At 41.7% G+C, this 72,089-nt stretch overlaps 1 protein-coding gene across 1 annotated transcript; it reads left to right on the top strand.

Moving 5' to 3' along the window:
• The first annotated feature begins 62,547 nt into the window (after nucleotides 1-62,547).
• Nucleotides 62,548-66,240, top strand: IRF2BPL (interferon regulatory factor 2 binding protein like). The gene has a single exon (XM_063290154.1). It carries the CDS (start codon nucleotides 63,293-63,295, stop codon nucleotides 65,450-65,452), a length of 2,160 nt encoding a protein of 719 aa, XP_063146224.1. The 5' UTR covers nucleotides 62,548-63,292; the 3' UTR covers nucleotides 65,453-66,240.
• The last annotated feature ends 5,849 nt before the right edge of the window (nucleotides 66,241-72,089 follow it).

Genomic DNA, 72,089 nt, shown 5'->3' with positions numbered 1-72,089 from the left:
CTGGCAAGGGGTGCCACTCAACTCTACAGTGTAGACTCTACACTGTGTAGTTGAGTGGCACCCCTTGCCAGGGCAGAGGGAGGGTTGTTTTTACTCCTTAGGAGCAGCGCTCTCTAGTCTGGTTTCTTTGTTTATGGTACAGTCCTGTGCATCTTTACTCTCTAGAGTAAATTCCGCTCTTTTCAGCGGGGCTATGATGCCTCGGCTTGGGTTCAGGTTCGTAATGGGACACCTGATGGACACCTTATGCTAGCTCTAGTACTGAGAGCCAGCGTAAATGGAGTAAGAAAAGATAGTTGAAAAATAAGAGGGAAGCATATGTATACACAGACCATGCTGACGCTTGTAGAAGTGTAAGCAAGCTTTAAATACCAAATCTAAGGGGCAGATATTTTTTACACACACACAGCTCGCTTTAAATGCTTAGAGATAGAAGAAACTGAGGTTCCCCAGTCCATTAACATCACGCTAGCTGATTATCCCATCCTGATTCTTCATTCTCTCTCTGTTTCTCTCTTCCATACACATGCACAGATGAACTATAAAGAAGAAAATAGAGTTCCATGAATTTTAGAGACACTAAATATCTAGTATTGAGGAAACCTTCAGAAACAGTGATTTATCAGAAGAAACAAAGGACGTAATTCAGAGGAACACGAAATATTTAAATATTAAAGCATATCGTTTATTATTTAGCAGCCTTTCTTTGTGTATCATATTTATTCTCAAAACAAACCTGTAAACTAGGTTAGATAGAGGGAAAGGTCACAGGGTCCAATAAGAAGACTTAAATAAGAAAGACATGCTTAACTGTTTTCCATTTAAACCAGAAGGATTTTGACCTTGAAGTTTAGAAGGCTGAAGGTTCTATCCCAGGAGACATGGCCACGGCTCCTAGGGAAGTGGATCTAATTTTGCAGCCTAAGCCTCCAAATGTACATTGGAAATGGATTTAATCCACTGTGAATTTGTCCTAGCCATATTTTTAGAGCAGAGCAGTGATTTCAGTCTTGGCACATTCCCCTGAGGCTGAATATTGCTGACGAGCAGCCCCACCTCAGAGGTAGCCGGGCACACGCAGTTTGCCACTTTGTTTTCTCTCCTTCATCATCCCATTTCTGCCCAGCCCAATCTATTGGCATGGGCGCACAAACAAGTAGTTTTTGTTTATCCATTCATTCTAATAATTAATTCCTTCCATTCCTCTCTGCTTTGTTTCTCAAATACAAGATGCAAATGACCTCTTCAAAATAAACACAATATGCTCTGGTACTTTTGTGACTAATACCATGCAATCGTGATCATTTTTTAAAAACTGTACCTAATTCTATGCTGACAGATTTGTGTTCTATCTTCTCCTTTAATGCATCTGAAAACTTGGCAAAATTCAAAGAAAAATAAGATTTCTTTAGCCCTTTAGCAGCTTAGCAAAAACAAACAAGATCAGAATGAGAAACACAGTTCATAAATAAACTGAATAAAACTTGCATTCCTTACTCTCTTTTTCTGTCTTGTACTTAGTTGTGCTGAAAACACATAATCAGATTCAGTTAGTATTGTATGGTGAATGGACAGTCCAGTGTATAGATTCCCCCTCAACCCCAAAAAAGACTGCTATTGGTATTACAGATATGCCTGACTTCATTCTTCTTTTTTAATACTAAATACAAACTAAAAAATAGAAGAAAAGAAAAAAATAGTGCAGAGAAGGAAAAAAAAAATAGAAAGGAAAGAAAAAAAAATATAGTAAAGGGAAAAAAGAAATATATAAAGAAATGACTTTCCCCTTCATCACAAGAACTATAAACAATTTTAGTAACTTATCACCTTCTCTTAAAATACAACAAATCATCTATTCTTTCCATATCCCATCTCTTATCTTTAAACAAAACCTTAAAGCCTCATCATTTCAATCCTAATGTCAGCAAAAGGCCATCAAGGGCTACCAGAGATAACAACATATCTATTTTAACCTTGATCAAATAAACCAACTTCATATTCCTTCCTTTTACTTCTAACAACCTTGATCTTTAGTCCCTTCAAATAATGTCCTAGAAGTTGATTTCATTTTTTCTTTGTCCCATGTCATAAAATTCTTCAAAGCTTTGACAAACCTCTTTTGTAAATCCAATATAGGAAAATTATCCAGGCCACTCACTTAGTCTGGTATTTGTAATTTCCTTTTAATTATTAAGACATCAGATTATTTCTTTTATAAGTCCAGTGTAACATCTTTTTCCATGTCATTCTTGTAGCCTGCCATTTTTAAATCCATTTTCAAATCAGTCTTAATCTTGTCAGGTAAAATTGGTTCCTCTTCCATAACATCTTTTAAACACAGTCTATCTATAGAGGCAGATGTTGATATATTGTTTTCTGCTACAGAAATTAATGTTATCATGGTAATTGAGTACTTCCTTAAGTATCAGCAGGATGAAGAGGTCGAACTTAATTGTCCTCAGTTTGGGTGTTAAAAGCTGCATTGCCTGGGGGTGGGATACTTGCCTGGACTTGTTTTAGTTTCTGTTTCCTTTCTACATGCAGCCTCTCAGCTCAGTCCTCTCTGAGCGCGTGTGAATGCACAGCTTGTAAAAAATATTTTTGTGCTTTCTGTAAATACATTTATTTTTATAGAAATGCCTGGTGTGTGATTTTTCTGATCTCTTGAGCTAAACGCTTTCCAGAAATCTCTGACAGCAGATACTCTTAAAATTAACTTCTGGGTCCATTGTTCAAAAATATCCTTCAATATGTCCAATGTTAAAATATTTTGCTTCGTTCTGTATTTGTAAGTCAAGTTTAAGTGTTCTTCTCCTTTAATTGTAATCTTTAGTTCCTTCTAGTTCCCTCTAGTGTCCAGTTTTTAAAATCTTTTCTTATTATGTTTTTTTAAGAAGAATTCAAAACAAAAGCATTTTCCTTTTTTTTAATAGTAAATTTTATTAAGTTTCAAGAAAGGAATAAAACCTACAAAAAAAGAAAAAAAACTAAAGAAGTGCAGAACACAGAATTTTTTTCAAATTTACAGAAAGAAGTGGCTTCCAACTTTTAACAGCAAGAATAAACAAAATTTCCATAATCAATCTCTTACTCTATATTAAACCAAAACACCACATTATTTCTATAAGTCATTCCACTTTAACACATAACAAAAATCACTAAGTACAGTTACTTGTCTCCCTTATATTAAGGGAAGGATTCTTTTTTTCTTTTTAATTAAAGCTTTATTTTTTTTCAAAGTATAATTAAAATACAAACTATGGAATACAGAACAGAATACAAGACTAAAAAGAAAGAAAGAAACTAACTAAAACAGTGCACAAATAGATAGAAAACATAAAACAGAGGGGACTGCTTCTCAAACTGTTGATCCATCAAGCCCAAAACACCTCCAGTTCATTTGTATATCCACTGTGAGAATCATTTGAATAATAATACATATTTGATTGCAAAATTTCTTAGCTTTTCCACAAGTCCACCATAAATGATAGAACATTCCTTCACCCTGTAAACATTTCCAACAAACATTTGATACCCCATTGTACATTTTTGACAACTTATCAGGTGTTAAATACCAGCAGTACATCATTTTGTAAAAATACTCTTTCAAGTTATAATTCAAGGTAAATCTCAAACCTTCATTCCACGTATTCTCCCATTGTTCAACCGTAATATTATACCCAAAATTCTTGTCCCATTTAATCATACAATCTTTAACATATTCATCTTCTAAGTTCAGTTGTCTTTAATGATGTCATGAATGTCATTCCAGAATTGGCCAGGCACTTTATTTATCAAATCTAATTCATTACTTTTCTTCACTGCTTAATCCTATGGAATATTACAGTACTGAACTTGTATCTTGATGGTCTGATGATTGTATTTCTTTTCTTTAGTTTAAGTTGTAATTTTGTGAGGAGTTTTTAATCTACATCTCAATGCATACTACTGACTGAATAAAGCTTTTCCATATTTATTTGCACCAAGCTGATGTTGGTGTTGGTCATCTGGTGATGTCTATATGCAGAGTCATCTTTGAGGATGTGGAAAAAGGTATTTATTGTAAACACTGACTTTTCTTGGCTGTACTTTTATTAGTCTGTCTCCTGAATCCTTTTGTACTCTGAAACCAAATTTTCCTGATTCCAGATGTTACTTTACTTCCAGTGTTGGGATTCCAGTCTCCTATAATTAGGTTTTTTTTGCAAGTCATCATACAACTATTCAACTAGCTTCCTCTGCACCTGTGGTTGGATTACTGTACAAATAAGCTTTAAGCATAGACTTGACCAAATGGAGCTTCAACATGTAGTTCTTGGAATAAATGATTCATCCTCTAAACCAGAAATGTTGGGAAGGAATTTGAGGCATGAGAAGAGAGTTATTAAGTTTTTGTTTAATCTATAATAAAAAATGGAAAGGAATAGCAATTTCCTGGAGCTTGTTGTAGAAAAGTAGAATTATATAATTTTAGGGTCATGATTGACTTTGAAGGCCATGTAGCCCAACCATCAGCCCAATGTAGGAATCTGGCAGTAACTGCATACCTGACAGACAGCTGCCTAGTCTCAGCTGGAAGAGATATTTAAACAATATTTCTGGAAGAGAGATTAGCTAGCTGTCAGGGATACTCCTATTAGTATATTCCTGCACTAAGCAGGCCACTGAATTTTATGACCAAGATCCTTTCCAACTCTAGACAGTTCAACACTTCTATCCCTCCACCAGCAGCATGCATATTGTAAGTAGAAGTGATTCTCCCTCATCTTGCACCTTCCCAAGCGTACCCCAGATCTGCTGAGAGAGAACTGGAGGACTCTCTATATCTGAGTTGAGAATTAATGTGGTGAAGAGGAGAGAAGGTCCAATTGCACAAGCAGAAGTGTACTCATACAACACTGCATATTTTATTTATTTATTTATTTATTTATTTATTTATCACATTTGTCACCACCCATCTCCTCCCACTGGAGGGACTCTGGGAGGTACTTCATGAAGTACTTCATATAAGTACTTCAGTTTTCAAGTATGTTCATTTCTCTGTTTTTAATATAGTTTTTCTTGATGGCTTATATGTTTATAAGTTTTTTATTGCTTGTTTTGTGGTTTGGGCATTGTTTTAATTGTTGTGAGCCACCCAGAGTCACTGAGGTAAGATGGGCAGCTATGCAAATTGAATGAATGAATGAATGAATGAATGAATGAAATGTTCCAAGCTATAGTGCTGTTCTTTCACTGTTTTTCAGTTTGAGGATGGGTGAGAAATAAAATGAAAACAAAAAGATCTGAAAGAAAAAGGGACCACTTATTAGCACCAAATGAAATTTGCAAATTAGTAGTGAGCTAGTTTCCAAGTTTTGAGTATTTTAGCTAATTTGCTGTGTTGTGACTTTCAGATTCTTATGCTATTTCTGTTATCTATTATTTTTCCTGCTTCTGAGACCGAGACCATAATAAATGCAGTTGATGTTTCCATGGCAGCCTTAATTTAGTGGCAATTTGCTGTATTTGAATATTTTTAAGTAATGGGATTATCAAGGAGCTGCTCGTGTTTGATTGTAAATTTAGACCTGTCATATGTGTCTTGTATTTCAGATCCATTCTTGATACAGAATTTAGAAAAGTGGCTGTTCCAGTTGTTGCTTTCTTGCCTGCTTATAGATGTCCAGAAGCATCTGGCAAGCCATTGGTGGAGTTAGATTGCTGGACAAACTGGATTTATGGTCCGATACAGCAGAACTTGTCTTAAGCTGGAAGGGCTGTATTAATGTAATAGATTCCTACTGCTATTTTATTTTATTTGGTCTGTTTTATATGTTTTATGGCCACTAGATGTCATCTACATTGTAATTATGGCTTCACTCGTGCTGGTGCAAGTTAGAACTGGTTCCAGCAGATGCCAGAAGATGCACAAAATAAGGAGGGGGGTGTTCCAGCATTTACTATGACTTTGTAGCTGAAGCCATGTGAACAGTATGGTCCCTTTATACGGGGCGAAAAGAACAGTTACTGTTGTGTTAGTAGACTAAGTCCCTCAGCAAAATATTTGGTCTCCCTTGTGAGATGCAAATGGCTCAGCTATAAATGAGATTATTTTTTTTGCCGCTTTAACAGACAAGTTGCATACTAAATACAAGGAATAAACAGACTAGTGTGCGGTCACAAGAAACAAACAAAATTCTGCGAACTCCAAACAGGACTATTATGGCCAGCATAATCGTACCAGTAAAATAAAATAAAATATTTATTATATGTGGGAAAGTGTCACTTAACTGAAAAGAAAGGGTCCAGTCAATTCCAGATCTCAGGATTTATTTCTAGCTGTGGGATGAGGAAGAATGTGACTTCACTTTCTCTTCTTTTCTCTTTCTCTCAGTAGCTATTTAGATGTGTTTGGCTGTTACAATAATTTTGTGCTGCTTCTTATTATAAAAAAAAATCCAAATGGTTGAGGATAATAATAAAAACATATGATAAAAACAGAAGAAAAACAAAATCTGTTAAAAGTAAGAAAGAACTGTTAGAAAGGAATGTTTAAAAGTTATTTGTTTAAACCAGTGTTTCTCAACCTTGGCTACTTTAAGACGTGTGGACTTCAACTCCCAGAATTCCGCAGCCAGTATATGCTGGCTAGGGAATTCTGGGAGTTGACGTCCACACAGCTCAAAGTGGCCAAGGTTGAGAAACACTGGTTTGAATGATGCCTGAACTACATCAGCCTTGGCCATTTCACAGAGGGGAAGTCTGGCCAGATGGAGAGAAAGCCTGTTTCTCTGTTGCCACCAGTGGCTTTCTGCAAAATATTTATTGCAATAGCTGTGATGACAGCTTCCGAGGGGGGAGGCTGGACAGGGAAAAGTATAAGAAAGTGTGTATTTGTAATTTTGGGTGTGGCATCTTTCCTTTCGATCAGACTCTGCGTAGCCTGGTCAAGGTGCCCACCGCGCTTTGCAAACCGCTCAAATAAAGTAAGTTCCTTTTCAGAGATCTCTGGTCCAGGTTTTCATTTTTTTTATATCCAACACAACTAAATCATCCTTTACCATCCTGGTACTCTTGAAATGTGTTAAACTAGAACCCCCACCATCCCCAGTGAAAAGGGCTGACATAACTGGAGGGCATCAGTCGTAGGGAAGGCTGAGCAGAGAAATGAGGAGGAAATAGGGATATTGTGATGGAATGACTAACATAAAGAAGCATTTAATATGCCTTTTCAGAACGTATTTATTAATGGTGTATTTGTTTTGTTCTTTCTCCTCCACTATTACTTGATCCTTAGTGACTTCTGCCATGAGTTAAGTCTTGCTTATAACCAGACAGGAAAGATTGTTTCTTCAAAATACACAAGTTCAAACCTGCCCAGTTACTTAGATTGGCGAGAGAGGCCCTTTGGAAAATCCCCTCCTGCCCAAAGCGTCTCTGTCTGTCTGGCATAAAAGGCCTTGTCCTGTGTGGTTCCCAGGCTAGGGAATGTCTTCCCCAAAGAGGTGAATTTGGTCTCCAATCTCCTCCAATCTCCCAGATTCAGGAAAATGACACAAATGTGTCTATACCACCAAGCTTTTAATTGAGTTGGTTTCAATGGTACTGAGTTTAATTGTTTTTCTGATTTTAATTGCATTTTTAATAATTATGTTTTATGTTTGCATTTTAATTGTTGTAAGTACCTTGATGTTAACACAGCAAGGTGGGATACACATACTGTATATCAAATAAATAAATAGATCCATGAATAAAGTAATTTGTAGAATTTTCCTGGCAGAGCATGTATTGATGACTGCTAATTTAGGTTGTCTAAAAGAGGATCAGACAAATTAATGGGTCTGTCCATGTCTACTGATCCAAGCGGTTTACATGGAACATTGATGCTCATAGGGAATAGACCTGATCTCAGCCACTGAAGAGCAATTTGGTTGGTTGGCTGGTTGGTTGGTTATTTATTTTACATACTGCTCCAATCATATCCAACCACGAATGGCTTACATACCCTATTCCATAAAACACAGTTAAAAATAAACATAAAAAGTAAAAGTAAAAACAACTCACAGTTCTATGCCAAAGACAATAAACTCAATTCAAACAGAACCCAGCATTCTACGAAGGAACATTTCACACATAACTGTCATCAGGGCCTATCATCATAAGCTTTACAGGTGTCCTGACTAAGCAAAGACCCTGCCGAGATGAGGAGAAAGTCTCTAGTGTTTTATTACTGCTATTGTAGACAGAAAATCCTAGCAAACTGAAGAAGCGCGAGAAAACCCATACAGATAAACCCCAAAAGTCAAGGTGGGTCTGTTCTGGGTTTCTTTGAATGACAGCTCAAAGTCTCTAAACTATGCATGCGTTTTCCCCCCTGGATAGGGGCCCCCTCCTGCTCACCATCAGTACTCATGACAACAGGGCTTTAGAAAGGTTTTCACTGGCTTTCTAAAGCCCAGTAAGGTTGGGGCCATACAAATCTCAGGAGGAATGCTGTTCCAAACAAGGGACAGCAATGGAAAAGGCCTACCTGCAAAGTCCCTAAAGGAGACATTGCACCCTGAAGCAATCTGGTAATGAGTATAGCTCTCTATTCTGAGAGGCATTATATGGGCAAATTGCAATATGTCCATGGCTACCTGAGCCACTGATTCTGGTCCAGTTGTAGCTTCCAAGTGATCTTCAAGGACTAACCATATAGACTACTGCAATGCACTAGGGAGTAGAGCCTCCAACTCTAGGAAAGGTCGTACTGTAACTGACCCACAAGATGGAGTTGTGCAAAGGCCCACTTTGCTACTCCTTGAACCACAGCTGTGAGTCAAGAAAACCCTCAGGTAACAAACCGGTTCAGAACTGGAGAACACAACTCTGTCCAAAACTAGAGGTGGAATCTCCCTAGAGTCAGATGGCTTAATAACCCCAAACCACCCAATCTTGCTGGGATTAAGCCTAATTTCCATCCCCCCACTTCCAGACCTGAACAGCCTCCCAAAACTCCTGTTTGTCAAGGAGTCGAGATATAAGGAGGAAAGTATCAGATCACAAAGTGGTATTTCCAAATAGACTTGAAATTTGGAACACAATTTTTAGAAATTAGCTATTGATACAAGTGAAGCGTTAGGAACTAGCAATTGGATATTGGCACCTTCAAATTGCCTGTATTGCCTATGATGAAATGTGTTTGAATAACAGATTTTTTTGTTTTACTTTTCTGTAGAGTCAAATATGCCTGCAGGAACAAAAATGAATAGGAGCAAAATAAAGATTGTGATGTAAAATAAGTAGCCATGAGAGAGTGATGAGGATGAAAGCAGAGTGTTTTTAAGGGCATGAAGTTGGCCAAAAGTTGCCTTGCCCAGCTGTTCTCCTAGAATGCAACACAGTACAGTAGAGTATGATCTACTTTAAAGAAATAATTTGTCATGAGAATGATTTCAGCAGATGAAAAGAAGATTAAAATACCTAATCTATTCTGGCTGAAAAACATTCATGCACGCATGCTTCTCTGTGTGGAAAAAATGCGATAGTCATTGCAAGAAAATAAAATTGCAGCTTGGACATTTTCCACATGATGGCAGCAAAAATCCTTGAAAAAATAAATATTGTTTCCCAAAACCAAAGATGGCGGGGTGGGGGTGGGGGTGCAAACAGAGCCAAGATGATCAGGCACCAAATATTTTTGCCTGGAATTCTGAATGTCTCAGATTTCTCCTAGTAAACCTCAGAGCTCAGAGTCTGCATTCCAAACAGGAAACATCCAAACTAGTCCAGGCTAGAGAAGAGTTCGCAATTTTACAGTGCACAGAATTGTAGTAGTATTCACTGCAGAACGATATGAGTGTGTGTGTGTGTGTGTATTTGTGTAGAGAGAGCGTGAATGTATTGAGCCTTAAAAACTAAAAATCAACACACACTCCCCAGAAAAAAAAAATCATTGCCCACAAATGAGACAGAACAGCTTATCATTTGAAACCAGTTTCACTAGCACACTTGCATAAGGTTTTAGTTTTTTTTCCACCGGGCATTTGATCCATTCTGTTTAGTTTCTTTGACAAGGCCAAACAGATGAGTTTTGGAAAGAGAGACATGAGCTGGCCTGCAGCACTTCAGAGAGCCTTGTGCATGAGAGCATTTAAAGAGAAGTGTATTTAAGGAATTCAGAGGCAGCTGTTGACTAAAATTAAAATGTATCATGCTTCTTCTATTGTTTGGTTGGCTTTCTCTTGCAGACTCAGAACCAGTCTGAAAGCAAAGAGTTGAAGGGAGCAAAGTAATGAATTGATAGAAATCCCAGCTTTGAGTTTTAGAATCTTGATAGGCCAGCTGGATGTTGGGAAAGGAATTGGAGCAAATACAGGTTGCCTTTTTCTGGTTACATCAAACTGCATTCCATTCTCCATTCTGCTATAAATCCTTTTCTCTGTTAGAGGACTGTATTGTACATATGCAATCCTCACCACAGACACTCCACCCCAGCTGAATGCAGTTCATGCAGTGAGTTGCACTGGTCAATATATGAGGAGCATCAAAGATAGGGTAGTGGATCGAATAGTGGTAGGAAAACAAAACTGGAAGAGGATTGTTAGTACTCTTTGTATCACTGAAGGACTGTGTCTTCAATGTTGCAGCACCTGCTGTGCGGAACACCCTCCCCAGCCCTCAAGATACATTTGCCCCCCACTCCAGCTGGGTTTAAAAAAGCCTTAAAAATCTGGGGTGGCAGGTCCTATGTATTTGATTGTTTTTTCATGATTGTCTTTCTCCCAGGGTTTGGGGGGGGAGGGGTTTAAAGTGTATTTTACAGTATGACTGCATTTACTGAATGCTGCCCAGGGCTGTTGCAGAATTGGCAGCCTTATAAATAAAATAAAATAAAATATAGTTTTGGTTTTTGCTGAATTAGAGAACTAGATCTAATAAGTTTAAATTACGGAAGTGTAGAAGTGAGTTAAACATTAGAAAGGAATTTCTTTAGAAGCGTAGTAAATTCTCTCTCTTGGGGTCTTAGAGCAGATGTTGGACAACTGTCTTGTAGGAATACTTTAATTCTGTATTTGCTATACTAAGCATAGATTTTAACTATATTACTTACAAGGAACATTCCAACATTGTGAAACTACAGTATGAAACAGTGTAAGTTAATAGTGCTATAATTGGAGATACAAAGGTGAACCATTAATCTAGTTCTCAAAGGACAACTGTCTTCAACTTTTTCCATATATGTTACATTTCAACTCCCAGAATTCCTAGCTAGCAAGCTAGTGGCCATGCTAGCTAGGGAATTTGGGAGTTGAAGTCCAACACAAATGGAGAGCATCAGGCTGTCAGAAGGTTTCTACACCACTCTTACTCCCTTAGCTAGGACGAAGCCTGATCCTACAGTGTTTATTGAGAGGTTTCACTGAATTTGATGAGTTTGATGAGTCTTTCTTCCAGCTAATTGTGCCTAAAATCACAGCCACTGACTTGTAGCAATCAGAGCCACTCTCTTTTTAACTTAATAACATCCAACACTAATCCAGTGGGAAATGTATCTCTCTCAAGCTCCTAAAACCTGCAATATACAGAATATGACATAATCACCAAATGGATAGATTTCAGGCTTGTGGGATCTATTTTGTTTTTTTACTAGAATGTTTTTTACTAGGGCAAAAGATGAACCCTAGAATTACAGTGCTCTGAGACTAGAAATTTGTTTTGATTAAAATAACTTCCAAACAAAAAAAGTCCATTCTTCAGCTTACTTTATTTTAACAATATTTAAATAATATTTTTTGTTTGGAAGTTGTGCTATTCAATGCTCTAAATGATGAAATTTCTGTTATTTTGATATTAGTGTTGTGCCTTTTTTACCATTCGCATTCAAGAGTCCCCCTATTTGAGGGGAGATGGGCGGTGTTAGAAATTTGAGAAATAAATAAATAAATAAGTTGATGGAAAAGAAATCAAGCAGAAATAGATATCTTGTGAAATTCAGGCTCCTGGCCCTAACAACGAAATGATATTCACATATATCATTTTGTGGTTAGGGCCAGGAGCCTGAATTTCACAAGAGAATGTCATTTTAAAATTACCTCTGCAGTGGCCCATAGTCTCCCTGCCCTTCCATGCTTTAAGTAAAGCCCAGTGGAAGACATCAGCCATTCTCATGGGGGTGGGGGGTGGATCTAGATCAGGAAGCAGGAGCAGGTAGGAATGCTTGAGGGCAGGGTTCCTCCACCTGGGCCACTTCAAGATGTGTGGACTGCAACTCCCAGAATTCCTGCTCTAGAGTGATGGAGAGAGATGCAACAGGACAAAAACTACCACATTCATGACCTCACAACAGTACATCACATCATACCTTACAAAATGCCAAGAGATTCTAAAGAAAAGGAAGCAGTAAAACAGAGGCTTCTTTTGCAGGAGAAGGAAACTTTGGAAAACCAAGAGAGAGATTCAGTCTGGGATTAGCTGATGCTATTCATCAACTGGGAATTGTAAATGCCTATTGATATAATTCAGCTCTGAGGATTATCAGTATTTCTTTGCTGAGTAACAAGATCATCCACTCACTGGGCCATGTTGATCTTTCACTCATTGGGCCATAAACATCACCTTCTGTGGAGATTCAAATGCTTTATTTGAGTATAGTATACCACAGGCAGAAAGTAATCAAGATGCCCTAAACCTGAAATGCTGGCTTTGTTCAAGAAAAAATATATTAAGAACAATTCTTGTGTCTCACAGAGATTCTCAGTGATGAAATTGGGGATTTCTCATTTTAAATAGAGAAGGAAGAGATGTACTATGACTTACTGATTATTTGCATGGTAAACTTGAAGTGCTTTGTTTATTATCAAGAGGTTTACACAGGATGATGTACAGTGGATGCTATGGATGAAACAGTGAAAGAACACAAAACAAAGGAAGTTCCTTAGATAAATCAAGCATGCTTAGCTAGAATTAAATCCCGCCCCATACTGCAGTTTTAAGCACTCCTGCTATATAGCAAGCTTCACTGAACTCAATAGAATTAACAGTAAACAACATGCACGGGGTCAAGCTATTACGTTGCAGCCCTGTAGATACTTCCTAGCTCTTGACCTAATGTCATATGGGCTCAGTTTTATTCTAGTTCAGTTCAGACTTCTGAGAAAAACTATCCATCCCTTCCCTGCTAGGCTACTGCTTGGGAGAGAGTATACAAAGCATTAGAAACAGAACAAGATGGAGAGGAAGGGAAAGATGGGAGAGAATTCTCATCCCTGCACACCTCAGCTGTGGTCCCACCAGCTTCTTACTCCATTTCTGCCCACCATGCACCTCCTTTTTCAACAGAAAAAAAATATTGCCCCATGTCCTAACAGATAAGTCTCATAAGAATGGTATGAACACAGAATGTGGGGTTGAAGTTTGGGCAGGGCCATCCATGGGAAGGGAGGTTAAAAGAAAGCTAAGATGGCAGTCACAATCAGGTAATCAAAAATAAGTGGGGCTTTGATTGTATGGTTGTGGCCACCATCTTCTTTTTTGGCACGCGCGCGCACATGCACACATACTCCTGAGGTTGAGTGGCATAATACTGTGGAGGTACTATACTGGTATGGATATAAAACAAATATATAACATTGTCCCATGTTGCAAAAAATATGCTATAAAAGCTATAAAAGTGGAGAGGAAGAATATGTAACAGTTTTTTATGTGATAAAACTATGGTTCACAAGAGGTGAAAATATTTTGGGTTCAGTGAAGCTGAGGACACAATTTAAATGACAAAGAGAAAGAACATAACACCTAAACAAAGATCAAGCTCCCTGCAATGATTAGCCTCAGTGGCTGCAGATTAAAGACAATGAACTGGCATTTCCTCTTCAAAATGTTGGGAATAGAATTATTTTACTTACAGGTCTACTATAGAGTCTGCTCAGATAACATATATAATCCTCCTTTATCAAGTTTTGAAAGGGTTGTTGTCAAGTGGTTGCCAAATCATGCCAGAAAAAAAAAAATCCTGTTGCCATATAACTGCTGGAATTAAAATCTCCGGAAGAAACATTAACAATCTCAGATATGCAGATGATACCACTTTGATGGCTGAAAGCGAAGAGGAACTGAGGAGCCTTATGATGAAGGTGAAAGAAGAAAGTGCAAAAGCTGGCTTGCAGCTAAAGCTCAAAAAACCAAGATTATGGCAACCAGCTTGATTGATAACTGGCAAATAGAGGGAGAAAATGTAGAAGCAGTGAAAGACTTTGTATTCCTAGGTGCGAAGATTATTGCAGATGCTGACTGCAGTCAGGAAATCAGAAGACGCTTAATCCTTGGGAGAAGAGCAATGACACATCTCGATAAAATAGCTAAGAGCAGAGACATCACACTGACAACAAAGGTCCGCATAGTTAAAGCAATGGTGTTCCCCGTAGTAACATATAGCTGTGAGAGCTGGACCATAAGGAAGGCTGAGAGAAGGAAGATCGATGCTTTTGAACTGTGTTGCTGAAGGAAAATTCTGAGAGTGCCTTGGACTGCAAGAAGATCAAACCAGCCCATACTCCAGGAAATAAAGCCAGACTGCTCACTTGAGGGAATGACATGAAAGGCAAAACTGAAATACTTTGGCCACATAATGAGAAGACAGGACACCCTGGAGAAGATGCTGATGCTAGGGAGAGTGGAAGGCAAAAGGAAGAGGGGCCGACCAAGGGCAAGGTGGATGGATGATATTCTAGAGGTGACGGACTCATCCCTGGGGGAGCTGAGGGTGTTGACGACCGACAGGAAGCTCTGGCGTGGGCTGGTCCATGAAGTCACGAAGAGTCGGAAGCGACTGAATGAATAAACAACAACAACAACAAGACAATGATTAAGAATTCTCAGTCTTGTAACTGCATTGTGTAACTGCATTTGGATTTTACATTTATTTTTATGTATATTTTAATGGTAATTTTTAGGTGGTTATGTTTTTAGTGTTATTTTATTGTAAACCGCCCAGAGTCCCCCACTGGGGGAGATGGGCGGTGATATAAATTTAACAAATAAATAAATAAATTGTACATGTCTTTATCTGCATCTCACTTTGCAGAAAGCACATCTCTTTATTGTGTATTTTATAGTAGATGTTTACAATCCAATCTAGGGAATAGGTTCCCCAAGAAATAATTGTTTATGAAACGGTCTTACTATAAAAAGTAAGTTGTTCTGTATTAGCTTCACTGTCTGAAGTCATGTGTCAAAAGACCAAAGTAAGGCATATGACCTCAGTGCAAGTGAGCACTGAGCACTGAACTGAAGTTTGAGATACTTGATTTGGAGGGGGGATAATTGTGGCCCAAAGTAGCACAGCACTGACAGCTTTATTTCTTCCTCACATTTCTAGCACTATGTGCAATTAGTATTTTGAAAGAATGCTGTAATTAGATGCAACTAGTTCCTGTATAGATATCAGATATCGCGTGGTCTCCTGGAATCAGGTAGGATGTGGATAACTTCATGCCATCTGTTTCTACAGTACTCTAGAGAATCACAGGAGGCTGCTGATTTACTCCAGCTCAAACTATTTGTGTATCTTGCCTGGTATTAGTTAACTTGAGAGTAGCTCTCTAGGATATTTCTGATCATCCTTTTAATGGGACATGCCAAGAATGGGACATGCCTAAGACCTTTTATCTTCAGAGCATGGATTTTCCCTTCAAGTTATAGTTCCTTCTTGTAGAATTTTATTCTACATCCCTATAGAGGGCAGAGGGAATAGACTTGAAGGAGAGGAGGAAGAGCCGCTACCAAGGCAACAGCCAGATAAAAGTAGTACTGACCTACATGGCATTGGTTTCCTGGTCTGGTATACCTGGAAAGACTGACAGTCCAGAACGCTTAATCTCCTGAATATCTGTTTCCCATGGGTCTACAGATCTACTGCTGGATCAGTTGGGGCACAGGATTGGATTTAACACTAAATGCTGTGACAGAAGGGGCACTTCCACTCATGCTTCCAGTGATAAAGGGCTAGTGTACTGTATACACATCTGTCCATCTTTACAGAAATACTGCAGATGGTTAAAGGACGGGACTAAACAATTGTGGCATACATACTCAATATCCAAACAATGACTACAAGAAATCAATGCCCAAGCAAATGTTATTGATGCAAATATTTGTGGCTCACTAATAGGCCCAACCAAGATTCAGTAGGCTACTGTATTTTTGGATTTTAGATTTAATGGTCTTATATCACTCCCTCTCCTTTAGATAATATTTAGCTTATTCCAAAAGTGCTAAGCTAGCCCAGTTCTGTTCTGGGTTGGTTCTGCTCAGTCTATTGTCCTGAAATTCTATAATGATTGCACCACCCGATCCAGCCTGTTTTAACCTCTTGCAATTTGATGCTTGGATACAACCTGTATTACTGTCTGTTCCGCTGTGCATTATGATCGCTGCTGTGAATGTTGCTAGGAGAAGCAACATTCTCCAGCAGTTTCTTAAGTATGAGACTGCCCATCAGGGATGGCAGTGATGTGACATCTTTATTTTCTTACTTACTGCCCACATCAGCTAAAAATCACAGTAATAGCTTGAATGTGCTTTCCGGCCCCTGTTATGCCCAAAGCTTGAATCTAGTATCCTTGCAAGATATTGTGGAAAGCAAAATGGTGACTATCACCACTGCCACTACACACACAGAGAGTATTAATGAAAAAAGAACATTCTCAGAAGGAGTTCATCTGAGCAATCTTTACTTGAGAACTCTGGCCCAGTCATGTGCATCATCCAAAGATTATACAACAAAGTAGTATACAGAGTTGGGCTACACTTTATCCGTCCCCGTTGCTTTCTCTCTTGAGAATGTGCTGCTTCTCCATTGGAGGCCCATCTAGCAGTAATTCAGTTTCAAGCTGCGCCTGGTTGAGTGGTTTCATCCAGTTATATACAAGCTGATTTCTCTGCAGTCTTATCTCCAGAGCTGGAGCTGGTACGCTTCAACTGAATAGGCGACTCTCAATGTGCATCTCTCCCGTTCCCTACCTGCTCCTCCCTTATCAGTAAAACAAGACATTTCTTTCTTTGGAATTTGTTAAAATTCCGTTTCCCAGTCACATTCACAGCACTCTCATTCTGCTGAGTGAGATTTGTTGCTTTAACTTCTCCACTTGCAGATGACATTAAAAGCCACTCCACGTCTCTCTCTGCAGAGTGAGAACATTTCATTTGTGTGCTATGTAGGAACAGCGAGGTGGCCATCTCTATGCGACAGCCCTTTGTCTATTTCTCTAGTTTATGTATCTCAGGGAGGCGTGAGAAACACAAAGATTCCATTACATTGAAAACAGAAGCAGATAAAGTAAGGTAGCTATGGAAATTTTATCCAAGACCTAAAGTTCAGATTTATAGAACCATTCATATAAACAGCATTTGCTAAATGACATACAGTAAAAAGCAAATATTGGTAAAGAACTCTGCAGGAAAAAAACCTAATTGCACTAAATACCTGTTGAATTTATTATTCCTCAAACAAAAATCCACCAGCAGCTTCTGACCTTTATTTGAAAGGATTTTGGCAAAGCTCAGAATCAAAAAACAACTTATTGTCTTATTGTTCTCTTGCTTTTGTCTTTGAACAAAAGACTTCTTGGCAAGGTCAGAGAAGTATAAATGTATTGTGTGTCCTCATTTAGAAAGAGGGGAGAATATAACAATTGTTTTCCTTGATTTTGCAAACGGCACAACAGAAATTACATTTTGTGGTAGACTTTTATGCTAAACAGGGATACAGGTGTGTGTGTATGTGTGTGTTCTTGTTTCATCCTAATTTTTTTTGCAAAGATGAAGTTTCATTCCCCACTGAAATATGATCATCAACATATCATCAAAAAATATCCTGTAACATTTTAAAGATGAACACATTTCTTATACAAGCTTTCATGGACCCCTGCATTCCACAGATGCATATGCAATAATACATTTGTTAAGTCTTTAAGGTGCTGCAACTGCCTGATGCAGCCATTGCTTTAGGAAATATAAGATACTAATTAAAATGATCTCTAATTCTGTCCATAATTTTAGAATACTGTAAGATAATTTAGAAATTCCCAACATCAGTCTATCAGCAATAGAATCTGATTAAGATACTGAGGCATAAATAATTGCTCTTAAATATTAAATATCACAGGAGATTAATTCACATAACACAGAGTTAAAATCTAAGTACTATTGTTGTTTTTAAAAGTCAGATGCAAAATAGTCTGTCTGTCTGTCTGTCTGTCTGTCTATGGATTTCAGTAACTTATACAGTGTTTTGGTTTGGTTTTTAAACTCAAACTCAGACCTGTTATGCATCTAATATTTTTCTTGTGAGCCTTTATTTATGTTCTGAAAAATAGTATTTAACAGGTGACTTTAATTTATAATGAACTACAGTAAGTGAAGATATTCCTAAGATAAGGATAGTCATCAAATGGACCAATTAAATATATGTGACAAAAAAAGCAGAGCATCCTTCTAAAATGCAGGAGTTACTAGACCTTCTTGTTCATTGATCAGTGATAATCCAGAATTACAATCCTTAATTATTTGTTAAGACTCTTACATACAGAGAGAGTTGATGATCAGCTATGTAAATGCAGGCAGTATACAGTAATTCAGTCAAAGGAGAAGTGACACCATAAACTTCTGGAAATATAAAACCTTAGAAACCAGAGCTGGGATTTGATAGGATAAAACAATTGACTACTTACAAAACAGATTTGTAATTTTGCCCTTTCCTAAATGTTCAGTTTGTTAAACTTCTATAGTTACTGAAAAGAAATGTACTGAGACAAAATAATATTGATTATCATGTTCATTCTTTGATTCATGAGTAACAATTGTAAATGTATTGAGCCTCTATGTGTATGTATGTGTGAAATAATTTTATTTCTTACTGGATTGCAGTAAATATTGTATTAATTACATTTGACCAGAAATGAATCATGGCGGGGGGGGGGGTACAAATGGGGAACCTTCTGAAACAAAACAAGATATACAGTATATGTAAACAAACAAACAAAAAATACCCACCAAAGAAACCAACAAATGTGTCTCAAACAAATTCTGTAAGTGTGTTAGGCATAGTGATCCTAAACATAGCAAATGTAATTCAGTATTTGCTTCATAAATATTAGACAACTATGATCCAGTGTCTAACCTCCCTTTTGGGGGGAAGGTTGTGAAAAAGCTGCTGGCTCTTCAGATAGGGGAAGTGGTTTATCTGGATTCTTTTCAGTCAGGGTTCTGACATCGTCATGGAACAGAAACTGCATTAGTCACACTGCTGCATACTATGAAGTGGGACCTGCATGGTGGAAAATATGCCCTTCCTAGGTTTCTCAGTTACATTAAGTAGTACCATTGATCATGGTATCTGTCTGGACACCTGCAAGGGTTGGGAATCCAAAGCACTGTTTTACAGTGGTTCCACTTTTTAGATAATTCCAGTTGGTGCACAGAGGGAGAAGATCTGCTTGTTGGTCACTCCAGTGTGTGGTGTTGTAGGGTTCTTCTCTCTCTCTCTCTCTCTCTCTCTGTTTAACATTTACATCCTTGCGACTGGGAGTGTCATTCACAAGTCTGTGTTTGGTTGGTAGATACCTTGGCTTTTGAAATTTCAGTATATGTTCAACATAGCATTTTGATATACTGGACTCCTAGCTGTGTTTCACAGCTGAATACAATCGCAAAACAAATCTAGACTTTGATCATTCTTGCAAGACAATGGACTCGACATGGGCAAATGACATCTCCAAAGCTTAATGCTTTGCAGAGACTCACTCCCTGGAATAAGGCTTTGATGTCTGTAGCCAGCCATTATGCTGAAATATCTTAGTATATTCAAGGAGTTTTTTCTCATCTATTAAAACATATTTTAAAATCAAATGTAAACATAAGAAAAAGACTATTCAACAGGCAGTGAAAATGAAGAAATTATGCCAATTGATGCTTGATGGAAGAAAGATGGGATATAAAGAAAATAAAGATCATTTTATAAAATATGTGAGAAAAGAACGTGTGGAAAAATTTCACAGAATGCAGAAGCAACCACGTGAGCTGTGAAGAAACAAAGCAATCAATCTGAGATCAGCTTTGATTAGGTCAACTGAGGGTTAAAAATAATGTGCAAGCTTTCCTGTTTCAAGTGCTCTTCATTAGACAATCCAAACTGATCAAATAGCTCTTAGTCTCTTCTTAGTTATTGTCCTCATGTCCTGCTTACATCTACCATCTGCCATCCTGCATCTCTATTTTGGAAAAAAAGGGTATTGGACTTGATAGGCTTTTGGTTTGACACAGAAAGGACTTTCTTTCTTCAAGGAATGCACTTGTTGGAATGCTTTCTTTTCTACAACAGGGAAAGCAAACTGAGCTTATAAAGGATAGCAGATTTCTCTTCCTATGTGCACAGGTCATCTTCTTCTCTTAAATCAGGATGGGCAGCACATACATCAGTCACAGGCTGCATACGGTCTATGCAGCCCATATTTTTGTTTTGTGACTGCTGGAGTTACCCCAGCAAAACATCCAAAGTTGGTGGCATGACTTTGTTGTTTTTTTTAATAAATAAGAATGAAGAAGGTATGTTTTGGCAAGAAGGGAGGGAGGGAGGGAGGAGCTATCTCATATCTTCCACCATAAAAACTTCCTCCACAATACCTGAACCTCCACCCCAGGCAGAAACATCTCATAACTGTGCATAAAGGGCTGATGAACTTCTCTTTCTCTTTGCTTCTTTTTTGCTTCTTATTGAATGTAGTCAGCATGAATACACTTCAGAGGATAATGTTAATAGAATAAGTTAGATACAGCTGCATTTCTATTTTCATAGAAGTTCTAGAAGATCATATAATTCTTCATTTAATATGAGCACTTCTATGTGCTATACAACATATCTAAACTAGATTCCTGATTTTCTTTATTACTTCAATCATCTCTGAGATAATATAAAAAATAACAGTTAATACTTGGTATAACCTCTGTTGACTCTGAAGTGATGTACAAGGCACAGAAGATGTCAAAAGAGAATTCTAACCTTATGCTGAATCTTCTAGCTGAAATTCTGAAGTCAAAGTAAATTTAAGAAAGAATTCAAGAACCACTTCTGATCATTCCTCCTTTATTCATTTCTTCCTGCAATAGATTAAAAACCCTGAAGAAGCAGAAAGCTAAGATCACTCCACAGTTACTTCCTGAGTTAGCTAATGTTTCAGAAGTACCCTGGACATTGGGGATTGGAGCTTGGCTGAGGATTTCAGATAGTCTCCCTACCTGTTTCATACTGTTTAAGTGCTGCTTCTATCAAAGATGTCAACAAAAGCAAGCACATAGATGAGAAGAATTCCATTATTACCTTTTAATGTTTCTTATACATGAGGTTGTCTGTTCTTAACACTTCCTGCTTGACCATGGGCCATTTGTTGATGTATTTATTCTAAACAGCTTTACCTCACCCTTCATTTGAATGATCCTAAACACAGCAAATAAACAGTGGTTAATGGAGTTTGTGATGAGTGGGTAGTAGAACTGCCAATCAAAGCAGAGTAATGTAAGGCACCTTCTCCCAGTTCATAGCCTGGAAGGAGGAGGGAACTGAAAAGAAATGGATTTGAGAGATGTGGCTGGAAGGATGGGTCTGAGAGAAATCATCTATCAGAGTTACAGGTTTAGGAGTACTGTATATATTTAGTACAAGAGAGCGTAAGGATCAACAGCCTATAAATACTAGGCAATATTAAAGGAACTTGTTTACAACCCATTTTTAATTATTGAATAAAAGTATGTTTCCTTATTTAAATCTGAACAAAGTGACTGTGCTGTTCTGTACCATCTAGTCATGTTGTTGTTTATTCGTTTAGTGGCTTCCGACTCTTCGTGACTTCATGGACCAGCCCACGCCAGAGCTTCCTGTCGGTCAACACCCCCAGCTCCCCCAGGGACGAGTCCATCACCTCTAGAATATCATCCATCCACCTTGCCCTTGGTCGCCCCCTCTTCCTTTTGCCCTCCACTCTCCCTAGCATCAGCATCTTCTCCAGGGTGTCCTGTCTTCTCATGATGTGGCCAAAGTATTTCAGTTTTGCCTTGAATATCATTCCCTCAAGTGAGCAGTCTGGCTTTATTTCCTGGAGGATGGACTGGTTGGATCTTCTTGCAGTCCAAGGCACTCTCAGAATTTTCCTCCAACACCACAGTTCCAAAGCATCGATCTTCCTTCTCTCAGCCTTCCTTATGGTCCAGCTCTCGCAGACATATGTTACTACGGGGAACACCATTGCTTTAACTATGCGGGCCTTTGTTGTCAGTGTGATGTCTCTGCTCTTAACTATTTTATCGAGATTTGTCATTGCTCTTCTCCCAAGGATTAAGCGTCTTCTGATTTCCTGACTGCAGTCAGCATCTGCAGTAATCTTTGCACGTAAGAATACAAAGTCTTTCACTGCTTCTACATTTTCTCCCTCTATTTGCCAGTTATCAATCAAGCTGGTTGCCATAATCTTGGTTTTTTTGAGGTTTAGCTGCAAGCCAGCTTTTGCACTTTCTTCTTTCACCTTCATCATAAGGCTCCTCAGTTCCTCTTCACTTTCAGCCATCAAAGTGGTATCATCTGCATATCTGAGATTGTTAATGTTTCTTCCAGCGATTTTAACTCCAGCCTTGGATTCCTCAAGCCCAGTTTGTTGCATGATGTGTTCTGCATACAAGTTGAATAGGTAGGGTGAGAGTATACAGCCCTGCTGTACTCCTTTCCCTATCTTAAACCAGTCCGTTGTTCCGTGCTCTGTTCTTACTGTTGCTGCTTGGTCGTTATACAGATTCTTCAGGAGGCAGACAAGATGACTTGGTATCCCCATACCACTAAGAACTTGCCACAATTTGTTATGGTCCACACAGTCAAAGGCTTTAGAATAGTCAATAAAACAGAAATAGATGTTTTTCTGAAACTCCCTGGCTTTTTCCATTATCCAGCAGATATTGGCAATTTGGTCTCTAGTTCCTCTGCCTTTTCTAAACCCAGCTTGTACATCTGGCAATTCTCGCTCCATGAACTGCTGAAGTCTACCTTGCATGATCTTGAGCATTACCTTACTGGCATGTGAAATGAGTGCCGCTGTTCGATAGTTTGAACATTCTTTAGTGTTTCCCTTTTTTGATATGGGGATATAAGTTGATTTTTTCAGTCTGATGGCCATTCTTGTGTTTTCCAAATTTGCTGGCATATAGCATGCATTACCTTGACAGCATCATCTTGCAAGATTTTGAACAGTTCAGCTGGGATGCCGTCATCTCCTGCTGCCTTCTTATTAGCAATGCTTCTTAAGGCCCACTCAACCTCACTCTTCAGGATGTCTGGCTCTAGCTCACTGACCACACCGTCAAAGCTATCCCCGATATTGTTCTCCTTCCTATACAGGTCTTCTGTATATTCTTGCCACCTTTTCTTGATCTCTTCTTCTTCTGTTAGGTCCTTGCCATCTTTGTTTTTGATCATACCCATTTTTGCCTGGAATTTACCTCCAATGTTTCTAATTTTCTGGAAGAGGTCTCTTGTCCTTCCTATTCTATTGTCTTCTTCCACTTCCACGCATTGCTTGTTTAAAAATAATTCCTTATCTCTTCTGGCTAACCTCTGGAATTTTGCATTTAATTGGGCATATCTCCCCCTATCACTGTTGCCTTTTGCTATCCTTCTTTCTTGGGCTACTTCTAGTGTCTCAGCAGACAGCCATTTTGCCTTCTTGGTTTTCTCTTTCTTTGGGATGTATTTTGTTGCCACCTCCTGAACAATGCTGCCAACTTCTGTCCAGAGTTCTTCCGGGACCCTATCTACTAAGTCCGGTCCCTTAAATCTATTCTTCACCTCCACTGCATATTCCTTAGGAATATTAGTGAGCTCATATCTAGCTGATCTGTGGGTCTTCCCTAATCTCTTTAGTCTGATCCTAAATTGTGCAAGAAGAAGTTCGTGATCTGAACTACAGTCAGCTCCAGGTCTTGTTTTTACCGACTGTACAGATGTCCGCCACCTTTGGCTGCAAAGGATGTAGTCAATCTGATTTCAGTGTTGTCCATCTGGTGAAGTCCATGTATAAAGCCATCTCTTAGGTTGTTGGAAGAGAGAGTTTGTTATGCAGAGTGAATTGTCTTGGCAAAATTCTATCAGCCTATGTCCTACTTCGTTTTGTTCTCCCAGGCCATACTTACCTGTAATTCCAGGTGTCATTTGACTGCCCACCTTAGCATTCCAGTCTCCTGTGATGAAAATAACATCTCTTTTAGGTGTGTTGTCCAGTAGGTGCTGCAGATCCTCATAGAACTGCTCTACTTCAGCTTCTTCAGCATTTGTGGTTGGGGCGTATATTTGGATCACTGTGATGTTAGATGGCTTGCCCTGAATTCGAATTGAGATCATTCTATCGTTTTTTGGATTGTATCCAAGCACTGCTTTAGCCACTTTACTATTAATTATGAAGGCTACTCCATTTCTTCTGTGGTCCTCTTGTCCACAGTAGTAGATCTGGTGGCCATTTGATGTGAAGTGGCCCATTCCAGTCTATTTCAGTTCACTGACGCCCAAAATGTCTATCTTTAATCTTGACATCTCACCAATAACCACATCCAATTTGCCCTGGCTCATAGATCTTACATTCCAGCTTCCAATGGTGTGTTGATCCTTAGAACATCGGATTCGCCGTTCACCACGAGCACCGTTGGCCGCTAGCCGCCCTTTCGGCTTTGAGCTAGCTGCGTCATCACGTCTGGGGCTAGTTGAACTCATCCTCTGTTCCTCCCCAGTAGCATTTTGACCCTCTTCCGACCTGGGGGTCTCATCTTCCGATGGTATACCGACATATCTCTGGTTGTACTGATCCATTTAGTTTTCACGGCAAGAATACTGGGGTGGGTTGCCATTACCTTCCCCAGGGGTCGCATTTAGTCTGACCTCTCTGTCATGACCTTCCCGTCTTGGGTGGCCCTTCACAGTTTAGCTCATGGCATCATTGAGGTGCTCAAGCTCCAGCACCACGACCAGGTAACGATCCTTTGCTGAAGCCATCTAGTCATATTTTGATGTATATAAAGAAACGGAGGAGAAAAACAAAAGAATTTCCAAACCAGAAAAGGGATTGGTGGTAGCAGCAAAGTCAGTAGATCTCTAGAGAGATCGCTGGGTTACTGAGAATATGCTTTAATTTTGAAGGGGAAAAAAAAAAAATAAGAAAAGGACACCTTCAACAGAGAAGGTAAGAACACATCCATCCCAGAATGAATGTGTAACACTCGGAATACAACTCAGCTGATTTTTGTTGTGCAGCTGATGGATGGGGCCCTAGTATGCTTTCCTTCTGCTCTCCAGTTTCAGGGCCACTAAGTACTCTTTCTAGCAAGAAGAACAGAAACAAACATCTTGCAATTGCTCTTCTTTTTAAATTGATGGTTTTATTTATTTGTATTCTGCCTCCACAAAAGATTCTAGGTAGCTTGCACCCATAAAACATTAAAACCATACAATGAAACAACACCTACAAACAACATTATATCAGCCAGTTTGATCAATCTCCATCCAAAAGCCACTGCCTCACATAACAGGAGCAGAGTAATTACTGCCTTCTTGAAGGGAATATATTGATCTTGGGGAGGGCAAGCTGTTCCAGAGCTGAGAAGCTCTGCCTATGAATGCTATCCCATTTATATCCTGTGGAGATCACAAGAAATGGTCCTGAAGGTAGTGAAGACCCAAACCATACAGGTCTTAATAAGTAAAACCAGCATCTTGAATTCGGCCATTCAAACCCTCCAGTTCCCTGGCTAGTGCCAACTATGGTGAAATCATAGTCCAAAAAAATCTGGAAGACATCTGGTTGGGGAAAGTTGAAAAGCAAAGTTAGAGCACAGTATAGCTAAAATTAGAGGAAGTCAGGCTTGGGTCTGTGGATTTCATTCCTCTCCCCCTCCCCAATAATAATGTAAGCTCTCCTGAGCAAGAAAGGATAGAATTTACACGATTCCTAATTTGTTGATGCTGAATACAACTTGATTTCCTGGCTCTACCTACAAAAAGCTTTTCTTGATACAGTCATAAACTAGATGAATTTTGTCTTCAGAATTTGTCACAGCCTTTGTGGGGGATTGTCCAGGTACAGACTAGCTCACATTTCCAGAAGAAACAGGCTTCATCACCCCTCCATTTAAACCATAGAGAAAGAAAGCTGGAAACTAACTGCTTTAAAATGAGTATATATAAGGTTCATGTTTGAAAGCAAATGTAACGGCTGGAATTCTTGCATTGTCATTTTAATCTTTTTCATAATTGGTTTTACTAATTAAGAGCTCAGAGATACTTGTTCGGTTGATGTTTGTTTTCATACCTGCTTGCTGCTACAAAGTTTTGCAGAATCCATGAAGAGGGCAGGAAAAAAATCCTTCCTAAAACTTTGAAGAAGCACATCCAGCAGTATCAACAGTAATGGACTAGATAAAATAATGGTGTACATAAGGTAGGTTCCTATGTCCCTTAATAAATGCCACTGCCTCTGGTCACCAGTTGCAGGAGACTAGAGCTGGATTATGACTGAAATATGCAAGATGTACTAATTTAAAAAAAGATACATGAAAGTGAGAGAAAATAAAACATTATTTTCTAGTTGGACAAAATGCATTTCAGAAATGTCCCTTTGCTGGTAAGTATGGTGATTTTTTTTTTAAGTAGGTGAAGATCCTTGCTCTATTCACAAAAATTCAAAGGCAATAGACAGCAAAATGAACTAGGTGAGGCTATGAATATGCTCCAAATTTATCTGAACAGATTACAGGAACACTTTTCCAGAATATGTAGAGAACACGAATTTATGCATTTCAGCTACACAGATATGTTTCCCTTGATCCAGATAATAAATGGCTTCCAGATGGGTCAGGGCTAATCAAAGGAAGACTGCCACCACATGTTTACATGCCAATTTAGCAGAAAGAACTGTCAACTGTTTAATTGTTTGCTGCTTCTAACAGAGACTGGGAAATAAAATTGGTCACACTCCTAATTTTATCTATTTTCATTAGTCTGATAGTGATTTTTTTCCTCCGTATATATTGTACCCTTCACCCAGAGTTCTTCAGTACACCAGTATATGACATGCCTCCTTGGTGTGTTTTCCCAACATTAAGTCTATGTGGTAATCACAAATGTAATCTAGAAATACGTTTTAAATTGCATATCAGTGCAGTGATAGGCGTGCAACTCAGCCTGAAAAAACGGTTTTTACGGAGCTTGCCTGTACTACCTTCTGTGGCTGATGTTTTAATATAGCAGGGATTTGGAGAAAGGCTTCATACTTTGTTTAAAAAAATAATAGTACTGCGTAGAATTACTTCCTTCTTCTGTTCTGCTTAGAAACGGGGAAGAGAGAGAGCAAGAGAGAGTTCCCATGCCACAACATACATTCATGTTTTATGATGTACATTTTAGCCTTAGTCAGTCAACGCTTTCACATAACACTTTTTAGAAAGAGAGGTACAGGGTAGGTTACCAGGCTCAGCCGTGCCTATGTCACCTGCAGCATTTCTTAGTAATAGTAAGGACAGTTTGGGCACATTTCAGGAAGTATGTTTCAGGCTCATCCAAAGCCCAGGTTTATCCCCAGTATGCTTACACTATTCTATGCAAGCCAGGATCTTTATAGCTGGTGACTCCTTGCAAGCGAACAATTTATTGCCTGTGCTCCATCAATTAGGATGAGTATGTGTTGTACTAAGACACACTCTGAGGGCCACGATGGATATAAAAGTGCATATAAAACATCTAGTTATGGTTAAAACTTAGGTTTAAGAAGAAACTGTGTTTGGATTTCCAAAATAATTCAATATTATTTAATAATTTAGAATTAAAGAACACATTCTTCACCAGTTTCCCATATACTGTATGTGGTTTGTTTATTTATTTATTTATCATATTTTTATCACTGCCCATCTCCCTCATACAGGGGACTCTGGGCAGTTCACAATAAAACAGTTTAAAATTCAATAAAATCTTAAACAATATCATTAATCCTTAAATATCAATATCAATAAATAAATATAAAATGTAATGAGATCCAAGTAATGGGAGATCTAATACCACCCAAGGGGAACAAGACTGGCCTCGGCAGGACTAGGGAGCCAACCAACCCCAAGAGTGGCTCTTCCTCTCCCCACTCCAGGTGTGGTGACAAAGCCAGGTCTTCAATCGTTTCCTGAAGTCCAGAAGAGAGGAGGCTAGCCTCACTTCCAGGGGAAGGGTGTTCCAAAGGGCAGGAGCTACTGCAGAGAAGGCCCGCCTCCTGGACCCTGCCAGATGGAATTCTCTTGCAGACGGGGTCTGCAGCATGCCCTCTCCGCATGAGCAGGTGGGACGGGTTGATGTAACGGGGATGAGACGGTCCCTTAGGTAACCTGGACCCATGCCATGTAGGGCTTTAAAGGTGATAACCAACACCTTGAATTGGACCCGGAAGCAAACTGGCACCCAGTGCAGCTCGCGTGGCAACGGGGTAATATGTGCTGATCTTGGAGCACCCAAAATCACCCGTGCAGCTGCATTTTGGACCAGCTGTAGCTTCCGGATACTCTTCAAGGGTAGCCCCATGTAGAGCGCATTACAGTAGTCTATATGGGAGATGACCAGGGCATGAGTGACCGTTCGAAGGGCCTCTTGCTCCAGGAAGGGGTGTAACTGGCACACAACATGAAGTTGCGCAAAGGCCCTTCTGGCCACGACAGCCACCTGCTCTTTGAGCAGGAGTCGTGAGTCCTAGAGGACCCCCAAGTTATGCACTGGGTCTGTCTGGGGCAGTGCCACCCCATCCAAGACTAAAGATGGCAAGTTCCTTGGAGCAGAGGGGCCATTAATCCACAGCCACTCCATCTTACCAGGGTTCAGCTGGAGCCTGTTGTTCCCCATCCAGGCCCCCACAGCCCCCAGGCACCTGGAGAGGGCAGTCACAGCATTGCTTACTTCCCCCGGGATGGAGATGTATAACTGACTATCATCAGCATATTGATGATACCTCATCCTGTGGAGATGGATGATCTCACCCAGTGGTTTCATGTAGATGTTAAAAAGGAGAGGAGAGAGTACCGACCCCTGTGCCACCCCACAAAGGAGGGGCCGTGAACCCGATCTCTCCTCCCCTATTAACACCAACTGGGACTGGCCCTGGAGGAAGGAGGTGAACCAGCATAAGACTACGCCGCCCACCCCCAACTCCCTGAGCCGACCCAAAAAGATACCATGGTCAATGGTATCGAAAGACTCTGAGAGGTCAAGGAGAGCAAGGATGGATGCACTGCCTCCATCCTGCTCCCACCAGAGATCATCCATAAGTGCGACCAATGCTGTTTCTGTCCCATATCCAGGCCTGAAACCTGACTGAAAGGGGTCTAGATAACCCATTTCATCTAGAATCTTCTGGAACTGCAACATCACCACTTTCTCAACCATCTTCCCCAAAAAGGGGAGGAGGTAGACTGGATGAAAATTATCCAGCACAGTAGGGTCCAGCGATGGTTTCTTGAGGAGGGGGTGTACCAATGCCTCCTTAAAGACTATCGGAAACACACCCTCCTGCAAGGATGTATTTACCATCGACTGGACCCAACCACACGTCACCTCCCGAGCTGCCTTCACCAGCCAGGAGGGACACGGGTCTAATTGACAGGTGGTGGCATTTACAGTCCAGAGAATCTTGTCCACTTCCTCAGGTCCAACAGGATCAAACTGTTCCCAGATAACTGGGTAAGTACACTCCTCAGGCATCTCCCCAGTCTCTGTCCCATGCTTGGAGTCCAACTTAGAGCGAATCCAAGCGATTTTATCCTGCAGATGCCCCCAAAATTCCTCAGCACAGCCCTGTAAATGATTTTCCGGGTCCCCTTTCCCCAGTGGGGATCAGGTGATCCTAAACAGGGCCGCTGGGCGGCATTCTGTGGATGCAATAAGAGCAGAAAAACACTGACGTTTCGCCGCTCTTACCGTCACAAGGTAGGCCTTAATCGCGGCTCTAGCTTGTGTCCGGCCGGGTTCGGTCTTTGTCTTTCTCCAGCAGCGCTCTAGGCATCTCTTGATCCTCTTCAGTACCCTCAGCTCCTCTGTGAACCACGGGGAGTGTCGGGTACGATAGGGTAAGAGGCCGCACAGGCACAATCCTATCCAAGGCCCTGGCCATCTCCCTATTCCAGGCAGCAGCCAGGGCCTCTGCTGGACCATGCAGCAGATCCTCAGGTATAACCCCCAGCTCCCTCTGAAACTGCAATGGGTCCATCAGTCGCCAGGGGCAGACTGATTGAATAGGTCCTGCCTCCCTGCGGAGGGGGGTGGCATATGAGAATCCCAAGGTCACCAGGGTGTGATCTGACTATGACAATGGGGAAAGATGTAACTCTCCCCTCAGATCACATTGCCACTGCTCTGACAAGAAAACTAAGTCTGGTGTGAGGCCACTGTCTCAAGTTGGGTCCCGAATAATCTGAGTCAGGCCCATGGCCGCCATGGTGGCCATGAACTCCTGAGCTTCCTCCAAGGCCTGCCCCAGGGATGGCAAATTGAAGTCCCCCAGAACCATAAGCCTGGGGAACTCCACAGCCAACCCTGAGACAGCTTCCAGCAGCTCAGGCAGGGAGGTTGCTACGCAGCAGGGAGGCTGGTACAGCAGCCACACTCCCAACTGCTCTTGTGCACCCAACTTGAGAAACAGGGTCTCACAACCAGCTACTTGTGGAGCAGCACCCCTGAAGGCCACTGGAGACTCTGCCATCCCTCCTCCCCTGCCACCGGATTGACAACTGCCACTCCTCCTCCCCTGCCCCAGATTATAATGTTCTTTAATTCTAATAATTTAGAATTAAAGAACACATTCTTCACCAGTTTCCCATATATGTGGTTCAACTTTATAGCTGGGAGTAATGAAAGCATTCCTAGGAAAAACAACTTTCTTTGTTTTACTAGCTGCTCCAGTGCTCAGTGTGGAAAATGACAGGGATATTCAGTACAGGCTAAGCTGATCTCATAGTGATTTTTCTTGGCTGAATAAATTAGCAGGGACCAGCATAGGCTGGCTTATGCATGCTTGTAGGACACCAAATTGGAAAAGCTGGTTTATACTATATGTACAGTACATAGATGCTTTAAAATAGCCTATTCTAGTTTTTCATTAGAACCATATGGCTAATATATTCGAACTATGCATTTTGTTTCAGTTTAATAAAATAATTACATCCAGGGTGTTTCTGCAAAACTATTCTTTATGCAATAAATATATATTTCTTATTAGTCATTTGTTCCACACTGTCCACAGGTGGCCCTTTCTTTGTACGGGCATTACAAACCCCAACCACTCAATCATCTCTCCCTAGGAAAATAGGCTAAGAAAATCGCTTCTGCCTAGGAAAACAAGCACATGTGGTTTTTATGAATGTCTCTGGCATTTCTTCTGACTATTTCCTATGTTCCCTATGTTTTTTATTTAATTCTGCACATCTTTCACTAAATGAAAGCTACTCCCAAGCTTCTATTTTGCCCTTGTTTGAATATTTTATTTTAGTATTTTTAGTTCTTTGGTGGTTATACATTCTTCTTGAAAAAAATCTCTTTCTCTTTGTCTTCTTTTATAGTGAAGAAGCAACAGTGTTCAATCCACTCTTTGCAGCTGTGCCATGGAGCTGGGGCATGTTGCCTCATTCAAATGAGGCTTAAAAGAGCTACAAGCAAAAGATAAAAAATAGGGTGAGGATCCATTTTGTGTGATTGCACAAAAATGGTCCAAAAGAGGGCTCTGAATGCTTTTTTTCTTTCTGGGTCATAGAGATCACAATGCTGTTTAGAATTGGATTCCAGAAATGAAGTAGGATCCACTTTATTGGCTTAGAGCAACTTCTAGCATTATCCAGCCATCTCTGTGCGGATATAACAGTAATGAGGATAAACATGTTGTCTCAACAAGGCTGGATGATGCTAGAAGTCAGTAGAAATCACAAGCAGGAAATGGCCTTAGCCAGCAGTAGGTACCAAATTGCTTGAGATTAGTACAGTAACAGTGCTCCTGATCCTGTTTCAGTGCAGGAAGGGTAGCTGAAGCTCCTTTCCTATGCAAGATTGCAGCAATTGCATCTGCCCTGTGCTGCCCTCCCTCCTGATGCCACGTGGTTTCTGTGAGCTTTGGAAAGCTGACCTGATCGATCATCAACTGAGATGCTGCTCCAGAGGAAGCAAGACAAAGATAATTGCCACATTTCCTCTGGAGCTGAGGAGCGCCCAGTTTCCCATTGCCGGGAAGGCCTGCTTTAATGAGCCTCCTGGGATTTTCCCCTCCTTCCTACAGCCAAGGTGCCATGACACCTTGCCACCATTTCCCATCCTTCCCAGTTGCTCTGAGAGATGGCTTGCCATAACCTCTGGACAGAGGCCAGTTGAATTTTTCTTCCTTTTAAAAAATCACTGTAGAAAGCAAAGATCAAAGCTAGAGCTTGGCTGCCATTTGAGGAGCAAGACTAGTGGCTATGTGGAAGTGCCTCTAAGATTGGACTCACTAGCATATATCAGCAGACACTTGTAGGGTACCTGTCGAGTTCCCTGCCCTGCCTGCCCTTAAAAGAATGACTAGATTTAAAAACAAATTAAATGGGAAGTTAGCACGCTGCAAAGTGAAGTACCAGCCCCTGATACCATCTTTATTTTAAGAAGCCTGTGTGTCCCATAGAGCCCCAGAAACATTCTGAGGACATCCAATGGTGGGCGGCTGCTACCTAGTGCTTCATCTGTGTGGCTCCCGTGAGCTGCTTTATTTAGACCTTAGGGGCACAGTCACTTTTCAAGGAGAAGCTAGAAGGAGAAAAAGTAGTACCGTACAGTATTTCTCCTGTGAAGCTATTTGCTTGGGAGCTGTATAATAAAGATGGGCGCTTATTACCTTAAATAAAGTTACCAAAACTGGCAAATATGCATGGCTAGAATGAAAAGGGAATCTCTTTCTGTTTCCTTGGTATGAGTTTTATTACTGCCAGGTTAGGATTTTAAGCTGAAGATTCTAACTTGCCAATTGCTTGCAACTTAGTTGCCTGTTGTAGCATACAGTGATCGTTTCTTCCTTTTGGGAGGCTGAGGCCATAAAGCGGGGAGGGCTTTCAGTGCTTTTCAATGGTGACATGACTATGTCAGCCTTGATGTTACAGTTTTCTTCTGCTTCCCAATCCAAAACAACAGAAAACTCTGCCATCAGTTTTCAGCAAGATTGATTTGAGGAGAGCCACTGGCAGTGGCTGTTCACTGCTGACAGTAGGCAAAGGTTATACCTACCTATCCAGAATAAAGAATAAAGTTAGGCAGACAGCATGTTGTGGAAGCCTCCTCAACTCAACTTTTGATAAATAAGTGTTTTTTGACTGCTCATGCTGTCTTACAGTACTCTATAAAGAGACAAGCCTCTTCTTGTATTATTTTTACCCTGGTTAGGTTTGATATCCATGTTTGTTGTTTATTCGTTTAGTCGCTTCCGACTCTTCGTGACTTCATGGACCAGCCCACACCAGAGCTTCCTGTCGGTCGTCAACACCCCCAGCTCCCCCAGGGACGAGTCCGTCACCTCTAGAATATCATCCATCCATCTTGCCCTTGGTCGGCCCCTCTTCCTTTTGCCTTCCACTCTCCCTAGCATCAGCATCTTCTCCAGGGTGTCCTGTCTTCTCATTATGTGGCCAAAGTATTTCAGTTTTGCCTTTAATATCATTCCCTCAAGTGAGCAGTCTGGCTTTATTTCCTGGAGGATGGACTGGTTGGATCTTCTTGCAGTCCAAGGCACTCTCAGAATTTTCCTCCAACACCACAGTTCAAAAGCATCGATCTTCCTTCGCTCAGCCTTCCTTATGGTCCAGCTCTCGCAGCCATATGTTACTACAGGGAACACCATTGCTTTAACTATGCGGGCCTTTGTTGTCAGTGTGATGTCTCTGCTCTTAACTATTTTATCGAGATTTGTCATTGCTCTTCTTCCAAGGATTAAGCGTCTTCTGATTTCCTGACTGCAGTCAGCATCTGCAGTAATCTTTGCACCTAGGAATACAAAGTCTTTCACTGCTTCTACATTTTCTCCCTCTATTTGCCAGTTATCAATCAAGCTGGTTGCCATAATCTTGGTTTTTTTGAGGTTTAGCTGCAAACCAGCTTTTGCACTTTCTTCTTTCACCTTCATCATAAGGCTCCTCAGTTCCTCTTCACTTTCAGACATCAAAGTGGTATCATCTGCATATCTGAGATTGTTAATGTTTCTTCCAGCAATTTTAACTCCAGCCTTGGATTCCTCAAGGCCAGCTTGTCGCATGATGTGTTCTGCATACAAGTTGAATAGGTAGGGTGAGAGTATACAGCCCTGCCGTACTCCTTTCCCAATCTTAAACCAGTCTGTTGTTCCGTGGTCTGTTCTTACTGTTGCTACTTGGTCGTTATACAGATTCTTCAGGAGGCATACAAGATGACTTGGTATCCCCATACCACTAAGAACTTGCCACAATTTGTTATGGTCCACACAGTCAAAGGCTTTAGAATAGTCAATAAAACAGAAATAGATGTTTTTCTGAAACTCCCTGGCTTTTTCCATTATCCAGCGGATGTTGGCAATTTGGTCTCTAGTTCCTCTGCCTTTTCTAAACCCAGCTTGTACGTCTGGCAATTCTCGCTCCATGAACTGCTGAAGTCTACCTTGCAGGATCTTGAGCATTACCTTACTGGCATGTGAAATGAGTGCCACTGTTCGATAGTTTGAACATTCTTTAGTGTTTCCCTTTTTTGGTATGGGGATATAAGTTGATTTTTTCCAGTCTGATGGCCATTCTTGTGTTTTCCAAATTTGCTGGCATATAGCATGCATTACCTTGACAGCATCATCTTGCAAGATTTTGAACAGTTCAGCTGGGATGCCGTCGTCTCCTGTTGCCTTGTTATTAGCAATGCTTCTTAAGGCCCACTCAACCTCACTCTTCAGGATGTCTGGCTCTAGCTCACCGACCACACTGTCAAAGCTATCCCCGATATTGTTCTCCTTCCTATACAGGTCTTCTGTATATTCTTGCCACCTTTTCTTGATCTCTTCTTCTTCTGTTAGGTCCTTGCCATCTTTGTTTTTGATCATACCCATTTTTGCCTGGAATTTACCTCCAATGTTTCTAATTTTCTGGAAGAGGTCTCTTGTCCTTCCTATTCTATTGTCTTCTTCCACTTCCGCGCATTGCTTGTTTAAAAATAATTCCTTATCTCTTCTGGCTAACCTCTGGAATTTTGCATTTAATTGGGCATATCTCCCCCTATCACTGTTGCCTTTTGCTTTCCTTCTTTCTTGGGCTACTTCTAGTGTCTCAGCAGACAGCCATTTTGCCTTCTTGGTTTTCTCTTTCTTTGGGATGTATTTTGTTGCCGCCTCCTGAACAATGCTGCCAACTTCTGTCCAGAGTTCTTCTGGGACCCTATCTACTAAGTCCAGTCCCTTAAATCTGTTCTTCACCTCCACTGCATATTCCTTAGGAATATTAGTGAGCTCATATCTAGCTGATCTGTGGGTCTTCCCTAATCTCTTGAGTCTGATCCTAAATTGTGCAAGAAGAAGTTCGTGATCTGAACTACAGTCAGCTCCAGGCCTTGTTTTTACCGACTGTACAGATGTCCGCCACCTTTGGCTGCAAAGGATGTAATCAATCTGATTTCGGTGTTGTCCATCTGGTGAAGTCCATGTATAAAGCCGTCTCTTAGGTTGTTGGAAGAGAGTGTTTGTTATGCAGAGTGAATTGTCTTGGCAAAATTCTATCAGCCTGTGTCCTGCTTCGTTTTGTTCTCCCAGGCCATATTTACCTGTAATTCGAGGTGTCATTTGACTGCCCACCTTAGCATTCCAGTCTCCTGTGATGAAAATAACATCTCTTTTAGGCGTGTTGTCCAGTAGGTGCTGCAGATCCTCATAGAACTGCTCTACTTCAGCTTCTTCAGCATTTGTGGTTGGGGCGTATATTTGGATCACTGTGATGTTAGATGGCTTGCCCTGAATTTGAATTGAGATCATTCTATCATTTTTTGGGTTGTATCCAAGCACTGCTTTAGCCACTTTACTATTAATTATGAAGGCTAGTCCATTTCTTCTGTGGTCCTCTTGTCCACAGTAGTAGATCTGGTGGCCATTTGATGTGAAGTGGCCCATTCCAGTCCATTTCAGTTCACTGACGCCCAGAATGTCTATCTTTAATCTTGACATCTCACCAATAACCACATCCAATTTGCCCTGGCTCATAGATCTTACATTCCAGGTTCCGATGGTGTGTTGATCCTTAGAACATCGGATTCGCCGTTCACCACCAGCACCGTCGGCCGCTAGCCGTCCTTTCGGCTTTGAGCTAGCTGCGTCATCACGTCTGGGGCTAGTTGAGCTCATCCTCTGTTCCTCCCCAGTAGCATTTTGACCATCTTCCGACCTGGGGGTCTCATCTTCCGATGGTATACCGACATATCTCTGGTTGTACTGATCCATTTAGTTTTCACGGCAAGAATACTGGGGTGGGTTGCCATTACCTTCCCCAGGGATCGCATTTAGTCTGACCTCTCTGTCATGACCTTCCCGTCTTGGGTGGCCCTTCACGGTTTAGCTCATGGCATCATTGAGGTGCTCAAGCTCCAGCACCACGACAAGGTAACGATCCTTTGCTGAAGTTGATATCCATACATTTGTTCATATGGTAGTACAAAAGAACAATGCAGCTGAAGATGTGAATGTGCTTTTGAATTATATATCAGGAACTTAGCATTATTTGAGGAATTATATATTTATCAAGGGGGCAGCAAAAAGAAATCCTGTTCAAAGTTAAAGAAATATGTATGTGTGTGCACACACAAGACAATCTGTACCGGAACTGTATACAGCATTTATGTTTGCTAAACTGGAATGTAATTCCCTCTATGCACTTGATACAGGATATTCACTGAACTGTGTTAAACAGAGTTATTGGAAGTACAAGGAAAGAACTGGTAAATTATTGGCTTCTCAATTAAAATAGCAACAATAAAATAACTATTTCTACTATTAAGGATGCTCAGGGCAAAGTCTATAATGAATCTGATCTTATAAATCAGCATTTTTTATTTTATTTTTATACTTGACTTTATAATGCTGAGTCAAAGGCTACTAAGGAAGAAATTGATATTTTTAAAATAATAAAATTCTTCCAAAGATCACTCTTAATCAAGCAGCTTGTTTAACTGCACCTTTATCTCTTCAGGAAATAATAGGTGCTATTAAACCTATGAAAACAGTAAAAGCCTCCAGCGCTAATGGTTACTCCACTGACTGGAATAAGATAGATACTGATTTTTTTTGCTTCTGTATTGGAAGCTTATAATGATGCTTTTGTCCCAACTTTGTCTAATGAGGCTTATGTAACTCTGATTTTGAAGGCTGAAAAAGATTTTACTGACTGCAAACTATTGTCCAAGCTTCTTGCTAAATGTTGATGGCAAATTGTTGACATTGACCATGGCATGCAGACTACAAATGATATTACCTTTGATTATTCATTGTGTACAATCTGGTTTTAAAGGGCAACAAGCCTTGGATAATAACTATAAATCTACATTTTAGATATATATTCAGACAATAAATGAAATTGTTAATGAAAAATGAAAAAAAGATGTCAGAAGCATCAGAATTTAATGTGGGCAGTTTAAATTTTTGGAGCAACTTTTGGCTAATTTTTTCATTACTCAAATTACAATATTTTATTCTAAGCTTTATTTCTTCCCCTATTCAGATGTCCCATGTATCCTCCTCCTCCTCCTCTTCTCATCCTCTTCCTCCTCTTCTCCTTCTCCTTCTTCTCTGATGAGTGTTAAGTCTTATGAATAATACTGAATTCTTTCTATATACCAAAATGTATAGATACAGTACAACAATATGGTAAACCATGGGGGTATTTAATTAAGTTAAGGAAGGCTCTACTGTATTTACGGAAAATTGTAAAAGTGAGGTTCATCTGGTATTTGGATTTTCCTAAATATCTGGAAATAATTCTTTCTGTATTTGTAGATAGAAATGTCTCCAGCTGTTGATATCAGATTAATATTGATATAGATAGATTATTAGACATTCCAATAAACCTATGGGGAAAGATGAATGGGTAAAAGATTACCTCAAGATTGATGATTTGTTTAAAAATTAGTTCGAATAACTTCTTCTGTGTAATACAATGCTTTCTTGTTTGATTTTTTTGTTCTGTGACTTTTGTTTTTCTTTATCTTTCTGTCTCTGTTGGTATAGTTAAGCAAAAATTTTAAAAAGCCTCTTTGTAGCAGCCATTCTTCAAAAACGTCCCAGCAATGGTGTATGCTCTGTTGTCATTGGTACATGCTAACTTGATCTCAGAATAAAGGAAAGAAAAGGTCAGATCTGATGTCCAACTTCTAAGGAGCAAAACAGACTCAAACCTCCCAAATAAGACAACATTAATTATGACATGTCACAGCAAGTGGCAGCACATTGTCTAATGTGGATCCTGAAAAAGCTCAGCAGGTTCAGATCTGAAATACTTGGCTGGGAAACCATCAGGAAATCCAGATTGAAAAATGGAAAAAGTCCCAGAAGAAGATAATGGCAAATCACGTCTGTACTGTTGCCAAGAAAACAAGGTGGACATGTCCATGTAATCACTGACAGTCAAGTTCAACTTGACTGGCAGAAAAAAATTTAAACTATTACATGTATTATTCTTTTGGATTGTTTTTAATGTTGAAAGAACAGGATAGGTATTTTATAAGTATAAAAACCCTGTTTAAATAAATAATCATCTGGATTTGTAGAGGAAAGGTATCTAGACTAATGACAAAATAACATCATTCCTATACTGGTACAGAGTTTTAAAAAGGGGGTTATTCAAATTACAGAGATGTCCATACATGCTGTGTAGAACTAGTGTACAGCAATTTGGACAGAACATGTGACACCAAATATACAAATGTGAGTACCTGTCAAACGCAGCTTGGATGCTCTCTTCAACATAAGCCCCGTAACTGTGGGTGGGAGAGAAACAACAACTCTACTGCCATGTGTCCTCAATGGTCACAAATTGCTAGGATAGAAACAAAGACCCCAATCACTGGGAATAAAGCGGAATATTGGTCTGGCACAGAGGATGGATTTGAATGAATACTCCTTTGGAATCAACTGGTTTTCTGAAAGCTGAGTGGGGAAATGGGAAATGAAAGACGGGGTTTGTTTGGTCTGTTGTGCCAAGAATCATATACATCTGATTGCAATTCCCATCCTCATATCTGATCACATAACATGTTTTACATATAGGTAAATATAGGGGAGGATGGCATGCATGTGGAAAACAAAAGACATGTTTCACTTCAAGGACAGAATCTACAAACCCAGAGCCATGCATGACTGGCTTTGGCATAGATTAAGGCAAGGATGGGCAACCTTTGGTGGCTGAAAGTTGCACTTCATGGTTGCGTTTGTTAGACAAGATGAATTGCAAACTAACTAACCACATTTTAGCATAGAGTGGTGTATAGACTCACCCACATGGTTAATTTATTACAGAATATATTGTGTGAATTGAACAAAACATCTGGTTCATGATGCCAGAGAAATTGTCTAGAATGCATAAAGGCATTTCTAATGTATGTGGAAATGTGAACAACATGAAGCGACATTTTATCATGCTTGGTAGATATGTAACAAAGCTAAAAAATTTTGAATTCAAATACATACTATGATATAGAGGATTTTAAAGATTAATATTCAATTGAAGCCCAAACTTTTCATTTTAGGACAAATGCATAAACAGATAGAAAAAAGCCATGAAAGATTATTTCAATATATGATTACTGCGGTGAGATTATCATCTACACAGAGATGAAAAAACTCGACACTACCCACTATGGAGGAATGGTTGCAGAAATTGACAGATCTTGCTGAGATGGATGAACTAACTTCTTTGATTAGAGAAAAGATACTATTTATACTTACTGGTGACTGGAAACCTTTTATGGACTTTTTGTGTAAAAATGAAAAAATGAACTTGTGATTTATGGCTTTGATGATTAGACAGGATAGATTATAGAAAAAAGAGTATTATGATGTAAATTTAGAGAGAAAGGTTAAAACATAATTGTACTTACAACTGCTGTGAAGAGTATCAGAAGCCGCTGCTTTGTATCTTTTTTCTTTCTATTTTTCTTTAAGTTTTTTTTTGCACTTTTTTCTTTCTCTTTTCTTTCTTTCTTTCTTTCTTTCTTTCTTTTTCTTTCCTTTTCTCTTTTCTTCTTTCCTTTATATTCTTTTATATTAGTTTCCATCTTTTAAAAAAGTTTTAATAAAAATTATATATAAAAAATAAAATAAAACATCTGGTTCTAACCATGGATAAGTATATTGTATGAACACAGTCAATGTTTTCAGGGGGGCAAGAGCAATAAAGGGTGGAAGAATGTTGTGAACAAGGGGAAGCAGCAACATATATGTATAGGATTTTCCCCATTCTCTTTTTGTTTTTAAAATTGTCTTGGATCTATGCTAGGGCTTACATTAAAGTTTTCCATGTGATTCCTATCTCAGAATTACAGGAATCTCTGTGGCAGTTTTGGAAGCTGCAAAACAGATGTTTGGGCATCATGTGTGAATGAATAGCTGGCTCACCTGTGGTCCAGGGAATGGAAGCTATAGCCAGCTAGCTGGAGATGACTCTCTACCCAATCCCAGTTGCCAATTTTTTTTCAGTTAAAAAAACATTCTTAACACACAAGGTAAAATGTTAGTCACTATTCTACCCAATCAGTAGCTTGTTTTGCCTCATAGCATCTATGATTAACGTTTTCAGAAGAATGCTAACCTTAGAGATAAATGTAGCTTGACCACTTGTCTGCAAACGAGCTTCCTGGTTCATTTGGAATCCATATCTGTTTTGGCAAAGCTGATTAAGAGGCACACCCAGAACAACAGTTATTATCCATTTCTTTTCCAGTTCCACGGTAGATGGAGATAGTACAACCTTGTCTAGTGCCAATTACAGCACTATTACTGCTGTAACACCAGAAAGGATGCTGGTGGCCATGGTTGCTCCACCCCTTATCAGCTTTCTGCTGCTCACCATGCTCCAAAAGTATATGAAATAAAGACACAGTAGACATATCCTTTGTGACCACGTCCTCTAGGCTCATTCTGAGTTAAGATATTTCTCACAACATGCAATTTGAAAAATGTACTGATTAGAAACATTTGCACAGTATCTTTCACCAAATATTTGAAAATTGGCATACGTGCAACATACAGCATCTTGGGCCCAGGTTGACTGTGCTCTACTACAAGTTCAAACTATGCTGGATATAGCATTGCAAACATAAGGCAAAATGTCCCTGTCCCTTATATTCAGAGTTTTTAAAAAATCTCTCTGCTATCCTATTAATTTTTATATTAAGCTTATATTTTTAACACTCCCAGTTGTACTGGGAGTTTTTAAACTAAAACCCAGATACAGACTTGTGGCAGATCCCTTTAAAGACTAATAAGAATATAATGAGGACATTTACACCATTAAGCCCAACCCTCATCCGAGAGTGTTGGCTGTCTAGTCTATGCCTGAACAGATCCAGACCCACCAACACTCTGGATAATTGGTTCAACTGCTGAACTGCTCTTAGTGTTACAAAACTTTCCTATCATTCAATTGAAATCTCCCTCTCTAAATCTATTATTCCACATCCTGCACTCTGGAACAAGAGAGGTCTTGTAAGGTGTATTTGGTGGTATTAGCTATCTGATCAATTCTGTGTCATTTGCAAATTTGGTAAGTATTCCTTATATCTCTTCATTCAACTCATCAGTGAATATATGAGTAGAGGATGCAGGACTGATCCTTGTGATACCCCACTTCATACCTCTTTTCAATATGATGAGGAATCACTGATGAGCTCTCCTTGAGTATAATTTTGAGCCAGCTCTTGTCAGCATTAACCCCACACATGGCAATAAATCTTCCTATAGGAATGCAAACATACACTTATGAGCTTAACAGTGAAAGATTCAAGGATGAGTCTAAGGGCTTATCTACATAACCCTGAGTATGTACTTTCTTCCCATCCTTGAGACAGGAGGAAAGCATATTACTCTGAAGAACACTGCCCTCCCCATTCATCTTACCATATCCCCAGAGCAAGATCAGCAGAGTTGCTGCCTTCTGATAATCACTACACAGTTTTCAAGGTGCTGATAGACCCTTTTATGATGTGCTCTGGATTTTTTTCAGGTATTAATGTCAGACTGACAGGACTGTAATTATCTGGATCTTCCTGTTTCACTTTTGGAAGATAGGAGTGATGTCTGTGCTTCTCCAGTCATCTGGCACTCCACCAGTTCTCCAGGAATTATTCAAGATATTACAAAAGGCTTTTGGAGAGGCCATTTGCTAGGTTCCTTTAGTATCCTAAGTTGCAAGTAATCTTGTCCTGGACTCATTCATTCAACTCATTATTTCCATCAGTTTCAGGTTTCAATCTTGTTCCTTCATCCTGCTCTTTATAATTTCCTGGTGGAATGCATACATTTCTGTTAAACCAAAATAAGAGTCGAGTGGTTTTGAATTTTCCTTGTTATCTAGCATTCTACCCTGCCTATTGAGCAGCTGTATACTGATTCTTTTCTTTTTATTCTGGACATATCTAAATAAGTGCTTTTTGTTATTCTTAGCATATTTGATAAATTCAGCTCATTCTAAGCTTTTGTTTTCTTGGCACCAGCCCTATAGTTACAGGCTATCTATCTGTACTTTTCCTTTCTGACTTGACTTTCTTTCTATTTCCTGCACATGTCCTTTGCTGTTATCCTTTCAGATCTTCACTAAGTTTTTTTTCTAACCACATTAGCTTCTTCTGCAGTCCCCCATTTTTTCATCATTGCAATTGTTCTTTTAGTATCTCCTGTTTTTTAAGAACTCCAACCCATCTTCATCAACTTTTTCTGCTATGGGATTCTACTAATTATTGTTCTGAATTTACTAAAATTCTAGTTTTTTGAAGTCTAGGATATGCATTTGAATACCGTTTCAATTTCCCTTAAAATCAATACCAGCAATACAGGATCGCTTTCCCCCAAAGTTTCTGGTTCTTCCAATTCCTCAGTTAAGTCTTCCCTATTGAAGACTTATACATCTATTCATAACAAAAAATATCTGTATTCAAGGCCAAAAGAAAAAAAAAACCCACAACTCTCTTACCTCTCTGGACCACTGTGATTAAAATAATGTGGTAATTGATTTTATCTTGCATCCAGAAATGGATTTAATTGTAATTAAATTGCTTTTTATTGTCAGGATCTGGCTTGCAATGCATAAACTGAAAATAAGAATCCTATCCTTGAACAAATGTACAAGTTACTACAATTTTCAAGACCAGTAACTCGGACCAGATAAAAAATAGTGATTCTGCAGTTTGGCCAGCTGTTTACTAATCTCTATGACTCATATATTACAGTGATCCAGGTATATAGGGGGAAAAAAATCCGTACATTTGAGTAACTGTAGATCTGATAAAATTAAATGACAGGAATCAGATGTCACATCAATCTACTGCAGATCACCCGATAATGTATTGGTATATCCTGATTTGTGTTTTAACCATCCCTGCCCTGAAATATCTTCTAAAATAAATATCTCATTTTAATTAAAATAAGTAATTAAATTTGAATAATAAACAAATAAATAAATCTTCCAAAATAATGTTCCCCAACTTCTGTGCCTCAAATGTATTGAACCACAGACCCCATCATTTCTAGTCAGCAAAGCCATATCATAATACATTACGGGATCTAATCATCCTATCTAATTGGCAACAGGTTCTAGGATATTGATGTACCATGTGCTATAGTTCTGTGTCAGGTAGAAAGGGATTCCTTAATCAATAGGTAATGAAAATGTTCCCTGAAGATAGAAAATTCAAAAGCCATCAGTGTCTTCTGTGAATATATGTGCCAGCAGCTAGCCTATCTAACCTTGCTTCTACAGTATAAAATACAAACATTTTAAAAATAATCATTATGTGTTAATAAACACTGAAGAAGCCTCCTTCCATGAGCTTGGAATGTAGACTTATTTTATTTATTTATTTATGTATATTTTATTTTATTTTGACCTTGCCATTTACAAGGTGATGTCACAGCCTGCTAGATGATACCAAATAATACAGCAAAATGTTGCCGGGAGAAGAATGTCAAGGTTGGATTGTTCCAAGAACAGCTAGCAGAGTCTCACTTTGTGGCACTGAAGTCAGATGGCCTTGCAAAATCCCCAGATGTATTACAGGGATGAAGTAGAAACAGAACAGAAGAGAGAAAGGGACCTGTAGAGCAGTGTTTCTCAAAGCTGGCAACTTTAAGACATGGCCAGTACTGGCTGGGGAATTCTGGGAGTTGAAGTCCACATGTCTTAAATTTGCCAAGTTTGAGAAACACTGCTGTAGAGTGCAATTGTCAGAAAGTCACCACGGATGTGATGAGTGTGAAAAAAATTCCAGCATACTGTATATATGTTAGAGGTGGGTTTCCTACCCAAATAATAGTTTTACAAATCACAAAACCTCACTATCATTCACAAGCTTTAAGAATATTTCTGCCTTTCCTTTTAAAAACAAACCCAAAATATGTCGGTGATGCACCCTTGGATTGTCTAAGCAACAGATCTATCTTTGTTTGTCACAGTCATGGGCTCTTTTTTCCCCCCTTTCTGTATAATTCTTGCTGTTTTGTATACGCATGTGTGTTCTTTTAAAATGAAACAAAATCATTTTAAAGCTACCTATTTTTCTACTCTTAAAAACAGCTGGAATAGCAAGCCAGTGGCCACTTGGGAAAGGTCTCAATCATTGTGAGATATTGTATACAGGCAATTTTGGTTTTTACCCTTTATTTTCCTTTCCCCTCCCCCTCTTCTGACCTATAAAATAATATTTAAATGAATAGTTCAAAGTCTGCATTTATCTCCATCCCTCTTTTTCCAGGTGAATAGACCAAAACAGGTTCCCCTGAGCCAATATTTAGAAGAAACCTTGCACAAAGTTACATTAATACTGTACAAAAAGGGGGTGTTTGCCCCCCTTTGGAAGAGTTTTTGAATAATCAGGAAATTCCAGCGAGACAGATTGTAAAGAGCAGGCCAGAATTGTCATGGCAACCATAGGCCAGAGAATCAGGTAACAACATTACAGTTGAATACAAGCAGCTTCACAAAATCTGAGTTGATTGGGAGGGGTGTGTGTGTCTATGTGTTTTCTTTTTTCAGAAGAAACCAAAAAGTCTATGAGTTATGAAGAAATGTCTCTTTTGACTCGGCGTGTTGGCCTGAAGAGGAAGCTTTGAAAGTGAATCTTCCATTTAGAGTACTGAAATTGCTTTCTCAATTATTGTAGCTAGTGTTAATCTTTATATATCCAACCTGTCTCCAGTGAAAACTGCAGCTGCTTTATGCTCTTGAGCAGTATCATTTTGCCCTTAAAACTGATTTCAGGAACAGTACTATATGTCATATTGTGTCTAAAGCTTTCAGCATCCTTCTCTTCATCCACCCAATTCCATTTTTGAAGCAGTTCTTCACAATTAATGCACTGAAGGGATCTGAGAAAAAAGACAGACATAGCTAACAAATGGATATAGTAGGTGGTTACTGAATGCTCAATGCATGCATGCATTCTGCACACAAATATTATCATATTCACGCAAGAACGTCATTATTTTATTCAAGTGAATTTTGTGCTTGGAAATTAGATCCCCAAAACCAAATGCAGTGTATTAAGCAGTGAGGAGGAGATAGAGAAAATATACTTCTGCATGCTTCCACTGCAACAAGAGCACACAAAGTATTTGCTTTGGTTGACCAAAAATTGCCACTCCACCATCCTAATGTTCTGCAGATATGTTGGGATTATGATCTCAAGGATTCGCAGTCATTTTAGTTAGCCTGGTTGCCCAGAAATTTGGGGACTTTATAAACCCAACATATCTGGAGAGAAATCAGGTTGGGGAAGGAAGGTTGGGTGGAGTAATTTTATTGAGACCATTTAAAAAGACACTGACAATTCAGTCGTATCAGAGTTAAGCCCATCTGAGGTAAACCCATTTGATTTTTGTTCTTAAATTATAAAAAACTATAAATAGTATAATTTTATTCCAAACTGTATCTTAAATTGTATCACCAGCAACATTAGAAAAGGGGCAACTTTGCAGGATCCAAGGAACGAAAAGCTCAGTAGGGTTTATTAAATTTCATGAACAGATTAGAGCAGAATAGTGTCTTCTTTGCTTCTCTATATATCAACACTTACTAATGACAAATCTAAAATTGTATCTGAACTGTTACAATCTTTTGACTTCTTATTTATGGCCACTGTCAGTTTAGGACATGGGCTCTACATATGCATATAAGGTATTAATGAATATTTGTTAGCATTTATATTTTATAGGAGGCAAGGAGACTGTTTGCAACTGCTGACATGGATAGGATATGTCTTAATGTTGCCTTTCTTCCTCCCTGCTGCTGTTACACCCGCTTTCTTCTCACAGTGACTTGTGCAAGGCCTTGCACAATTCATTTGCACTAACTGAATTTGCTGTTCCAGGCAAGAGAAGGACGTTGGTCCTTCGATTTTTCTTGATTTTGCACTGCGCTCCACAGAACTGGACCAGGAGATTGCCAGATACAAAAATCTCTGGAAATTTACTTATGTGAAAGGTCCTCTGGGTTATGTGGGACTAACTCCTAAGTAAACAAATACAGAATTGTGTCATCATGTTTCTTTTCCTGTTAGCTAAACGTATCCCTTGCTATGATTTATTACCAGAGAATTGGGAAATCCGCTACATTTCTGAATAAGACACCCCAATAAGATGCTGGTTCAAAAGAATAATTTTTAATTATTCAGTCTGTACCAATATAAAATACCCCCTTGGATTTTAAGGTGCTGCAGGAATGATTTTTAGACCTTTATCATTGTGATCACAGAGGACTTTCTTAAAATGCGGATGCAGAAAGAAAGCTGATGTTTCCCCACCTCTCCTTCCAATTTGTAGAGTTAGGAATGTCTCCTTTTCTTCCAGGGCAATGATTATTCCAGATTCCACACCTATATGCTAGTAGTAGTGAAAAGATACCCAGGCTCCTCCCAGTGAAATTGCATATTTATTTAGGACCCCACAGAATAAAGCCAAGAGTCTTATGCAAATAATAATGGAGAGTGAGGCGAAAGAGGCACAATATTCTGTTGAATTATCTACAGAGAATTTCTGGGAAACAATGAAGACAAAACATGCATATTCCAGATGGTTGTAACCAAACATATAAAGGAAGCATGGAGTATATTTTTACATTACATGTACATCCATGTATACATACATATACATCTACAGTAGCCTATTTTTAGGGCTGGGGGCAGGCTTCAGATGGTGGCCTCCCCTGTGATGGCTGCTTTTGTGACGAAGTATGATGAAAACCTGAGTATTAACTCAATGTTACTGTTCACATCAAAGGGCCTTTTCTTGCTTGCCATTTAATTCAGCACCAGGCTGCTCTGGTAACCCCAGCGCTCACCTTTGATTATAGGTAGCTGGCCTTATCTTGCCTTCAGGTTGGAACTTGAAACAGCCTTTCTGTTCCTGAAAACAACTCATTTTTTTTCTGGATTAAGCTGAAAAGTCTTGCCACACCAACAAGGTGTCCAAAAGAAAAAAAAGAGTAGTGCTTTGTCACTACTTTGGGGAACATGCTTACGTGTCCTATTGAATGGGGTAACCAGAAGTGTGTTTTGGGTACATGGGAAGGTGTGATCAGCCCCCCTCTTGGACCAATGGCCAATTATTGATTGGAAAGTACTGCCACCTAGAGGACAAGATGTTGGGTTAAAGCGATATTTCTCAACCGCAACTTTAAGATGTGTGGACTTCAATTCCCAGAATGCTGGCTGGGGAATTCTGGGAGTTGAAGTCCACACATCTTAAAGTTGCTGCAGTTGAGAAACCTGGGTTAAAGGGAAGGAACAAAGAGAATGAATGAATGAATAAATAACCCAATTTATAATGGTAGGGATGGCTTGTTTTTACATTACACAGCTTTCAACCACGGGGAGGGGCCGGGCCTGGGATTTCAACCGATTTACAGCCAGACTTTTAAAAGTCATTATGATCGATTTCCCAAAGCTCTCAGGCTCTCCACGTGCTCAGAGAAACCAGTCAATAAAGTGAAATCAGATGCAGCAAGAAGGGGGTGGGCTGGCCCTGGTGCGAAGAGAAGCGAACTCCCCTCCTTCTTCCTCCGTTGCAGCAGACAAGGACAAAAAGCCGAGCCAAGGCCTTCCCTTCCCAAGCAGCCAATGCCGGCAGGGGGGATTTGCCGAAGAGATTCCTCTGGCCCTTTCCCAGTCGCTTCATTCCGGCCATTCAATGGTTAACTTTGTAAAAGCAAATTTTTATTTTACCACCGGAGGAAGAAAGCTGGTGGGGAGGGTGAGAGAAGAAAAAAAATCCTGCACAGCGGCGAGGCTGCAGATCACAGGGCCATTTTGATAGCCTCCGTCGCCATGGCAACAGCAGCGGCATTTATCAGTTCCTTATGAGAGCAGGCACAGCAAATCTGCATTGCACATGGCAGCCTTCCAAATGAAAGAGCCTTTTGGACCGCGGCCAAGTGGGGAAGGCGCGGAGCTGTCAGGCCTACTTAATGCCAGCGCTTTGGGCGGGAGAGCCCTCGGCTTCCCAGAATCCTTTGCTTCCGCGACGGGCAGGCTGCCAAGTCCCGAGCGGAAGCGAACGAAAGAGAAGAGAAGCCAACAACCCTCAACTTGGCCGTTCATCGCTGAGCCTTGAAAACTTTCCACACGCTCAAATGTAGGGTGTCCTGGGCGAGCAGGCGCCGCCTCCTCCATCCTGCGCTGCTGGTAGAGGGGTGGCGGCGGCGGGGAAGGATGATTTAGCAGTAATTCCAATCAGTCGCTCCTCTATGCAGAGCAACACGCTTATAACTGAGCAGTCAAGTACGGAGCACACTAAGTACATTAGAAATAAAGGGATATATGGCAAATTCATGGCTATGGGTGTTCAGCAGTAACAAAACGATCTTCGCATATTCTTGCTGATGTTCTGTTTGTTGAACTTGAAATGCGTTGGTCCGTTCAAATGGGTTCACCAGAACTAGAAACTTGCACAGATGGGAGGGAGCAAGACAGGTATTTCCACGTGTTTTTCCTGCTCTCCTCAGGATGCGTGGTATGTGTGGTCTGCTATTTTTTGGCACTGCAGAATAATGGCTGTGTGTAGTTCTGTGTAAGATGGAGCTAAACCTGGGAAGCAATCTTCTTTAAAAATTCACCACCACCACAGATTCAGTTGCTTTAAGCATGGCACTTTTTTTCAGCTATAATCCCTGCACCCCCACTTTGCTTGATTGTCTGCCTGTCTTCTGTAAAATATTGGATAATATACCTGGTGACTGAACAGGATAATTATAGAGTGGAAATGGTCCTCAAAAAGAACATTATTAAGTTTGTGCTTGTCTATAAATGACAGGATATTAGAATTAGGTATCTGGGGATATCAACATTGTACAAATATATGCCCTAAACTGGATGCAATAGTGGAAAATGTTGAATTCTTTGGCAAATTGTAAGTGGTGCTAAATGCAGCATCTAGAAAGACCATGGTATTATAGCTGTGCAGTACTCCAGATTCAAAGGCAGAAAAATACATTGGAGCTCACGAGAGCACTCAAGTAGCACCTCTCCACAACCACAGGCAGTCATAGAAAGGGGATAAGGAGAGGAATGTTTTGTTTTTTTTAAAAAATGTTGCTATGTCAGGATATAAACTCTGCCACTTACATACTTGCATGGTGAAACACAAGCATGAAAATATTGTGCTGTGAGATTGTGATACAGATGTTGTCATTTGGGTATTGTTAGATGTGGATGCCTGTGTCTGCAACTCCTTACAGCTGTCTTTCCCTGAGATTGTGTGGGTGTCCTCCATAGCTGCAACATGATTGTGGGAACAGACACATTTGATTTACAGAATTGTAGATAGGTCTGTCTATGTGTCCATATGCACTTTGAAGCATATTTTGCCTTTGAATCTGAAATACTACTAATGGGTGATTTCTCCACAAAAGGAGAAAGGGAGGAACCAAATGTAGAGAGAATATACTAGAAAGCAAGGTACAAGTAATAGACCAGCTATCTAATAGGAACACACAAGGTGCAGGTGTAGTAACTATTAACTGTTTAAAAATGAAAGAAGAGGCAATTAAAGAGTTACCAGCTCTATGTCAACAAATAAAGAACAAGACTGTATAGCCTACAAATTAAAATGACTGGTGTACGTATCTATACCAAAAAAGGGAGAATCAAGAAACTAGTAAACTGTAATAAACAGTAGTGTAATTAATTACACTGATTCCTCACAAGCAGAGTTTTGTGTAGGATCTTGCCAAGAAGAATAGTAAGGGAAATAGAAATGCCAAGCAAACAGGCAGGTTTTGAAAAGGACATGGGAGTGATATCAAATATAAGATGGATCTGGAGAGCAAGAAAATTTAAAGTAATTTACCTTTGTTTTACTGACTACAGCAAAGCTTTTGGTTATGAAGATTATACCAGAATACAGACTATTAAGGCTGATGGGTGTGCCAGAGCACCTGATTATTATTCTGTGGAACCTTTCTAATGAACAAGTAAGTACAGTCAGAAATGAGTTCAGAGAGTGGTTCAGAATCATGAACAGATGGGTGAAGGATACATAAAGTTCCTATATCTGTTTCACCTGTTCAGCAACAATAAGAAAAGCAGAATTCTGAGATGACAACTGGAATCAAAATTGGTGATTGAAACAGCAGTATAAATGACCCCGCTTTATTAGCTGAAAGGAAAAAAAGTCTTAGAAGACTTCATTATTAACGATGGAAAGTGGAAAAACCGGTTAATGTAGATATTATGAAAACAGGTAATGTCAGTCAGCATGTATAATAAACCCACAGTTAACTGTGTAGATGGTAGATGATTTTGATTTGGGGGGCTTATGAATAGGAAAGGTTCATATGAAGAGGTAATTAAGAGGCTAAAAACATAAATTTATGAGAACATAATAGGGATATTTCTATGAGAACAAAGATTAGAATAGTTAAAGCAGTGGGCTTTCCAGTGGTAACATACAGTTGTGAACTTTGGAAAAGCTTTTGAATTAAGGATTGGGAAACTTATTAAGAATACTACTGCAAGAAGAAATGATCAATCAGTCTGGGACCAGGTAAAGCCTAACTATTCCCCTGAGGTGATGATCAGCAAGCCGAAACGCACAAATTTGGGCATGTGATGTGAGGTGACAATGGATTAGAAAAAAATAATGCTTGGCAAGGCTGAGGTGAGCAGAAAAACAATAAAGTGGATGGTTGGGATCAGGGAGATTACTGGCATGTTCTTAGAAAAGCTGTAGACCAGTGTTTCTCAACCTTAGCAACTTTGAGCTGTATGGACTTCAACTCCCAGAATTCCCCAGCTAGCACATCTGTAGACTGCAATTAACATTAAAGAGTTATATTCCATTCTGAAGTAAAAGTAAAATCTTCTTTGATTTGTACTCATTCTTTAATGGTTTCATGGTCACTTTTTGGCAATAGTGTGGAAATGGTTGGCCAGGGCTTGCTTCTGGGATGGTTTTGACTTCCAGGTATTCCCTTGAGGCCTGCCTTTCAAGGCCTACCCCTGTCCATCTTAGCTTCCAAGCCCAGACAAGTTCAGGCCAGTTCCTGCCATCTGCTCAGACTAATAAGTCTGTAAAATATTAAAATAGGTCATGCAGTAAAGGAGAAAACCATAATTGACAGCTACTAAAATGCCTAAAAACAGTATGCAAGCAACCATTCATGAAAAATATTTCCCACATAACAAAGTATAGGATGGCTTTCTAAAAGGTAAATGAATGAGAATCAAGCAAAACTCTCTGGGAAGCCTACTTTATAATCTGGATGCCACAACAATTGTCAAATGTATTCAGATGGGGATTAGACCTCCACGAAGGAACAGCCAAGGTCTTCTAGGACAAAGCCTTTTACTTATTTTTAAGCACTGTATAAATCATAACTGCTTTTCTAGTCCAAAGTGCCTGCTGCCAGGAGAGATCTCGTAGAAGTGGCTCCATTTAAGTGACTGAGCAAAAATATATGAGCAAAAGGTATTCTTCCATTTTTTATGGTACTCCAGGATGGAAATCTCCAGATAGTGTGACACACACACACACCCCTACTTAGGTTTTTGCTAATAGAAAACAGAACCTAGCCTTTAAAAAATTAAAAAGGGTTTCTCAAGTAGATGTCATGGGTGAATGTGCCTCTGTGTAGGGTGTATAGGGCATGGGTTAGGGAAGCAGAAGAGTTTGGTACAAGAAAAAGACAAGTATTTTGGTTGCTCAGGTGAAATATAGCATTCTGTTGCAGTAACTAGGATCAACATGCAGTGAGAGATGGTGTGGGTAAGCATGGAGCTAAAAACAGATCCAGGTTCAAGTCCACCCTCAGCCATGAAAGCTCACTTATGGCCAATAATTTTCTAAGCCCAGCCTACCTTACTGGGTAGTAGGTAAGTGGAACAAAATAGGGGAGGAGGTGCTAGCTTTTGGAGGAAAGGCAGGATATAAATAACAAAAAAACAAGGCAGACTGCATACTGCCTGTTTTTAGGCAACCTGGAAGAAAACTACAGCATGTCAAAGAAATGAATAAATTGGAGCAAGGTTTGCTTGTGGATTAATGTATTTGTAGCAAAGTCTGATCAGGACTTGATTTACACATGCACCCGGCCCCCTTGTTCTCCTGCATTTTGCTGACATTGTGAGAATCTCTGGAAGAGGCTGGTGATCGATGCCGCAGTGGGGGAGGGGCAAGAGGGCTCTGGAGGGATTTCTTCTCAATGAAGCATTTTCCTGGGAACTTTATCCTGTTTGGCATTACTGAGAGCACAAGGGCTTCTGCTGGCAACAGAAACAAATTGGCAGAATTCTCTGCCTTTTTTTTCCCATTTGTGTTTTAATCTTTTCTGAAATGCAAGGGTGAGGGGAGGTAGAAGAAAAAAGGGCTCCATTTTCTTGCAGTGTGATTCAGAAGCATTTAACACCAGGAGAATGAAAATTGGCGCTTGGAAGGAGTTCAGGAAAGCAAGGCCTGGCATTCATTCTGAAGTGGAGGTTTGGTTGTGTCCCAGCCCCATTAATGTCAGCAGTCTCTTTGTAGCCCACCCCTCTAAGAGCTGTTGTCATTACTCTCTGCTAAAGAATGTATTCTTGCACACAAACACTACAAACAGCTTTCATCCCTATCTCCCTCTTACATACAAATGCAGCAGAAACTTGGCAAAATGAAAAGGGTCCACCATTTTCATTTTCCAGTACCCACACTTTTAGATCAGTTTCTTTACAAGCAAGATTATTGGGAACTCACTACTACTATATTCCACGCCATGAAGGGACTGAGATTGCAGATTTAGGTTAACATTCCTTAGCTCTTTTTTCCTACAACCACACCAAATCCTGAAATCAAACACAGACACCACGCCAAGTGTAAATGCATTTCAGAAGGTTTCAGATGCAAAACAACCAGAAATGGGTGGAAATTAAATGGAGGTGTTGAAAGATTCCAACTGATAAAAGATTTGTAGAGTTTCAAGCTGTCTCTGATTCTTCCTTCCCTTCGTCGTCTCTGCATCTTGCTTAAGGAATTGCAGCCATGGTATGCCTCAATGGTAGCCTTCTGAAACCTCCATGTTCCAAGATGGAATACTCTGGTCAAGCTCTGGGGAAAACAAGGGTAGACCTCTGCCCCCACGCTGTGCTTATCATCTTTACAATGACACCTATATGGTCACAGTTGGACAGGGTAGGACATGTATAGGATTTTGCTGTTGCAGATTTAGTATAGCCTAAGCTTTGGAGGGGAAAGAACCTTTGAAAAACAAAGGTTTGTTTTTCATGTTTTTAGCATAGCTCAACCCTTCACTGTTTTCTCCCTTCACCAGAAAACTGGCACCTTCATGTTCCCCTTGGATCACAGGGGTGCTGGCCTTATGTTTTCCCTAGCCCACATTTTAAACAATCTTATGCTTAATCTTCCAGTTCTAGAGAACGACCAGTTTTTCTTGCTTAATCTGTCACAGAGCTAAAGTATGTAACTGTTCCATTTCTGCTAGAGTTTTGGGGAGGTTTGTCCATACAACCAGCCCTGCTCTGAGGAGATTCCAAGGTGATGGGTTTGGGAGAAGAGCAGGAATCAGTACTATTGGCTATTTTTTACTTAGCATGATGATAATACTCTCCTTCCTGCCGCCTCCCCAAATGTGGACCATACATACTGTTAGCATTAAGGACACAGAGTCCAGACCAATACTGCTATTGTGATGTTGTTTGGATCAAATTATACTAAAGGTCCCTAGTAAGGAAAGGCTTTGATGTGCACAAGTGATGTCCCAAAGCCTTGACTGAATCCCCCAGACTTCAGAAGCCACCAAATTGTCAATTTTAATATGACAGAAGGCAGGAACTGTAAAATACCAGGGACGTGCTCATATTATTCATAATTCAATAAATTCTAATTCAGTCAAATTTTATTGCCTCACCACTTTTTCCTCCCAACCGTCTGCTTTCCTGACTGGGGCTCAAGCAAGGAAAAAAGATGCATAGCTTTGAATTATAATCTCTAAACCTGCCGGATCCAACTATGGTTGGATCAAGCTTGATCAAATTGTAAAGGTTCACTAGTCAGCAGATTGTGGTGAATTTCTTGGATTGAAAAAGAACCTCAACCTATTTTTGATATATGAGGCCCATTTCATGTCTCAGTGAATCACATTCAAGACCAATGTTTAACTATTGCCCCAGCATAGGACATGTAAGATATTGGAGTTGGGAGGCAAGGAGGGGGCACCTTTTCCTATGAGTCTGCCTCTCAACCCTGCTTCCTGTTGGAGTCAGAAACAAACCAATCCCCCCACCCCCGCGCCAGTCTCATGGCCCTCCTCCTAAGTCCTGTATCCGATGAGCCTGTAGAGAGAATAGACGATTTACAGTAGCCAAAAGATGGGTGTTCGTGCACAGAAACACAGTCTCCAATAGCCTGAAAAAAGAAATCAAACCGCTATCCTTTGATTAATTCCCTAAAAATATTCTATTTCCCTTCCCTGCCTCCACCTGCTTTTAAAAATAGCCCTTTTCACAATCTTTTCAATTTCCACTTTAAAAGAGAGAGAGAGAGAAGTCAGGAAAAGGGGTTAAAAATCAATATTTTATTAATCATAAGCACAGGCCAACAGCTGAGATTCCCCCCTTCCTTTGGCACCTTGTTTTGATAAACAGTCTGTGTACAGGCAGAAGGGAGGGGCGGAGAGGAGGGAGGGCAGCTGGCTAGCTGCTGGTAACCAAGCTAATAATGTTTAGCGGATTCTGCACCATCACTGCACCATCATGAGAGTTACGGAGCGTCCCATGGTGGGAATAGCCTTGGGGAAGAAAAATTACTGATTGTGTTGATTTAGTCGTGTTGATTGTTTATGTTCCCAAGAGGAGAGAGCTCAACAAGGTCTTCAGAGGCGGGGGAGGGGGGCAGGGGGAGAGAACAGAGCAGAGAAAGAGAGAGAGCACACCAAGGCCAGGCACTCACTCTAAAGAGCTCTGTCTCTAGCAGCAATTTTTCTTAGATACAAGCCTGTGTGCAAAGTTAAATTTCAAATCCAATTTATAGCTGAGCTATGCATGGGAGATTAATACAGGGCTGCATCATCTCAACATGCTGACTGGAAAGTCAATGCCATCAAAGCAAGAAGGTTTTCTTGCCAGCAAATATGTTCAGTGACATCATCTGAGTCCGGTTTACCAGGCTGACCTGCATGTGGGGTTGAACTGTTTGGCTTTGTTTACGGTAAATTATGACTTTGCCGCTTTTTAGCACCCAGTTCTCAAAGTGGCAACAAATACAAAGGGACCAAAAATTCAACAGGAACAAAGAAACCAATTAAAAATTTCCCGAAACTCTAAACTGCTACAAGCAAATTGGCTCCATGGTCAGCTTAAAGAGTCTCTCTCAAGTCAAATTCTATTCCTAACTTTGAAAACACTTCCACATTGTCTTCTTGGCAACAGTTGGGAAGTAGTTTACCACTGCATTTTCTCCCTTATTCTTTAGCTTCCTAGCCTACCCTACAGCCCCAGCTTTCCTGCTGGTCCACAGACTAGCCATTTGCTTTTTGAGGTCAGCCACGGTCAGGAGTCCTGCCACCTAAATTGGCCTGCAGTTTACAAGTTTCCAAATTAAGCTGGAGCCATCATTTAGCCCACCCTACCCCTACTCCGTTCCCAGCACCAGAGCATTGGAAAAGACAATTTACAAGAAAGGAGGGGGGAAATTTAATTCTTGAGGTGAGGTTGTAAGTGTTGGACAACTTATGCAATCCCCAATCAGCATGGATGGATGAAGCCTACCTTGGGAGGGAATTCCATGAATGAGTCCACCACCAACCTGATCATATTTTCAGGCTGCTGGCTCTCTGAAACTGGTGGAGCCTTTGGACCACTCCCAAAGGCTGCCCACTCACATGGCAGGATGTGCTTCTTGGTAAACCAACTGGAGTGTTTTGTGAGCTTATTTAGAACCTTGATTTAAGATGAGAACCTTAAAATCAAATAGCTCTCTATTGTCTTACCAGAACCCGTGGGGCAAAACCCTTCCCTTGAGAAATCCACTGTGTCCAACTACTGTAAGGACATAGCATGTGTATGCATTTGTATAATATCCCAGACTATGTCAAGTCCAGTATGATTTGAACTAACAAGAATAATGTGAATTTCAATATTCATATTAATGCTAATAATAAATGTCTAGCAAACAGCTCAATTTCAGAATCTACACCTTCATCCGCAAAGGCAAATCCATGCAAGGAGGCACATAGGAGGTATGGGGATAAAATGATGGTGCGCGGGGAGAGTTACTGTTGATGACAGTGGGAGAGATTTATTTGGCCTTCTCAGCTGAGAGACAATGAGTACCTGGCAACAGCTAGTATAGCATTCAACCAATTGCTTAGTCTTTTCTGTTCACTTATTCTAAGAAACATCAACGAGGGACGTGATTTAGACGGGAAAAGCAGGCAGCAGGAATGAGGAAAGAGCTGAGTTTTGAAAATCCTTACTGAGAAAATGTCACCTGAGAGAATAGAGTGAGAAAAGCATTGGAGTCATTTAAAGCAGGGGAGAAAAGGGGGAGGGTGGATCGCAGACATCTTTTTTTTTTTTAATGAGGTTTTACATCTCAACGGATACAGTTCCTGGCTTTATTTTCAAAGTGGAACAAAATGGGCTGTACAGAAAAGAGTGTCTCAGCTGCAGCAAAAGTAAAATACAAAAGAGCCTCATACTGCACTCTGAACAACATCGCTGTCTTGACAGGCATCTTCTGGCAGCCTAGAGACACACTTTTACTCCACACAAATCAGGAACTCATTTGCAAGCATTTGTGGAATGTGAGAACACAATTCCCTAGCTCTCCTCTCTTTCTTTCCCCCCCAAAGCAAACCAGCTGCTCTGGCAGAGGCTAGATTCAGCCACAGCCTAGTGATGTAAGGTAATCACTTTCCTATGATCTGGCTTCAGAAAAGCAATCTCTAACTGCCCCCCTTCCCTCAAGGATTTCACAGGACTGAACCAGGGGGCCACCCTCTAAAGGCAGCACCACTGGCTTGCTTTCCAATCCAAGCCCAACCCAGAAAGGGAGTGGGGTGCTTTGGTTCCAGCAAAAATCATAATGCCCTATGGCATTTGAAAGATCAGGTTTCCTCCAACAGACCTCCTCCAGATGCCTTAAACAAGCACCTTCATCGTCTTTAGCTGGCATGTCTGGGAATGATGGGGATGGTAGTCTGGGGGAGGTTGGCTGAGGAAGGCTGTTCACAACTAGTCAATGTGTTGTGACTTACACTGTTGTGGATTTAAGTTACTGCATAAAGCATTACTTATTTTGGCACCTACAGAAATATGCCTAGAGTAGTAGAGATTCCAGGCCAAAAATGGGCTCAGATGAGAATCGCCTAAAGGCAGATAGCCAAGGCAGAGACTCAGTATGATCTCTGTAGCTGTTCAGATCCACTGGAGATTTGAAACACAGTTCTATAGCTTGGCGTTTATCAGCAACAATAGGCTGCTGGAGCTTGGCAACGACTTACACCCTTTTTTGTTCTGAAATTTACAATAATGCAGAAAGTCTGCAGGCCAGTATCCTATATAAAGACAGCCAACCAAACCCTCCCTCCACACATGTATTTTTCTAGGCATAGTTTAACACTATACTGCATTTGTTTGATGACTCCTTAATGACACATTGTACTTCCTATTTCTGACATTCACTAATTGCATTGGAAAGATGGCAGCTCGTTTAGACTGAAGCGGTGATATATTCTTTTCTACTCCCAGTTCAGGCTTTTTTCTTTAAATCATCAGCACAGAAGAGGTTTGAGAAGGAACTCCAGGCCCAATTATCGCCCCAGCCTCTCCTACAACACAAGCTGGTGGAAATGCTGCTTCGGATGACCCCAAAGTAGCTTCCCGTGACCAGGCATGATCATTGGGCAATGCGAACAGTAGTCGAGGTAAAGAAGGAAAAATCACAAGCCTGGAACTAGCCTCCACAAATCTGGTGCCCTTCAGATGTTTAGGACAAAAACTCCTACCACCCCAATGATGGGATTTTCATTTGAAACATTTGGAGAGCGCCGGGACAGGCTGGGAAACTGACCAGAAAGACTGTGGTCTAGAGTGCTGGTTTGCTGCTGCTTCCTATTTCCTTTGCTCCTTCTCTCCTCTCTCCAGCAGCTGCCCAGGTGGCCTCCTTCTCTCCCCACTCCAGCCTGACTCCTGTACTTGTCCCCATGTTGTTTGTTTGTTGTGAGCAAATTGTCACAGTTGAACAGCAGAATTGTTCAGTTCTTTCTAACTTCTTTTAAAACGTTGTCTCTGGGTTCTCCCACAACTCTCCTTTTTCTTTGATAAACCACTTTTGCTGCTGACAGTACTAACTCAGCCCCCTTGCATGAGGGAAGGTGCTTAGAGAAGTGTGGCCTGGCATCTTTGTCCCTTAGCAGATGGATGTTTATCTTTGCTACTCTTGCTTATTGAGGGCAGAGAGTTTGTTTTGTTTGGGGTGGCTGATTGACATTGAATTTCAGTTTATTTCCCATTCATTTATTTTGACTGAATGACTGATTGATCACTGAAGCGTCGGGGCAGAATCTGCTTGCAAGACACAAGTAATCTGGCTCGACCTATCCCTTAATCCCAATAGGTATGGATGATCCTGCTGGGGAGCTTTCTCAGCAAGCACATGGCCCATGGCTGTGGGAGAAAAGCCTCCTTCTGCTGAGAGGAAAATCATCAAGGCATGATGGCACAGTCCCCAAGCTGAAAGATCTTTTAGTGAGGACAACAGGTTTCTGCAAGTGCAAAGAATGGTAAAGTGGTCTAGGGTCTGGAACTAGCTCTCTTTCTAGCCGCTGAATCGAATGGGCAAATCTAATAGTTTCATACAGGTGAGCAAAGAAACCTGCTGGTAACACAGAGGCACCAATTACCCTAAAGGGCTGGGAAATGTTTATGTGACATACTGAACCATATAATAATCTACCACATTTTAGCCCAGGGTGTTGTGTGAAACCATGGGTTCATTTGTGATTTAGTGTGTCTTGCAAATCCAGACCATTGGGTTAACTGAACAAACCATGGGCAAATTAACCACAGGTTAGTGTCGCATGAACACAGACCCTGAGAACCAGGAACGGAAGCACTTGAAACCAAAGGGTGTTTTGACTGGGAGGGGATGGGGAGAAAGAACCCAATCCAATTTGAGAACAAGGGCGCCTGTTGCTCTGGGACTAGTCATCTGCCAAAGGGTCCTGCCAGGATCCTGGCAGCACTCCCTCCTCCTGTGCCTCGACCTCATGCTGTTCAGCAGTCACTGAAAGGTGCTGAAGCCTTCTCTGGACAGCTGGCTAAAGTAACGCTCTGAGGACCAAGGCAAGACTCCTTCTGACGTTCTTCCTCAATGCAGTGGTCTTAGAGACTGTTTTCAGAACAAAGCATCAGCGGGACTAGTTGGGCAATCTCCCCTTCCAACTCCTCTTCTGATTTAAATCTTAGGCTATGTTCACATCATGTTCCAAAGCATGGTTTTTTAAACCAGGATTTGGGGATTAGCCACAGTTGGTTGACACAATGTACTGGGTCATAAACAAACAACCTTCAGCGTGTCAACCCAGCCCTGACTTGCCTGCAGGGATCCTCACTGGTTGGATTCACACTAACACATTTAGCCTAGCTGTGTGTCCAACTCAGTCTCCTACTGTGCCTTGCGAAGCCAGAAGTTCAGTTAATTTAATAAGCCATGTTTGAGTATGGAATGTTAGTAAAGCTTGCACAATCACCAAATCTGATGCATGGAACAAATCAGATTAGGACTGCAACCTTGGGCATGTTCCATGGAATTAAGAGGGGTTTTCCTGTGAAAAATTGGCTTTTTAAAAACAAAGGATACCTGCAGCCTTGCAAAAGTTTAATTTGGCCTTGTGCAATCTGTGCTGTCTACCTATATGAAGCTTCAATTCCCATAATCCTTAGCCTCCTGGCTTCCAGCTGTGCGTATCCCTGCCTTTGGATTCTCATTTGGACAGGCTTTGCCGTTTATTTATTTATTTTTTTATCCCGCCTTAATTTTTTTTTATACATAACTCAAGGCAGCAAACATACCTAATACGCCTTCCTCCTCCTATTTTCCCCACAACCACCACCCTGTGAGGTGGGTTGGGCTGAGAGAGAGGGACTGGCCCAAGGTCACCCAGCCGGCTTTCATGCCTAAGGCGGGACTAGAACTCTCAGGCTCCTGGTTTCTTACTGCATTAACACAGACTCCTGGATTTATCAGGACGTGTAAACGTTCCTGTCCAAGGACTGGAATAATCATGTCCTCTAGGATATTCCGCTGAGAACACCTGTGAAATTTATTGTGCAAGGCTGGTGCTGGCTGAGGTGTTGATTTTGGATTTACACGGGGTAACAAGGCGCAACCCTACCTTTGCACTCCGAATGAAAACAAGTGCTCTTTCCCGCATTCGTTTTCCCTCTCCCCTGGCATCGAAGGAAAGCGCTGAGTAAATATTATTACAAGGCACGGGTTATGCAGCCCAACCCATCCATAATATGCTACAATTTCTCCGCGGGTAGCACCATTTCTTCACCCTGGGGAATGTTGACTCACCCCGGACAGTTCATTACTCGGCAAGGGCTGGAGCACGTCGGTGACGCAACCTGGATCGGCCTGCCCAGGGACGCCTCGCAGGCAGGTCCCTTCGCAACCCCAGTCTGGGGAGTGGTGTGCCAGGCGGCAGTGAATCGGGCTTTGCAGGCAGAGGGAGGGAGGGCTGAAGTTCCAACCAGATGCCCCCCCCGCTTGCTCCAGGGGAGCTAAACCGCCTAGCGGCTGCAAAGGACCCCCTCCGGGCGCAGCTATGCTGGGGGCATAACTGTATTTCTCCTGGGGATGGAATATCCAGAGCAGTTACTTCAAAGCAAAAAGGCAGCCCAGTTACTGGCTTGCAGCTGACGGTTTGGGGGAGGTGCTGCCGACGGTTCCCACTCCTTCAGGGACACGTTCTTTGCAGCCTTAGATCCTGAATGAAATTCATTCAACTCCCACTGTGCTCAGTAGACACCTACGCAGGATCCTAACCTTAACCACAAGGGAATGCAAGCTTTGCAAAATATGAAGAGGCTGTGACCCAATTGGGCTGTGACCCAAACGGTTTTGGAAGTTCCATTCCAATATTACAAGTGGTCCCGCAAATCCCACCCAGTCATTAACGTAAACTGGGCCGCCAAAGAGATGTTTGCAAAATGCCCCATATATGGCAGCTCTGTCATTGCTAGCGATTAAAAAGAGCGCTGCTGCGGTTCTCAAAAATGGAAAGGGGGAGAAGTCTACCCCAAGCCATCCCACTCCCGCCCCTTTACACACACAAACCCGGTACGTTTGTAAGCAGAAACTCAGCCAGGAACGCGCAATCATCTTCTGCATGTGCTTTTCTGGCTGCCTGTTCGCTCTGGGGAAAACTGCCATGAAGGAGAGGGGGAGGGAGAGACCCAGCGTTTAATTTTCCAAACATAGCCTCAGTCTGCATGCGAGTGCGCGTATGAGAGAAAGAGGGAGTGTATCTCCTTGGTTTCCAAGAAGCAGCTCGCCTCGCTTCAGCTGTTGTACACACAGGGAGGGGGGAGGGGGAGGGGGAGGGGGAGGGGAGGAGGGGAAGGAGGAAATGGGCAGGGTGCCGAGCATGCGCAATATCCGTGGAACAAGTGGGCTCCCTGTCCTTCCATCCAGAGGAAGGGGGAAGAAGGGGGAGAAGAAGCTGGTGGGTCGGCCGCTCAGTCAGTGCGAGAAAGGGGAACAGCAAAAGCAGTTGGGGGAAAGGGGGAGGGAGCGAGCGAGCGCCCTGCGGTGACGTGAGCGCTCCACCCAGGTGGCATCTGAACTGAGGAGCGAGAGGCGGATGGAGCGCCCTGCGAGAAGGAGGGGCAGAGCCGCGCTTGGTGGAAGACTCGGCAGCAGCGGTCCAGAGTGACACTCCGGCTTTCCCCACTCCGAATGCCGAGGGGCTCTCGAGGATGTGAGTCGAGCCAGTGGCACTGCTGCTTACCATGATGTCGCCACCGCCGCCAACCTGAGGCGCGCCCACCTCCCCGAGCGGCCGGACCGCCAGCAAGCTGTGTGGGTGCCTTCTCGTCTCTCCGCTTCTACCCACCTCACTATACTGTTGGGGAAGTGGCCAGCTTGGGTCAAGCAGCAGGTAGCGGACTCTTCTCTGCCCCCCCGCCTTCCTCCTCCTCCTCCGTGCCTTCTCCTTCACTACTTCTCCCTCCCGCATCCTACACCGTGAGAGGAGGAGGAGGAGGAGGAGGAGGGGAGGGAGGGGGAGGGGGAAGAACAGCCGCTGCTTACAGACACCTTCCGAAGAAGTGCCGGGAAGTGGCCGAAGAAGCGGCTGGGGGGCTGAACCCCTGGCCCTCGCTTGAGGACACCTGGAAGAGCTTTCCACCTGGCCAGGTAAAAGGCAAGGAAGAAGGAAGGCAGGAAGGTTCCCCTCCCCCCAGGGTGGCAGGAGTAGGGAGTGACAGAGGCCAGAGAAGAGCCCCCTTTGCCCAGCAGCCATGTCGGCGGCGCAGGTGTCGTCCTCGCGGCGGCAGTCCTGCTACCTGTGCGACCTGCCTCGCATGCCCTGGGCCATGATTTGGGACTTCAGCGAGCCGGTGTGCCGAGGCTGTGTCAATTACGAGGGCGCCGACCGCATCGAGTTCGTGATCGAGACCGCTCGGCAGCTCAAGCGGGCTCACGGCTGCTTCCAGGACGGCCGCTCGCCGGGGCCGCCGCCTCCGGTGGGCGTCAAAGCCGTGGCGCTCTCGGCCAAAGAAGCCGCCGCGGCCGCGGCCGCAGCAGCCGTGCAGCAGGGGCTCAACCATGTGGACGCTGCCTCCTCGAAAGCACCCTCGGGCCTAGAGCGCTACGGGCTCAGCGAGCAACGAGGCCGCTTTGAGTACCCACCGCCGCCACCTCCAGGCAGCTTGAGTGGAAGCCACGCGGGCCGCCTCCCCAACGGCCTGGGCGGACCCAATGGTTTCCCCAAAGCGCCTGACGACGGGCCGCCGGAGTTGAATCGTCAGAGTCCCAATTCTTCTTCATCCTCATCCTCCAGGCGAGGAGCGCACGGTGGGCTGGTGAGTGGTCTCCCTCCTGGCAGCGGTGGGGCCCAGCTGAACGTGCCACCCAACCTCTTGCCCCAGACGCTGCTCAATGGGCCGGCCACCTCCGGTGTGGCGCTGCCCCCTCCGCGAGGCCCCCCAGCTTCATCCTCGTCTTCTTCATCGTCCTCGTCCTCCTCAACTTCTTCTTCAGGTGACCCATGTGGGAAGCGGCCGGGCTCTGTGTCTAGCAGTGGCGATCAGGAGCGGGAGCTGAAGGAGAAGCAGCGCAATGCTGAGGCGCTGGCCGAGCTGAGCGAGAGCCTCCGCAACCGTGCTGAGGAGTGGGCCAGCAAGCCAAAGCTGGTACGTGAAACGCTGCTGACCTTGGCTGGCTGCACACCCTATGAGGTGCGCTTCAAGAAGGACCATGCGCTACTGGGCCGTGTCTTTGCCTTTGATGCGGTCTCTAAGCCTGGACTGGACTACGAGCTGAAGCTGTTCATTGAATATCCCAGTGGCTCTGGCACAGTGTTTTCTAGTGCCTCAGGTGTGGCCAAGCAGATGTACCAGGACTGCATGAAAGACTTTGGCCGTGGCCTCTCCTCAGGCTTCAAGTACCTCGAGTATGAGAAGAAGCATGGCTCAGGGGACTGGCGCCTCCTGGGTGACCTGCTGCCTGAGTCAGTGCGCTTCTTCAAAGAGATGGTGGGTGCCGACATGCTGCCGCAGCCCTACCTTGATGCTTCCTGCCCGATGCTGCCCACTACTCTTATCACATTGCCCCGGGTCCCTACCTCCTCCGCTAGTGCGGGGTCAGGTGGGCCAGCCTCTAGCCGTGGGCCTGGTGGGGGAAGTAGCAGCGCGGGCAGCAGTGGTGGCCTGCGCAAGAGGAAGGCCTCTCCAGAGCCATCAGACTCTGCATCCGAAGGCAGTCTCAAGCTGAGTGACGAGCAGCAGCGACAGCAGTGGATGGCTAGTCAGAGCGAGGCACTCAAGCTCACCATGACTGCAGGTGGCTTTGGGGGAGTGCCACCACCTCCGCCACCACTGGGACCTCATTCCAACCGGACCACCCCACCTGAGTCAGCCCCGCAGAATGGGCAGTCACCTATGGCTGCGCTCATGTCAGTGGCTGATACCCTGGGCAATGCTCATTCACCCAAGGATGGCAGCTCTGTGCACTCGACCACCTCAACCCGGAGAAATAGCAGCAGCCCAGTGTCCCCTGCCTCTGTGCCGGGCCAACGTCGTCTGGCTTCCCGCAATGGGGATCTGAACTTGCAGGTGGCTCCTCCACCCCCCAACACCCACCCCGGCATGGACCAAGTGCACCCCCAAAACATTCCAGACTCGCCCATGGCCAATAGCGGACCCCTGTGCTGCACCATTTGCCACGAACGCTTGGAGGACACGCACTTTGTGCAATGCCCCTCGGTGCCCAGCCACAAGTTCTGCTTCCCTTGTTCTCGGGAGAGTATCAAGGCTCAGGGGGCAACTGGCGAAGTCTATTGCCCCAGTGGTGAGAAATGCCCTTTAGTAGGTTCCAACGTACCTTGGGCATTTATGCAGGGTGAGATTGCGACCATTTTAGCTGGGGATGTGAAAGTGAAAAAGGAGAGAGACCCTTGAAATCAAAACAGCAAATCCAATGCCGTTCAGCCATCTGAAGATGTAGAATTGTGAATATTCAAAACAAAACACACAGGACAATACTGCAAAAAGTTTAGTCTTATGTATAGACCTTATTTTCGTCGTATGTTTCTATATTTTGAAACAAAGGTATGTACCCTTCTTCATTCGAAGGATAGAGCTGTTCTTTTTTGTTTTGTTTTTGTTAAAACAGAATATAATATTGTTTGGTCACCACATAATACCTGTTTCTCATTTCTTTGACAGTGTGTTGGCTAGGTACATGGTTAAATAACCTTTAGCAATTACCTGCTGCTGGTGTGTATTTTTGTAAATGTATGCACTTCTCTAAAAGAAAAAGAAAAAATCCCTTTTCTTTTGCCAAGGCCAGTGTCATGCCTAAAAAGATGTTACAAAAAATGGTGACAGCTTGTTTTTCAGCCCCAGAATGTTGTTATTTCACTCTTTCTTTTCTTTCCTGTTTTTTATTTCTTTTTATTCCTTTGCAACATGGTAGGGTGATACAGGAGAGACTTTTTTGTTGCATCTTTGTAAAAAAATGTTTCATTTTTTTCTATTGATCTGAAAAAAATTAAATCATGTTTTTTGTTTCGTTTTTTGTTTTTGTTTTGGCTTTATTGATGCACGGAAGCTTTTTAACACTAGAGCAAAATTGCTGTAAATGGAAAACATGCTCTGTTTGTCCTTTATACATTTCTGTAGTTAACAGAACACTGTAATGTGCCTTGGAGCTTAGTAAATTGTAATAAATTCAATTGATATTAATAGTTCCTGAGTAAGGTTTTTTTTTTTTGCCAAGTGCATAAACAACAGAAAGGACAAAATGTGCTGACCTTTTGGAATACCATTAATTCTGCCACAGGTCTCTATCTTATTCTGTGCCATTTGTACACACACAAGAGAGAATGATGCTATTGAGCTTATCTAGACACTGGCACTGTGCCTACTTACATTTCACCTTTTAATATTACAGGACAGCTGCTGACTAAGCATTTTCTTGTTCTCTCTTCCTCTCACTTCCCCTTTCAATTCCACAGCTGTAAGGATTTTATTATACAGAGACTTAAAAGAAAAGAGAGAGATGTGTATCAGATAGAATTAACATCTTCCATGTGTTTATTCAGAAAGAGTCCCAAATGTATGGAGTGGGATTTACCTTCATTTGCTGTCTAAGTCTGCAGTCATGTATGCTTCTCTGGAATAAGCCACATGACAGAAGTTGGGGATTACTTCTAAGAAACAGGCACTAGATTGGGCTGTATGCTTGTTACAGGTCTTTTTCGTACAAAAAAATAATGTAACTGAAGACCTATGCAGGTTTATCTGGGAGCAAACTTAAACCTAGGTCTGAGTAAACATATTTAAGGTTACGTTGTGTAGGGCAGATCCACTGACTTCTGCCATTGATAAATCAAAACTAAACCTTAACTGGGGGAAAGATTAGAGACAGTCCAGATTAAAGCAGCATGTATTTTAGTATGCATCTTTTCAACTTAAAAAGAGGGTTGATTTCCTTACATCCACATGCAGAATGTCAATGGTTGCCTACTCCCCCCCTCCCCTGTAAAATAGTTACTAATTGCAGAGTGATTAGACTGAACTGCATTTCTCCTGGCAGTGGTTGAATCCGATTATTCTTTTTATTACGTTTGCAGAAGTGGCATTTGCATTTTCATGAGATTTGGGGGTGGTAAAATGCCTGCTAGTTGATCAGATCAACAGGGAGAATCAACACATAGGCCCCTCTGGCTGGAAATGCAAACAAACATCACATTGTTGATGTTTCAATGCTCTTGCAGTATGAATGAAGAGGTGGCCCCAGTCCATTGTACTATAGGTTACCAGCAGCCAGTAGCATTTACACGTTTGGCCCATTGAAAAACAGACGGGAGGAGGCATTTTAAAATAGTCCTCTTGGCCTTTGGGTTTGTATTTGGTGCAAGTACCACAGTTTCTATTCAAGACAGGAATATAAATAAAGCCATGTATTTTAGGGTTGTACTGTGCATCTGGATTTTCACAGTTGAGGATCTTCGTTTGCCTGTTTGAGATTTGCTTCTCAGTACCATCATACAGACTTTGAAAAACGATTACCTTTTCCAGTGAGGGATATTGCAGTTTGGAATGAATACATGGGCAATTCTATGTTTTTGTTATAAACTTTATATTAAAGTTCTTTGAGATGGCATCAGTCCACACAGAAATTGATACAGAATAAAAGAGTAGCCCAAAAGGCAATAAAGGCAATGTAGAAATGCCATCCTGAACTTGCTTCTTTGGAATTTCTCAGCAATTGTGCATCAGACTTAAACTTCATGCTTATATTGTGATGGTCGATAATCAATGGATTAGATGATTTTCAAAGTCCCTTTCAATTCTTACTGCTTATGTATGGATATATCACAAGAAATACAGCTTTGATGAAAATAGGTAATTAAAAGTATTGTAGCAAATACTTTTAAATCTATAAAAGATCCTTAACTTGCAGATTTCCCCCTTTAGAACTATTTTTCAAGATAATCTGGTTTATCCTTCCCCCATCTTATTTCTGTTGACAGGAAACTGTCAAGAGACAGTGAGCATATGTGAGAAAGAAGATTGCAATGCATTGTAATACCGTCACAAATTAAAATTAACCATAGCTAGACAGCATTTGTTGTATGAAGGTTTTCTGTAACCATGTGACTTTCCTTTTCCTCTGACCCATTAAGGAGCTAGTCAGAATGAATGAACCTTTTAAATGATTGAAGCTTTTTAGAAATTATTTACAGATGACAGCATCAATCTGACCCATTCTATTCTATTCTATTCTATTCTATTCTATTCTATTCTATTCTATTCTATTCTATTCTATTCTATTCTATTCTATTTCTATTTCTATTCTATTTCTATTCTCTGAATTGTTTTCCTCCCATTTTGGAAAAAAAAATTAAGCTCAAAATTATTTTTTTTAACAACCTTTTAACTCTTGCTACATCCTCAAGTACTTTGGGATTTTGGAGACACAAGATAGAACATGCATATTAGGGAAACATTTCAAAAAAAGTGGCAGAAATTCTTGAGCTAAGGATTTCCTGAAAAAACCCAATTCTGCAGTAAAGAGGGAAGGGCTAACCCCCCCCCCCACCTTCCGCAGGCTGTGATGGTTCAGGAGGTGTGGCCTTAGTGATTCTGGCTAAAGCAAAAAGTAAAACAAAGCAGCCTCTTGAGTGAAACATGCTCAGCTGCAAATGAAGTCCTATAAACATTAGCTTGTCCCATTATTTTCAAAATGTGTCTGCTGCCATAATCCAGAAATTCTAGTTTACTTTAAGGTCTCTTCTCCCCTTTGCTTTAAAAGGAAAACTTGTTTTCATTTTAGGTTGGTAGCTAAATTCCATGGGAGTAGCAAGTTAGCAAGATTCCTCACATGCTATCTCTCTGCCCTGCCTCCCCTCCAATTCATATGAGAAATGTTTATATTAGGCCTCGTGAACTTTTTCTCTATGCCAAAGTGACACATCCTGTTGCTTTGAATTAGAGGACTGGCTTTATCGCTATTATGCTGACTCTGACAAAGTTTCAGCAGCACCACAACTTCCCCTTTGGCCCTCAGCCACAATTCTCCCTCCGCAGCCTGAACCTTAAAGCTACACCTCTCCTAACAAACAAGTTAGCAGTGACTGCCTTTCATTATCTCACTACTCAGGTCACCCAGGCTGACTATAGCTTCGGTGGAAAAGTATTGTGGTCTTGATGGCAGAAGGGCTGTAGGAGAAAGGCGGAGGATCCCTCTAAATGCTAAGTCGCATTAAGAAGTTCACAGAAGCTCCCTTCTATCTTCCCTCCCTCCCTCCTCAGGAGTAAAAGGCTGGCTACATGTCTGAGGGGTGGGGAGGGCGGTCACAGCTGATTTGCTTTTGTTGCAGCACTGGGTTTCAGAAAGACTTTGCGTAAATATCCATCTCAGGAGGGATGTACAATTTGACTTCTAGACTGGACATCCTTCAGAACGCACGTGGTGGGGGTATCTGTTTGTAGCCAAATGCGAAAAAAATTCCAAGCAAAAGCCCCCCCTAAAAAAGAGGGAAAGATTGTGTTTGTAACTAGATGGGTTAAAACTAATCTTACCGATTGCATGGGCTGCCCTCCTCTCCTCTCAGTGCGTGAGGCAAGGATATTGGGGTGCAGATTCACCTCGTACATCTCCGCCCGGGCTCTTAGGAGCCCGCGAAGTCCTCGCACATTCTCACTCAAGCCCTCAACCAAATGGGAGAAATGGGGCTAAAACTGCGGAGGAGAAAAGGTGGGCGGAAGGCAAATCAACACAGCTACTGGAGTCTCTGAGGGCACATTTTCAGAAAGGATTTTCATGGAAGGGGGAGAGCTGTGAGTGACGGTTCCACTCTTGCACAATTCGGGTCTTTCCACCTCTTGGCGAGGGTAGTTGTAGGAGCCAAGCAGAAGCGCGCATGCCTCTGACTGAGGCGTTGCCAAATGGGCGAAGCAGCCGCCTTGCCGTTCATTTGCATGCCCATTGCGACCTTTTGGAGGAAGCTGGCGCCGAATCAAAAACCCTTCCCTTTATCCAAATTGCGCATTCCTTCCTCCCGCAGTAGCTACACCTAGTTCCCCAAACACGCTCACTCCTGTCTTCCATTTTGGAAGAGACCGATTGCCTGAAAAAAAAAGAGATGCCCTTTATAAAACAAATTCAATCTGGATGGGATTTCTTTTTATAGATTCCGTCTCTGCCTTCCGCCTCCCCTCCCTAGCAGAGCGGTGAAGTCGAGTCCCAGCTGGTCGCGATCCCTCCCACACCGCCAAACGCCTGGAGCTGGTTAAGGTCGCTTTGTTTTCAAGCTCAGAGAGAAAGGGAGTCTCCCTTGCTCTAATGTTGCTTTGACAAACGAAGCAAGAGGAGGATAAGGGGGCGGGCGGGGAAAGCGAACAGGGAGGCGAAGTTCCCGTTGCAAATCCCTCCCCGCTTAGTTCTGCTTTTGGCTGCCTTGCGCGACCAAGCTTGCGAGAGGCGGCCTGGAATGCCACAGCCTACGGACACAGATGGAATTAACGCCACTTGACTGGGCCCCGGACTAGACAGGCACGTGACCCCCGGCCTCCAGCCACCCACGGAAGGGTTCGGAATGGGGACACGTAGAGCGTCTGCGCGGCTGGTTGGAGCCAAGCAGAATTCCACGCTGTCACCCTCTTCCCCGCAGGCTTCTGTTGGTGGGAGGGGAGGGGAGGGGAGGGGAGGGGAAGGGCCGATGGCACACGTCCACTCCATTGTTCCAGCGGCTTGATTCGCAAGAGGGGAGGGGGCACAATAGGAGGAGTTCTAGAACTGCGTCGGGATCAACATTGGGTCAGTTTCTGGCTTTCCCGTCATAGCGGCCTGCAGTTAGGTTCAACTGCAGGTGGAGGCGGGAGTTGTGTCCAGCATACCGGAAAGCGAAATTCTTTTTCTCCTGTGGTTGGGGAAGAAGGTTTGGAAAATTAGCAGCCTGGCCCTGCCCTTACACGGGAGCAAAAAACGGTGGTGGTGGAAGCAAATGCGGTTTGCTGAGAGGGCCCTTGATTTGGGTAAGTTCTCCGTGCTGCAGGACGTCAGCACTTGATTCCTGCTGTCCTGGTCTACACTGGCTTGTATCGGGGCAAGGCAGGGCTGGAGAAGCTGCAGTGGCACGTGAGAAGCTTGTTCTCCCGAGGACAAAAGACCACCCAGTTGAAGCTGCAACATCCTGAGGTGGCTCAGTTCTGTCTGACTTGGCCAACCTTTCATGCTTAGCCCAGGCAGGAGGAGAGACAGACAGAGGTGACTTTTGTATATGCATGAAGCCTTTCTCCTGTGGGCCCTAAAGTGCTATGGCTACTGGATCTGAGCTGCAAAAATCCAGATATCAATAAATGGCAGCAAAAAGCTTGCATTTCTGCACCTCATTGATGCCATCTAGTGGTTGTCTGGATTTTTGCAGTCCAGATCTGGTAGGGTTACCAAAGCAGCCAATCCTCCTTTTCCCCAAATTTTCATGGGTTCATTTGGTCTGGATTTCCATGGTGTGCAAAAATTTGCAGATCGTATTAGTCAGCCATTGAGGGTTCCTGCTGAAGTCAGTCGGACAGAGGCTGCATCATACCCAAGAGGAAGGTAGCGCAGCTCGGAACTTGGTTATCCTGAATGACCATATGAAAGATCTCCTCACCAAAAATGCAGAGCAAAACTGGTTAAGCAACTCAATCTTATGCATGTTTACTCAAGAGTAAGTCCATTGTATTCAGTGGACCTCCTAGGTAAGGATGGAATTACAGCTTTGTAGTATAATCTGTATATGATCAAAACTGAACATAAACCTCACATTCTTAAGGGTTGATATTTATATAAGAAATAGAAAAGAAGGCATTGAATCCCTGCCCTCATATCTTAAATCTTCCAGGGAGGTATCTCTCTGGATTTATGAATCAACCTCAGCCTCAGCCATGGTTTGTGAAATCATAGTTTGTTGAATAAACCATGCTTGATTTGGCTCACAGATAATGCTAAGCTATAAATTATAGTTTGAAAACCATAGTGGCTGGGTTTACACAACATACTAAGTCAAATCTAAACAATTCATAATAGCTTAGGGTGATGTAC

The sequence above is a fragment of the Candoia aspera genome, chromosome 1 (genome assembly GCF_035149785.1).
Source record: "Candoia aspera isolate rCanAsp1 chromosome 1, rCanAsp1.hap2, whole genome shotgun sequence".
Lineage (NCBI taxonomy): Eukaryota > Metazoa > Chordata > Lepidosauria > Squamata > Boidae > Candoia > Candoia aspera.
This window is presented reverse-complemented; position numbering and strand designations above follow the sequence as displayed.

Coding starts and splice junctions, on each gene's coding strand:
- IRF2BPL (XM_063290154.1), top strand. CDS start 63,293: ATGTCGGCGGCGCAGGTGTCGTCCTCGCGGCGGCAGTCCTGCTACCTG.